General features: G+C 41.3%; 1 long non-coding RNA gene across 1 annotated transcript; it reads right to left on the bottom strand.

Moving 5' to 3' along the window:
• Window positions 1–27365: 27365 nt before the first annotated feature.
• Window positions 27366–68584, bottom strand: LOC140193653 (uncharacterized). Its single transcript, XR_011884909.1, has 3 exons — window positions 68520–68584; window positions 33158–33254; window positions 27366–27707 (listed from the first exon to the last, which is right to left on the bottom strand). It is a non-coding gene; the product is annotated as an uncharacterized lncRNA (long non-coding RNA).
• Between the last annotated feature and the right edge of the window lie 3505 nt (window positions 68585–72089).

The following is a 72089-nucleotide window of genomic DNA, read 5'->3' as shown; positions in this document are numbered from 1 at the left end:
GCATTCTCACATGTCTACATCCATGTCTCAACTCCATCCTGACCAACGTCCGAAATGACGAACTCTCAGATATGTACTTACATGTCTCAACTGCATACTGACCAACGTCCGGAATGACACACTCTCACATGTCTACTTCCACGTCTCCACTCCATCGTGAGCAACGTCCGGAATGACGCACTCTACTTCCATGTCTCACCAACATCACAACTCCATCCTGACCAACGTCCGGAATGACGCACTCTCACATGTCTACTTCCACGTCTCAACTCCATCCTGACCAACGTCCGGAATGACGCCCTCTCACATGTCTACTTCTACGTCTTAACTCCATCCTGACCAATGTCTGGAATGACGCACTCTCACATGTCTACTTCCACGTCTCAACTCCATCCTGACCAACGTCCGGAATGACGCACTCTCCCATGTCTACTTCCATGTCTCAACTCCATCGTGACCAACGTCCGAAATGACGCACTCTCACATAGGTACTTAGATGTCTCAACTGCATACTGACCAACGTCCGGAATGACACACTCTCACATATCTACTTACAGGTCTCAACTCCATCCTGACCAATGTCCGGAATGATGCACTCTCACATGTCTACTTCCACGTCTCAACTCCATCCTGACCAACGTCCGGAATGACGCACTCTCTCATGTCTACTTCTACGTCTCAACTCCATCCTGACCAACGTCCAGAATGACGCTCTCTCCCATGTCTGCTTCCATGTCTGATCAACATCACAACTCCATCGTGAGCAACGTCCGGAATGACGCACTCTCACATGTCTACTTCCATGTCTCATCAACTCCATCGTGACCAACGTCCGGAATGACGCACTCTCAGATGTCTACTTCCACGTTTCAACTCCATCCTGACCAACATCCGGAATGAGGTACTCTCACATGTCTACGTCCACGTCTCAACTCCATCCTGACTAACGTCCGGAATGACGCACTCTCACATGTCTACTTCCACGTCTCAACTCCATCCTGACCAACGTCCGGAATGACGCACTCTCCCATGTCTACTTCCATGTCTCAACTCCATCTTGACCAACGTCCGGAATGACGCACTCTCACATGTCTACTTCCATGTCTCAACTCCATCCTGACCAACGTCCGGAATGACACACTCTCACATATCTACTTCCATGTCTCAACTCCATCGTGACCAACGTCCGGAATGACGCACTCTCAGATGTCTATTTCCACGTTTCAACTCCATCCTGACCAACATCCGGAATGAGGTACTCTCACATGTCTACGTCCACGACTCAACTCCATCCTGACTAACGTCCGGAATGACGCACTCTCACATGTCTACTTCCACGTCTCAACTCCATCCTGACCAACGTCCGGAATGACGCGCTCTCACATGTCTACTTCCATGTCTCAACTCCATCTTGACCAACGTCCGGAATGACGCACTCTCACATGTCTACTTCCATGTCTCAACTCCATCGTGACCAACGTCCGGAATGACGCACTCTCACATATCTACTTACAGGTCTCAACTCCATCCTGACCAATGTCTGGAATGACGCACTGTCACATGTCTCTTTCCACGTCTCAACTCCATCCTGACCTACGTCCGGAATGACGCACTCTCCCATCTCTATTTCCATGTCTCACCAACATCACAATTCCATCGTGAGCAACGTCCGGAATGAGGCACTCTCACATGTCTACTTCTATGTCTCAACTCCATCTTGACCAACGTCCGGAATGACGCACTCTCACATGTCTACTTCCATGTCTCAACTCCATCCTGACCAACGTCCGGAATGACGCACTCTCACATGTCTAATTCCACGTCTCAACTCCATCCTGAACAACGTCCGGAATGACGCACTCTCACATGTCTACTTCCACGTCTCAACTCCATCGTGAGCAATGTCCGGAATGTCGCACTCTCACATGTCTACTTCCACGTCTCAACTCCATCCTGACCAAGGTCCGGAATGACGCACTCTCCCATGTCTACTTCCACGTCTCAACTCCATGCTGACCAACGTCCGGAATGACGTACTCTCACATGTCTACTTCTACGTCTCAATTCCATCCTGACCAACGTCCGGAATTACGAACTCTCCCATGTCTACTTCCATGTCTCACCAACATCAAAACTCCACCGTGAGCAACGTCCGGAATGACGCACTCTCACGACTACTTCCACGTCTCAACTCCATCCTGACCTACATCCGGAATGACGCACTCTCACATGTCTACTTCCATGTCTCAAGTCCATCGTGACTAATGTCCGGATTGACGCACTCTCACATGTCTACTTCCACGTCTCAACTCCATCCTGACCAACGTCCGGAATGACGCCCTCTCACATGTCTACTTCTACGTCTTAACTCCATCCTGACCAATGTCTGGAATGACGCACTCTCACATGTCTACTTCCACGTCTCAACTCCATCCTGACCAACGTCCGGAATGACGCACTCTCCCATGTCTACTTCCATGTCTCAACTCCATCGTGACCAACGTCCGAAATGACGCACTCTCACATAGGTACTTAGATGTCTCAACTGCATACTGACCAACGTCCGGAATGACACACTCTCACATATCTACTTACAGGTCTCAACTCCATCCTGACCAATGTCCGGAATGATGCACTCTCACATGTCTACTTCCACGTCTCAACTCCATCCTGACCAACGTCCGGAATGACGCACTCTCTGATGTCTACTTCTACGTCTCAACTCCATCCTGACCAACGTCCAGAATGACGCTCTCTCCCATGTCTGCTTCCATGTCTGATCAACATCACAACTCCATCGTGAGCAACGTCCGGAATGACGCACTCTCACATGTCTACTTCCATGTCTCATCAACTCCATCGTGACCAACGTCCGGAATGACGCACTCTCAGATGTCTACTTCCACGTTTCAACTCCATCCTGACCAACATCCGGAATGAGATACTCTCACATGTCTACGTCCACGTCTCAACTCCATCCTGACTAACGTCCGGAATGACGCACTCTCACATGTCTACTTCCACGTCTCAACTCCATCCTGACCAACGTCCGGAATGACGCACTCTCCCATGTCTACTTCCATGTCTCAACTCCATCCTGACCAACGTCCGGAATGACGCACTCTCACATGTCTACTTCCATGTCTCACCAATATCACAACTCCATCCTGACCAACGTCCGGAATGACACACTCTCACATATCTACTTCCATGTCTCAACTCCATCCTGACCAACGTCCGGAATGACACACTCTCACATGTCTACTTCCATGTCTCAACTCCATCGTGACCAACGTCCTGAATTACGCTCTCTCACATGTCTACTTCCATGTCTCAACTCCATCCTGACCAACTTCCGGAATGACGCACTCTCACATGTCTACGTCCACGTCTCAACTCCATCCTGACCAACGTCCGGAATGACACATTCTCACATATCTACTTCCATGTCTCATCTCCATCCTGACCAATGTCCGGAATGACGCACTCTCAGATGTCTGCTTCCATGTCTCAACTCCATCCTGACCAACGTCCGGAATGATGCACTCTCACATATCTACTTACATGTCTCACCAATACCACGACTCCATCGTGACCAATGGCAACTCCAGGAACTTTCCATCCCGTATAGTCTGACCTTTTGTAATACACTTTGTTCCCTGTCTCATATTTGTCATTTGTAAGATAGACCTGTGCCCCCAGTGCTCTTTGAATTCTCTCTGAACACTCTGTTTCAGTGAAAGCCTTCCGTGATACATGCACTGCTGATAAATGTTTCCCAACTCATTCACTCCTTATAGGGCCCTCTAGAGCAGATACTCTGTCAACCGGTACAGAGGGAAGTTTTTGGATTCTGGCCAATTGATATGGGCTGTAGCCATGTATATAGTAAACACAAAATTCTCTTCAGATGCTGGGGTAAAAGCAACACTCACAACACGCTGGAGGAACTCAGCAGGTCGGGCAGCATCCGTGGAAACGATCAGTCAACGTTTTGGGTCGGAACCCTTCGTCAGGACTGAAGAGCGAAGGGGCAGAGGCCCTATAAAGAAGGTGAGGGGAGTGTGGGAAGGAGAAAGCTGGTAGGTTCCAGGTGAAAAACCAGTAAGGGGAAAGATAAAGGGGCGGAGGAGGTGAAGAATGGAAGTGATAGGCAGGAAAGGTGAAGAAGGAATAGGGGAAAACTCAATGGGTAGTAGAAGGAGGTGGAACCAAGAGGGAGGTGATAGGCAGCTGGGGGAGGGGGCAGAGTGACATAGGGATTGGGAAAGGGAGGGGTAGGGAATTACCGGAAGTTGGAGAATTCTATGTTCATACCAAGGGGCTGATGACTACCTAGATGGTATATGAGGTGTTGCTCCTCCAATCTGAGTTTAGCCTCATTATGGCAGTAGAGGAGGCCATGTATGTACATATCCGAAAGGGAATGGGAAGCAGGGTTCAAGTGGGTGGCAACTGGGAGATCCTGTCTGTTGTGGCGGACGGAGCAGAGGTGCTCGATGAAGCGGTCCCCCTATCTGCGTCAGGTCTCACCGATGTAGAGGAGGCTGCACCAGGAGCTCCAGATGCAATAGATGACCCCAACAGAGTGTTGTGAGCACATTATCCACCACAACTTCCATCACCTTCAACAGGACTCCACTACTAAGCACATCTTTCCCTCTCTACCCCTCTCTGCTTTACGCAGGGATCGGTCTCTCTGCAACTCCCTGATCCACACGTCCCTTCCCACGGTTCTCCCGCCCGGCACTTATCCCTGTAAGCGTAAGTGCTGCACCTGTCCCTACACCTCCTCTCTTGCCACCATTCAGGGCCCCAGTCCTTCCAGGTGAGGCAACACTTCACTTGTGAGTCTGTTGAGGTCATCTATTGCATCCAGTGCTCCCGGTGCGGCCTCCTCTAAATCGGTGAAACCCAACGCAGATTGGGGGACTGCTTCATCGAGCACCTCCGCTCTGTCCGCCACAACAGACAGGATCTCCCGGTTGCCACCGATTTCAACTCTGCTTCCCATTCCCATTCAGATATGTCCATTCATGGCCCCCTCTACTGCCATGATGAGGCTAAACTCAGGTTAGAGGAGCAACACCTCATATATCGTCTAGGTAGTCTCCAGCCCCTTGGTATGAACATAGAATTCTCCAACTTCCGGTAATTGCCTCCACCTCCCTTCCCCTATCCCTATGTCACTCTGCCCCCTCCCCCAGCTGCCTATCACCTCCCTCATAGTTCTGCCTCCTTCTACTACCCATTGTGTTTTCCCATATTCCTTCTTCACCTTTCCTGCCTATCACCTCCCTTTCCCCCCCCCCACCCCTTTATCTTTCCCCTCACTGGTTTTTCACCTAGAACCTACCAGCCTTCTCCTTCCCACCCTCCCCCCACCTTCTTTATAGGGCCTCTGCCCCTTCCCTCTTCAGTCCTGACGAAGGGTTCCGGCCCGAAACATTGACTCATCATTTCCACGGATGCTGCCCGACCTGCTGAGTTCCTCCAGCGTGTTGTGAGTGTTACCATGTATATAGTGCATGGTATTCTTCACCATACAGCTCACTCCAGAACTGTGTTCCAATCACAGCCATTACTTCCCTTCACCTTCAGTATTATTTCAGTAAGTGTTTGATTGTGTCACCCCAGACCCCAATAATACCTTCAGTATTATTTCAGTAAGTGTTTGATGGTGTCACCCCAGAGCTCCATTACTCCAAGGACTGTCTGCTGCTGTTGTGTCTGTTTCAATGTGAAAGTGCTCTGCCATATCTCTGAGTTCATCATTATTAAATACACCACCGTTATCACTGAATACTTTCTGAGGTGGGCCATGCACACTTATCTAGAAATGGATGAAGTGTTTTACTATCTCTGAGGGTCTCTTTGTATTTACAATGCTACTAGCACTGAAACATGTGAACTCATCAATGATGTGGAGACATCACATTCTTTGCTCCAGTTTATGTAGACCTATGGCTACCGTTTCATTGTATTCAGATGCTAGTGGCAGACCAACCGCAGGCTTGGGCTTGGACTTTCCAAACTTTTGGCGTGTCTCATAGCTGTCAATTATCTGCTTTACAATGGGAAAATAATCCGCATCTTTGTTTCCTGAACTCCTGGGCAGTTTCTGAAGTCTATCAATTGAAGTGTGTCCAAACCACTTGTGAAGTTTAAGCAACACTTTGCATTTCTCATCTATGGCCAAGTTTTCTGTGACAGTTAGTACTTCATTTTCACTTTGGTTCCCAATAATGTCTTTATCTAGAATATTCACAGAGTAATGTCCCGAGGGTATGAGCTCGAGAGACACTGATGTTGGAACCTCGTTGCTTGGTCATTCTCCATATCCAGTATTGCTCCTGCTTTCCTTAGGGAAGTTTTACTCAAGAGTAATGGAATGTTCACTGGTATCACCTCCATTTCAATGTAACATTTTGACTGTGCTATTTTTATGGGACTTTTCACTCTTTTGGTGGAGTATACAATTTTTCTGTCTCCAAATTTGAATGCTTTGTTACTAGGTGTATCTGTGTTCACCATTTTCTGCACTTCATTTAGTTTAGTTCATTGCATAGCTTTCAAGACATTTTTCTCCACGCACTGTGCATGTGCATGTTCTACAATAACAGCAGATCCTAAAGATTCTATCATCAAAATCTCTGCCTCACATGTCTCTGCATTAGTAAGTGATTCCTTCACAAACAATGTGATAAGACTTCTACATCTTCAGATTTATTATATTTTTCAGTTCGCCTCACTTGTTTGGTTCTGTGCAGGCAGTTTCTTGACCAGTGGTAAATGCGTTGACATACCACACATTTCAATCTCCTACTAGATTTGTTTTTTGGATCTGTGCCAGGTAATGGTACCCTTATCTGGTCCCTCTGGGATCTATGCTTGTTTCTGCTCAGTGAAGTATGCTGTTTCCTGATTCAAACTAATTCCGACTGTTGTCTTAGCAGCCTTTTCTCCAAAAGCCCTCTTCAGTGCTGATTTCATAGATGCAACACTAAGTTCCGTGCATGCAGTTAATGCTAGCTGTCTGTCGTTTATGTCTAGGCATGCAGTATCCAACAATGTAAAAGCTAATACAGTGTCAGGAAGTTCCATTTTGTATTTATACATGTGACTGTACTTTTGTTCAAAATCAATAATATAATCTGCCATATTTTTAGAAATGTCTCTATAAATTTTGTCATATGCCTCGTAAATCTGATCTTATTCTTCCTTCAAAAAAATGAGTCAAGTGCATTTATTAGCGTATTCATACCATCATCTTTGTTAGGTCTTCCAAAGAAGTTCCCATCACGGTCTCTCTTGCTGTTACCGAAAGTGACAACGCACCAACCAAGGCTTGCTTTATCTTCTCCAATTCCGTAACATGAGTCCATATTCCAATTTCGTTTTTCAGCTTTCATAAGGCTTGCTCTTATCAAATGCCAATGGGATGCTATAACTGGAAACCATCCTCTGCTACTACCATTTCCTCCCAAACAACAAAGATGTGCTTTTCTTTTGTTTAAGCAACTTTACTTTCAATGTCTACCTTCAATACCTGAGGGGCACAAGCTTTTCATCCCACAATTCCACTTCTCTCTTATGGCGTGCTCACCCGTAACAAGGAAAGTGCACATGCCTACTAAATCTTACATAGTTCAAATGAACAGAACTCAACAGGCTGAAATAAGGCTTCTCTTTTGTCCAGACTGATGCTGAGGCCGAATAGACGTGATGCTTCTACGAACCTATCAATAACCAGCTGCAGATCGTTGAGACATCAGAGTGCAGTCATCTGCATAAAGTGCTTCAAGGATGACACTTTCAACTGCCTTAGATTTGGATTTTTGACAATGAAGATAAAGCAATCATCTATCAAGTTTGTACTGTAAGTTCAGCCCGTGTTCAAGGTCCCTGACCACACGGTTGAGAAAGAGTTTCAACAGCACGGGAGCCAGCACACAGCCTTGCTTCATACTATTTGAGATATTGAACAGCTCTGAGGTTTCCCGATTTGAGAGGACAAGGCCAGTCATATCATTGTGCAAAAGACGGGTAGCATTCATGAACATGAGTGGACATCCCAACTTTGACAAGATTGTCCAGAGCACTTCTCTGTTAACTGTGTCAAAGGCCTTGGTTAAATCCATGTACAAAGCCATGTTCTTTTCAATACATTTTTCTTGAACCTGACGGAGAGCAAACATCATATTGATGGTGCTTCTTCCATTTGTAGATCAGACTCCATGTGGGAACCTGCATTGTGTCTCAGGCAGGTTCTTCTTGGTGATTAGATGGTTGAGAATGATGTGGGCTAGGATATTCCCAGCAATGAACAGCAGCAAGATGCTGTGCTAGTTACCGCAGTGAGCTTTGCCACCATTGCTCTTGAAAAGAGGTATGATCAAAGTGGCTGTGAACTCATGGGCATATCTTCATTTTGCTGTGCTCAAATTGGAACTTGTTTATTATTTGAGGCTGTATGGGTATCCAGGGAGGGGTAACACCTGCGGTGAAAGGGATTATCTTGTCTCCCTCGGGACACCTCATCCATCTCTGGTCATCACCTGACACTCACCTGTAGCTCTAAGTAGCTGTTTGCATGTGACAGCAGCCACACCATGGTACACTGCTTCACCAGGTGGGCTAAACAGGTGAGGGGAACCGGTTTGCTTCAAACACTGGTGAGTTAGGGATATGCCTATCCTAGCATGCAAAATCAGTTCTGGTGGACTGGAGGATGAGATCACCAGTGGGATCCAGTGGCCAGGATGACAGTTTTGCAGTGCTCCATGAAGAGCAAAGGGCATGGCAAGCCACAGAAGACATCATGGCCATCCACAGCAACCAAGATGGTCTTCATTTGTGACATTCACTTGTATCACTAGTCTTCTGAAAAACTTCAAAAGGTACACTGGAAGGAACTGCTCGATGTTGAGTCAGCTGGGGAACAATGGGGTCGATTTAAAGAGGTAATATACCTAGTACAGGAAATGTTCATACCCGAGGTTGGAAGAGGCAATAGATCAACCACATGGATGAATAAAGATATACAAAACACTCGTTAAAGAAAAGAGGGTTATATAAGGAATACAGAAAAATAGTAATAATGCTAACCATAGGGCATAAGAAAATATGAGGGCTGTGGTCAAGAGCAAAATTCGAATTATCAAAAGGCAGGTTGAGAAGGATATTGCTGATAATGCTAAGATTGACACTAAGAGATTTTTGCAATACTTCAGTAGTAAAAGAAAAGTCGGGGAGGAAGTTAAGTGTTTTAGGAATAATAGTGGAGTATTAAATTATGCAGAAAAGGACATGGCTGATACTCTTAACTCATACTTTGCTAAAGTATTCACCTGCAAAGATGTTATTAAGTGTCGAGAAAAATATGGTTGTTTTAAGTGAGTTAGAGATCTCAGAGAGTGAGGTCCTACTTCAACTGAAAAGGCTGAAAGTTAATTAATCTCCGCGCCAGACAACATATATCCAAGGTACTTAATGAGGTCTGTGATTATATATACAAACCCCTAACATGTAATTTCCAAAAGTCATCAAAGACTGGTGAAATCCATAAGGACTGGAAATGGGCTAACTTTGCCCTAGTATATAAGACAGGTGACCGCACTGACCCTGGTAACTAAAGACCAGTAAGCTTAAGATGCATCACAGGCAAGATAATGGAATCAATAATAAAGAATGAGTTGGAAAAGCAGCTGATAAGGACAGGCATGTTAGCAGAAAGCCAGCATGGGTTCAGAAAGGGGAAATCACGTTTTACTATGAAGAGGCAACTAAAATTTATGATAACAATAGAGAACGGTTGTTATCATTTACTTGTGCTTTCAGAAGGCTTTTGACAAGGTACCCCATGAGAGGTTAATAATCAAATTACAGGAGGTAGGGATTCAGGGTAAGGTGTGTGAATGGATGCAGAATTGGCTCAAAAACTGAAAACAATGAGTTAAGATGAGAGGATCATTTTCACACCTAGAAGATGTTTTGGGGCCGCTGCTGTTTTAAACTTATGTTAATGATTTGGATAAACACATAACAAATAAACTAGTAAAGTTTGCAGGTGACACAATATTAGGGGGATGGGCTGATAATATTCAGGCAGCAGACTCAATACAGTTAGATCTAAACAAAATCTAAATGTGGGCAGATAAATGGCAGATGAAATTTAATGTAAGTAAATGTAAAGTATGACATATAGGAAGTTGAAATATTGGATATAAATATACAACAGGAGGTCTTGATTTAGAAAGTGCACTGTATGAGAAGGATTTGGGTGTCCTGGTAGACTCATCATCATCAACATCTAGACAAAGCACAGAAGCAGTTAGGAAAGGTAATAGAAAGTTGGGCTGTATAATTTGCTCAGTGGAGTCCAAGTCAAGGTGTATCATGTGCTTGTGAGGCCACACCTTGAGTACAAATTTGTGAGGGATGTGAAGGCACTGGAGAGAGTTCAGAGAAGGGCAACAGGACTCATTGCAGGTCTGCAGGGTATGAGCTATGAAGAGAAATTGAAATAATTAAATTTTTTTAGCCTAAGTAGACATAAAATGAGAGGAGAAATGATAAAAGTGTTAAAATCATTAAGGTATAAGTAAGGTGGATGCCAGCTGCTACTTCAGAATTAATCCATCAATGAGGACACAGGGCCATAGGTGGAGACTGGTTAAAGGGAGATTTCACACTAACATCAGGAAGCACTTCTTTATACAGCAAGTTGTGAAAACATAGAACAAACTACCTAGTTGTGTAGCTAAGTACTTTAGAGACTTTCACATCTAAACTCGATACATTTCAACACACAGTGTGAATAGGAATTTGGCAAGCTTTGTGGAGAAATGGCCTGCTCTTGTAAAATTCTTTCAAATGTTCTAATGGAATAGGGTTCTGAGGTTGAGCAAATGGAACTACCCCAGTGCACCAGCTTTTCCACTTTAAAAGCTTTCCCACATGAGTTCTGTTGTGCAGCTCAACATTCATGAAACCTACTATGCCCTACAGTAATGGGGGAAAGGGCAACGTGACAGATGGAGGTAAACATCGGCAGTCATAGTTCCAAACCTGCCTGTAGGTGACCTGTACTCAGGTCATACGTCTCTGACTCTGGATAGCAGAGAAGTTCAGCCCATCCCAAATGACAGAGCAGCCCTATTCAGGACCAGCACTCTCAGGGGAGGGGACTAGAAAAGGTGTCCCAAAGTAACTGGTCAGCATGCTGTGGCTGACAGTTTTACCCCTACAGCAATTGAAAAATTAATGAAGTGTTCCCACATCCTATGGATGCACTTTCAAGAAATATGTTCTCAATATTTATTGCTTGTTTGCTTGCTTGCTTATTTATTTATTTATTTGTTTATTATTTCTCTCTTTTTGTATTTGCACAATTTGTTGTCTTCTGCACATTGGTTGAGCCCCCAGTTGGTGCACTCTTGCATTGATTCTATTATGGGTATTATTTTACTATGGATTTATTGAGTATTCCCACGAGAAAATGAATCTCAGGGTTGTATATGGTGACATAGTTGTACTTTGATAATAAATTTACTTTGAACTTTGAAAAGTCATGAAAACGAAAATGATTTTTGGAGCTTGGAGCATCCAAACTCTGTTGCACAATGATAAGCTTGAGCAAAGCATGAGCCTCTCAGCACGAGAGCTGGCGCATTACAACAATGACATTCCATGTTGAGTGAGACCTGGCTTGCAGATGAAGGTTCTATTTCTGAGCCTAATGGCGGTTATACTTCCTTCTGGAAAGGCAAACCAGAAAACGAAGATTGAATACATGGAGTAGGATAAGCCATCAAGATTTCACTCCTGCCTCATCCACCAACACTAATGACCTGCATCAATGAACGACTAATCACACTTGGCTTTCCACTCAATCACTCTCGCCATGCCATGGTTAACAGTGTTTACACCATTTACTGTGACATGCAGTGATGAAATCAAAGAGAGCTTCTGTGTGGACTTCGGTCGAATCGTGAAAACAAAACCTCCAAGTGATAAGCTCAACTTCAATGTCAGAGCAGTCACTGACCCCCCAACAACTGGAAAGGGGTCCTGTGACATCATGGTGTTGGTAAACTCAACACCAAAGACTTATTGCTGCTCTACTTCTGTACCAAACATGACTTGAATCAGAATCAGAATCAGGTCTGTTATCACCGGCATGTGACGTGAAATTTGTTAACTTAGCAGCAGCAGTTCAATGCAATACATAATCTAGTAGAGACAGAAAAAAATAGTAATAATAAATAAAATAAAAGAAAACATTATAATAAATAAACAAGTAAATCAATTACTATATTGAATAGATTCTAAAAAATGTGCAAAAACAGAAATACTGTATATTAAAAAAAGTAAGGTAGTGTTCATTTAGGAATCGGATGGCCTTCAGACTTCTGTACCTCCTACCTGATGGTAACAGAGAGAAAAGTACATGCCCTGGGTGTTGGAGGTCCTTAATAATGGACGCTGCATTTCTGAGACACCGCTCCCTAAAGATGTCCTGGATACTTTGTAGGCTAGTACCCAAGATAGAGTTGACTAGATTTACAATCTTCTGCAGCTTCTTTCAGTCCTGTGCAGTAGCCCCTCCATACCAGACAGTGATGCAGCCTGTCAGAATGCTCTCCACAGTACAAGTACAGAAGTTTTTGAGTGTATTTGTTGAGATATCAACTCTCTTCAAACTCCTAATAAAGTATAGCCGCTGTCTTGTCTTCTTTATGACTACATCAACATGTTGGGACCAGGTTAGATCTTCAGAGATCTTGACACCCAGGAACTTGAAGCTGCTCACTCTCTCCACTTCTGATCCCTCCATGAGGATTGGTACGTGTTCCTTCGTCTTACCCTTCCTGAAGTCCACAACCAGCACTGTTGTCTTACTGACATTGAGTGCCATATTGTTGCTGCGGCTCCATTCCACTAGTTGGCATATCTCACTCCTGTACGCCCTCTTGTCACCACCTGAGTTTCTACCAACAATGATTAACACCCTCTTTAGACAAGCCGACAAATACAAAACAACATGGGTGGACTCCAGGTACAAGCAGTAGCACTTTATTGATTACATCATTTGTTGCAGGCAAGATAGTCATGATTTCAAGATCACTAGCACCATGTGTGAAGCGGAGTGCTGGACTGATCTTCACCTGGGTAGATCAATCCCCTCACTGTACATTGTCCAACTGCACCAAAATAAAACAAAAGTAGTTCGACAACCTCTTCGTACCAACAAGTTGGTGCACCATAAATATTGAGAGCAATTTGCAAGCAGTCTTAACGCCCTGGTGTCCCTTAGGCCCCGAATGGAAGCATAGCAGAGAAGTGGAATCAATACAAGACACTAGTGATAAAATCAGCAAAGTCAGTCCACGGACCAAAAAGGAAAGCTCGTCAAGATTGGTTTGATGTAAATGATGAAAGTATCACCAGTATACTGGAAGAGAAGCCGAAGGCATTTCTCACATGGCAGAATGACATTTCTTCAATTGCGTGAACGCGATCACTTCAGACATCTTCAGATGCAAACACCAAATGCATACTGAATGGTGGGAGAGAAAGGTGGAGGAAATCCAGCTCAACGCTGACACCAAGAACTTTAAGGTGTTCTGCAGTGTCATCAAAGCAACCTATGGACCACACAAGCCGCGCACCACACCCCTTCTGCCAGCAGATGGCGCACTACTGCTCAGAGAGAACAAAAGCAACAGGTGGAAAGAGCACCTCGTCAACTTTTCAACAGACCATCCACCGTAGACCAGGCTGCACTTGATCAGATCCCCATGAAACCCACACCCTCGATCTCCCGCCTACAATGGTTGAGGTCAAACAAGCCATTGCTTGCTTAAATTCTGGAATAGTCTCTGGGAAGAATGGTATCCCTGCTGAGATCTTCAAGTCAATGGGTCCAGTTGCAGTCTGCGCCTCCCATGGCATTTTGATGAGCATCATACTAAAAAGTCTTCTAATATGTCATTGTTGGCATGTGGCCAAGAATGGTTAAGGCGTTGGTCTAGTGATCTGAAGGTCGCTAGTTCAAGCCTCTGTCATGGTCCGGTTCGTGAAGTCTGTATTCCAGTTCACGGTCCGGTCCATCGACCCTTGTTCCAGGTTTTCCTGTCTACCCTGTTTCTGTTCCTGTTGAGCACTAATTGAGGCAGCTGATTCTCGTTGGGGCTGGCTGCATAAATACCTTCAGAGACCAGGATGTGGCTGCTGGATTGTTCTTGTCCTTACTCCTGGTATCCCTTCCCCTGCCTTCTGTTTCCTCGCCTGAAGCCTTGCCTTGTCTTGCCGGTAACTCTTGCCTCACCTGAAGTTCTTATCTTGCCTTGCATTGCCTGAAGCCTTGCCTTGTCTTGCTGGTAACTCTCGCCTCGTCTCACCTGAAGTCTTGTCCTGGAGTCACTCTGTACCTAGCTCCCTTCCTGTCCCTTGCCTCCGCTGGGTAAGTCAAGTTGTCTTGCCATTACCCTGCGGATGGTTCTGTCCCTTCCTGTCCCTTGCCTCCGCTGGGTAAGTCAGGCTGTCTTGCCATTACCCTGCAGATGGTTCTGTCCCTTCCTGTCCCTTGCCTCCACTGAGTAAGTCAGGCCGTCTTGCCTTTACCCTGCGGCTGGTTCTGTCCCTTGCCTCCGTTGGGTAAGTCAGGCCGTCTTGCCGTTACCCTGCAGGTGGTTCTGTCCCTTCCTGTCCCTTGCCTCCGTCGGGTAAGCCAGGCCATCTTGTCATTACCCTGTGGTCGGTTCTGTCCCTTCCTGTCCCTGGCCTCTGTTGGGTAAGCCAGGCCGTATCGCCGTTACCCTGTGTTTGGTTCTGTCCTTTCCTGTCCCTTGCCTCCGTCGGGTAGGGATCCATGTGCTGCCCAGGTGATCCGCGCCCTGCCCAGGAGCCAAGCTTCAAGACCCCAAGCCGCAAATCTCTGGTCTCCAGCCTTGCCTCAAGTCTCTGGTCTCTTTTCTTTTTAAATCTTTTTATTAATTATTATTGAAAATCACCAACAGAAAAAAATACATCAAAATAATCAAGGTAACATATCCATATGTAGAGTAAAAGTTAAACTATCAACCAGGCTAAACAGTGTATCAATAATAATCAAAAAACAAAGTATTAAAGCTTTTTTTTATGGAAAAAAGGAAAGAAGGAAAAAAAGAACCCCTACTAACTAAAACAGAGAGAAACCCCTAATAACTAAAAAAAAGGGGAAAAAACCCAACCCATTTTGAGCACAAACCCGGAGCTAGGCGCCATACAAGCTTCCATAAAAAAAAGGCATCAAACCGCCAACCAAATTCATATAACCAAGCATCAGAAAAGGACCATCTTAATTAACTCAAGTCAAATGATAATAACGGGCAAAAGAGCCCCATTTTTTCTCAAAGTCAAATTTAGGATCAAAAGTTCGACTTCTAATTTTTTCCAGGCTAAGACATAACATCACCATTGTATCAAAGTGGGAGCAGAGGCATCTTTCCATTTTAATAAAATAGCCCTTCTAACCAATAATGTGACAAATGCAATTACATATTGGTCAGATATAGAAAGACTGTGAATATGTTGAGGAATTATACCAAACAAAACGGTCAATTTATTAGGTTGTACATTGATTCTTAAAGCTTTAGAGATTATAGAAAAAATAGATTTCCAAAATTGTTTCAATACAGAACACGACCAAAACATACGTGTCAATGTAGCTATCTCAGTTTTGCATCTATCACACTGATTATTTACATTAGGAAAAATTTTAGACAATCTCTCCTTCGTCAAATAATAGTGATGTACAATTTTAAATTGAATTAGAGAATGACTGGCACAAATCGAAGAAGAGTTAACCAGTTTCAGAATTCGCAACCAATCTTCTGTTATAGAATACATAGAAAATAGGTGCAGGAGTAGGCCATTCGGCCCTTCGAGCCTGCACCGTCATTTATTATGATCATGGCTGATCATCCAACTCAGAACCCCGCCCCAGCCTTCCCTCCATACCCCCTGACCTCCGTAGCCACAAGGGCCATATCTAACTCCCTCTTAAATATAGCCAATGAACTGGCCTCAACTGTTTCCTGTGGCAGAGAATTCCACAGATTCACCACTCTCTGTGTGAAGAAGTTTTTCCTAATCTCGGTCCTAAAAGGCTTCCCCTCTATCCTCAAACTGTGGCCCCTCGTTCTGGACTTCCCCAACATCGGGAACAATCTTCCTGCATCTAGCCTGTCCAATCCCTTTAGGATCTTATACATTTCAATCAGATCCCCCCTCAATCTTCTAAATTCCAACGAGTACAAGCCCAGTTCATCCAGTCTTTCTTCATATGAAAGTCCTGCCATCCCAGGAATCAATCTGGTGAACCTTCTTTGTACTCCCTCTATGGCAAGGATGTCTTTCCTCAGATTAGGGGACCAAAACTGCACACAATACTCCAGGTGTGGTCTCACCAAGGCCTTGTACAACTGCAGTAGTACCTCCCTGCTCCTGTACTCGAATCCTCTCGCTATAAATGCCAGCATACCATTCGCCTTTTTCACCGCCTGCTGTACCTGCATGCCCACTTTCAATGACTGGTGTATAATGACACCCAGGTCTCGTTGCACCTCCCCTTTTCCTAATCGGCCACCGTTCAGATAATAATCTGTTTTCCTATTTTTGCCACCAAAGTGGATAACTTCACATTTATCCACATTAAATTGCATCTGCCATGAATTTGCCCACTCACCCAACCTATCCAAGTCACCCTGCATCCTCTTAGCATCCTCCTCACAGCTAACACTGCCACCCAGCTTCGTGTCATCCGCAAACTTGGAGATGCTGCATTTAATTCCCTCATCCAAGTCATTAATATATATTGTAAACAACTGAGGTCCCAGCACTGAGCCTTGCGGTACCCCACTAGTCACCGCCTGCCATTCTGAAAAGGTCCCGTTTATTCCCACTCTTTGCTTCCTGTCTGCTAACCAACTCTCCACCCACACCAATAACTTACCCGCAATACCGTGTGCTTTAAGTTTGCACACTAATCTCCTGTGTGGGACCTTGTCAAAAGCCTTCTGAAAATCCAAATATACCACATCCACTGGTTCTCCCCTATCCACTCTACTAGTTACATCCTCAAAAAATTCTGAGATTCGTCAGACATGATTTTCCTTTCACAAATCCATGCTGACTTTGTCCGATCATTTCACCACTTTCCAAATGTGCTGTTATCACATCCCTGATAACTGACTCCAGCAGTTTCCCCACCACCGACGTTAGGCTAACCGGTCTATAATTCCCCGGTTTCTCTCTCCCTCCTTTTTTAAAAAGTGGAGTTACATTAGCCACCCTCCAATCCTCAGGAACTAGTCCAGAATCTAACGAGTTTTGAAAAATTATCACTAATGCATCCACTATTTCTTGGGCTACTTCCTTAAGCACCCTGGGATGCAGACCATCTGGCCCTGGGGATTTATCTGCCTTCAATCCCTTCAATTTACCTAACACCACTTCCCTACTAACATTTATTTCGCTCAGTTCCTCCATCTCACTGGACCCTCTGTCCCCTACTATTTCTGGAAGATTATTTATGTCCTCCTTAGTGAAGACAGAACCAATGTAATTATTCAATTGGTCTGCCATGTCCTTGCTCCCCATAATCAATTCATCTGTTTCTGTCTGCAGGGGACCTACATTTGTCTTTACCAGTCTTTTCCTTTTCACATATCTATAAAAGCTTATAAAGCTTATCAAGGTCATATTAAGCTCTCTTTCCCAATCTTGCTTGATCTTAAGTAAAGTATAATTGTCCTGTTGTAATAGTAAATTATAAATTTTCCCAATAAAGCCTTTCACTAAAGGGTTCATTTTTGAAATAATGTCTAACAGGTCAGAATCTTGTATATGTGGAAAATTACTTAAATATTCTTGTAAAAATGTCTGACCTGAAGATATTGCAAAAAATGTGAATATGAGAGAGAGTATTTAGTTACTAATTTCTCAAAGGACATCAATCGACCTTCTTGAAACAAGTCCATAAAGGAAAAAATTCCTTTATTCCTCCAAAGAGAAAAGGTAGGATCATTAAGTGAAGGTTAAAATAAATAGTTTTGATGAATTAAACTAAAAAGGTTAATTTTTTAAGATTAAAAAACTTACGAAACTGATACCAAATTCGTAGTGATTGATTAATCATAGGATTTATATTTAGAATAGAAATTTTGGCTAATTGTACAGGTAAAGGAGCTCCTAATAATGAAGCTAAATGAAATTGTTTCACAGTTTTCAATTTCAAGTCAACCCAAGATGGTCGTTCCTTTTTATCAGTCCAATACAGCCAAGAACATGCATAACATATATTAACCACCCAATAATACATTCTTAAATTAGGCAAAGTAAGACCTCCATCTTTTTTTAATTTTTGTAAATGACATTTTCCAATTCTTGGTCTTTTACTATTACAAACAAAAGATGAAATAGTAGAGTCAACTTGATCAAAAAACTTCTTCGTTAGAAAAATAGGAATGTTTTGAAATACATATAAAAATTTTGGTAAAATCATCATTTTAACTGCATGAATTCGACCTACTAAGGAAAGTGTAAGTGGATTCCATCTAGAAAAAAATTGCTTCATAAAATCCACTAAGGGAACTAAATTAGCTCTATAAAGGTCTGCATAATTTTTAGTAATGGTAATACCTAAATATTTAAAAGAATCCGTAACTTTTAAAGGAACGTTATCATATATAGAAGCGGAATCATTTAAAGGAAATAATTCACTTTCATGCAGGTTTAATTTATATCCTGAAAACAATCCAAATTTATTTAATAATTTTAATAAGCTAGGAATAGATTCTTCGGGATTCGAAACATAAACCAAAAGATCATCTGCATGAAGGGAGGTCTTATGAGTAGTCCCATTTATAGAAATTCCTTGAATATTTTTGGCTTCACAAAGTGCAAAAGCCAAAGGTTCCAACATCAAGTTAAATAACAGAGGACTTAACAGACATCCTTGTCTCATATCCCGAGAAAGTTGGAAAAAGGGGGATCTACAGTTATTGATTATATGGGATACATGCAAAGCATATTTGCGAGGTCAGATAATACCCTATTTGGTTAAACTTAAGAAACAGACAAAAATAGAATTAGATAGAATTTCCAAACTAATTAAAGATCTAGATAATACTTATGCAGTTTCTCCTAATGTTGATCTATTTAAACAAAGGGTTGAACTTCAATCTCAATATAATTTACTATTAACTTATCCGATTGAAAGAAATTTGCTTAAATTAAAAAGTCAATTTTATATGTCTGGAGATAAAAGTACAAGCTATTAACATCTCAACTTAAAGCAGTTAGAGCTAAAAGACAAATTTTAAAAATTCGTAAGAGAGATGGTAGTTTAGCTTGTAATTATGAAGATATTAATAAAAATTTTCAAGACTATTACAGTGAACTTTATAAATCTCAGTTTCCAGCTGACCCTTCTAATATGTATGCCTTCTTACAAAAGATTGATTTTCCTAGAATATCTGTTGAAGATCAGCAAATTCTTGATGCTCCTTTTACTGAAAGAGAAATTCAGAAAGCTATTCTTTCAATGCAATCTGGTAAAGCTCCTGGATTGGATGGTTTTACTGTAGGATTTTATAAAAAATTTGAACATTTGCTTGCTCCTTATATGTTAGAAATGCTTAAAGATTCTTTTATATCAGGAGAGTTATCTTCCACATTTTATGAAGCTTCTATTTCCTTAATCCTTAAGAAAGATAAAGACCCTACTGATTGTGCTTCATAGAGACCTATTTCATTATTAAATGTGGATGCTAAAATTCTTTAAAAAATAATGGCTAATCAGATGGAGAATATACTAGCAAAAATTATCTCTCAGCATCAAACGGGTTTTATAAAAGGCCGTTATTCTTTTTCTAATACTCGGAGATTGTGAAATATTATATACTCATCCCTCTCTAAAACTCCCCAGTGTGTTGTTTCTCTAGATGCTGAAAAGGCATTTGATAGAGTTGAATGGGAATATCTATTTAAAGTTTTAGAGAAATTTGGCTCTGGTACTAATTTTAATAAATGGATTAGATTGATATATAAAACCCCTATTGCCACTGTTATCACTAAGTCTCTGGTCTCAAGCCTCGCCTCAAGTTTCTAGTCTCAAGTCACTGGCGTCAAGTCTCGCCTCAAGTCTAAAGACTCCAGCCTCGTCCTGCCTGCCAGCCAAGTCACGTCCTTGCCTAGTTCTGGGGTCTGAGCCAGAGGCAAGACCCAGCTTCTGGGTCCTTGTCCTGTCTCTGGCTCGGAGTCCAAGCTTGGGCTCCTATTTCTCTTATGCAGTCCTATTCCAGGTTCCCGGTTTTCATGTCCATGTCCTTGCCCTCACCCTGTATCCTAGTCCTGCCCTAGTACTTCAGTGTTGTGTCTTCCACTTGGGTCCATTCCCAGCCACCACCTTAGGACAGCCTCAGCTGAGGAGGCATGTTGTGTCCTTGAGCAAGGCACTTAACCACACATTGCTCTGTGACGACACCAGTGCCAAGCTGTATTGGCCCTAGTGCCCTTCCCTTGGACAACACTGGTGGTGTGGAGAGGAGAGATTTGCAGCATGGGCAACTGCTGGTCTTCCATACAACCTTGCCCAGGCCTGCGCCCTGGAAACTTTCCAAGGCACAAATCCATGGTCTCACAAGACTAACGAATGCCTATAAAAAATGTCATAAGGAAATATGGAAATATTCTTTGAGGCATCTCTGCATGTCTATGACAGTTGGTGACCCTGGCTCTTACTGTTTCAGGTTGCAAGAAGTGACAGTAATCATGTTAGTGAATCTGCAGTCCCCATCCAACCCAGAATGTTCTCATCACTGTGAACAATTCTGCCAAAGCCAATGATCCAATAATAGCAAAAAGGGCTGACTATTGCTGCACTGGGCTTTCTGCTATGATGGTGCAATGCTGTAAATGGCAGTTTTCAGGAAGGTTGTCTGACAGCCTCTTGGAGTTTATATTTCAGAAGGTTTTGCTGTGAACCTTGCAGATAAATGACAGTACATGTGAAGGTCTCACCCCATCCAGGCCCTCAGCGTAAAAATGGAGAGAAGTGGAGTCCACGTCTTGGAAAGTTTGGCAACATCAAACGAACACTTATGCCTTACAGCATCAGGATACTAAACTGTCTAAATGTGTGTAAATAAAATAAAGGAGAAAAGATGCTAATGGATGGCATGTTGTGAGCTGGCTTGCCACCAGCAACACTGGCTGGTCATCTGTCTGCTGCCACTGTATCTAGTGCTTCTTCCTCCATCTATATATGGACCTGGGCAGTGACTGGCACTCCTCAGTTCTGCGTAGGCAGCCTCTCCAACACAGCAGGGTTTTATGGTTGTTGCTTGTGCAGGAATGCCAAGCAGCATCTTACATTGTACAGTTAAGCTGCAGGCAGGCAGCTTCTGTGCGGGAAAGCAGCTGCTTGTGAAATGAGAAAAGAGACTGCAGAGGATTAAAAACCTGCAAAAGTACAAACAAGGAGTGAGGCATGGTTGAAATTGGAAGGCCCTTGCCTTGTATCTACTGTAGAAGCAATTGGAGCAGTAAAGAATGTATTGATGTAATGGGGAGGATGCCAGTGAGAGCTGCAGTCTAATCTAGTGCACAGTGACGCTAAGGCACAATCCTGGCTTCTCTATTCATATCAAGACCATAAGACATATGAGCAGAATTAGGCCATTTGGCCCATTGAGTCTGCTCCGCCATTCCATCATGGGTGATTTATTATCCCTCTCAACACCAGTCTCCTGCCTTCTCTCTGAAACCTTTGACGCCCTTACTAATCAAGAATTTATCAACCTTTGTTTTAAATATACCCAATGACTTGGCCTCCACATCCACCTGTGGCTATGATTTCCACAGATACACCACCCTCTGGCTAAAGGAGTTCATCCTCATCTTTGTTCTAAAGGAATATCCCTCTTTTCTGAGGCTGTGCCTTCTGGTCCCAAGCTCCCCACTGTAGGAAACATCATCTCCACATCTACTCTATCTAGGCCTTTCAATATTCAATAGGTTTCAATGAGATCCTCCACATATTCTTCTAAACTCCAGTGAGAAATTCTCCTGAGACGTTAACCCTTTCATTCCCAGAATAATTCTCGTGAACCTCCTCCGGACCTTCTTCAATGCCAGCACATCTTTTCTTAGATAAGAGGCCAAAACTTCTTACAGTATCCCAAGTGTGGTTTGACCAGTGCCTTATAAAGCCACAGCGTCACATCTTTGTTTTCATATTCTAGTCCTCTCAAGATGAATGCTAACATTGCATCAGCCTTCCTTACCATTGACCCAACATCCAAGTTAACCTTTAGGGAATTCTGCATGAGGACTCATAAGTCCCTTTGCACCTCAGATTTTTGAATTTTTTTCCCCATTTAGAAAATAGTTTATACTTTTATTCCCTCTAACAAAGTGCAGGACCATACATTTCCATACACTACATTCTACCTGCCACTTCTTTGCCCATTCTCCTAATCTGTCTAAATACTTCTGAGATTCCCTGCTTCCTCAGCACTACCTGCCTCTCCTCCTATCTTTGTACCATCTGCAAACTTAGCTAGAAAGCCATCAATTCCATTATCCAAATCATTGACGAATAAAGTGGAAAGAAACTGTCCCAATACCTACTACTCCCAAACACCAATAGTCACTGGCAGCCAACCAGAAAAGGCTCCCTTTATTCCTACACTTTGCCTCCTGCCAGGGAGCCAGTCTTCTATCCATGCTAGTATCTTTCCTGTAATAACATGGGCTCTTATCTTGTTTAGCAGCTTCATGTGTGGCACCTTGTTAAAGGTCTTCTGAAAATCCAAGTAACCAAGATCCACTGGCTCTCCTTTGTCTATCCCACCCGTTGAAATGTTGAAAGAGATTGAAATGTTTTAAGCACTGACTCTTTATCTTAGATGATGCTACGTTGCCTTACCTCCCTTCAGTGATTTGAATGAAAGGGAAAAGAGGAGTAAGAGAAAGGCATGGAAACGTAGACTGCAAGAGTCAAGACAGCATAGGAGAAAGGGCCCAGAATGCCCAGAAATTGCCCCAGATAGTCCATTGGATCAGACTATATAGGAGCCAGCTCATAGTAGGCAGTCTATAGCAGGGGAAAGGGAAAGAAAGAAAACAAGAGCAAGATACTTGAGAGAGATGAAAGTTTTGAAAAGTAAACTTCAAGAGATAGTAAAAGACAGGAACTAACTGAAAAAGCGTTGGCGACGAGAGCAAACTAGAAATAAAAAAAACACAAGAATCACCAAGGGAAAAAAACAGAGCAGATGCAAAATCTTCCATGAGATGGTTGGGAGATACCTTTACAGTACACAGCTCTATCATATTGCTGAATGTGACATGCAGACATATGCTGCACTCCCTTTTCCACCACCAAAACCTGTATCAGCAACAAGGAAAATCCATCAGGTCACACCTTACGGAAACAGCATCCGTTGCAGATCATTGTTATGTTTCTGCAGTGAGCCACACATGTGCCAGTGTTTCAGCCCAACAAGATTTCGGTTGACTGAAAATACACATGCCAGGGTACAGGCTGAGGAGAATCATGGCCGTACCACAATGGGAAAGAACAGAGGGCCTTTGACAATGCTGATGGAGGAAATGGAGCAGGAACCCCAGAGTGGTTCTGACGGGACTACGACAGATATATCTGCTGGGGTCATTAATTGTGGAGATTGGCTTGCAGTCATTTATGACCAAAATTGGTGATTAGCAAAGGCTGTCACTGTGGATGCTCATCATCAAGATGTTCAAGTGGAGGTTTTCCACCCTCACGGGCCCAACACATGCTTCCATCCAAAACCAGGTGGAAAGGATATGTGCTTCATACCAGCTGAAGATATTCTGGTCAAACTGATGGAGCCATCATCACCGGGTCACAAGGGAGATCTATCACCTGTCTGCTGAAGTCATGGGCTTCATAGAGGAGGAGCATATTAATTGTCTACTTCCTGATAAAGCTGACTGAACGTTTTCGAAGATTTTCAAGCTCAGAAATGGATGGAATTTTTTTTAGTTCCTGGTGTGTTTTCTGATGTTTATGCTTAAACATTGCAGTTGTACTGAAGTTTTTATTTTGTTGTTTACCATTGTTATTAATATTTACAGAAGGATAAAATGTACATGACAAATTGTTACTTGTTCTACCAAATTGCTAAATAAAATTGTTAAGCAAGGAAGCATTGAGTTGAGTGGTGAAAAGGTTGGAATTGTTTGTTGTAACTAGGCCACTGTCACCACCGTCAGGTCCCAGTCACCACCGTCAGATGGAACTTCCTTTGTTTTAAATTAATATGCTTACAATCTGTTCCTCCAAAACAGTTGATTTATTAAAGTAATTGTCTCTTTAAAATTAAAAATCTGTTTTTTTATGTACAAAATTGTTATTTTGTACATTTAAGGCTAATGATAAAAGTTGCATGATGCAAGAATTTTTAAAGGAGTACACGTGAAATAGTATAAAAAATGAACAGAAGTGCATATTCGACATACAACAGCATATATGTGTACCTATGGTGTAGATGCAATGATTTAAAAGCTGTAAACCTACATAAGACTAAATAAATAGGAATAATTAGCACAAAATACTCTGCAGATGCTGGGGTCAAAGCAACACCTACAAGACGCTGGAGGAACTCAGCAGGTCGGGCAGCATCCGTGGAAATGATCAGTCAATGTTTCGGGCCGGAAACCTTCATCAGGACTGAAGAGGGAAGGGGCAGTGACCCTATAAAGAAGGTGGGGAGAGCGTGGGAAGGAGAAGGCTGGTAGGTTCCAGGTGAAAAACCAGTAAGGGGAAAGATAAAGGGGTGGGGGAGGGGAAGCCCCTTGGTATAAGTCTAGGTGGTCACAAGCCCCTTGGTATGCTACCGTCTAGGTAGACTCCAGCCACTTGTTATGTACCATCTAGGTAGTCTCCAGCCCCTTGGTATGACCTCATATACCGTCTAGGTAGTCTCCAGCCCCTTGGTATGAACATAGAATTCTCCAACTTCTGGTAATTCCCTCCCCCTCCCTTCCCCTATCCCTATTTCACTCTGCCCCCTCCCCCAGCTGCCTATCACCTCCCTCATGGTTCCACCTCCTTCTACTACCTGTTGTGTTTTCCCCTATTCTTTCTTCACCTTTCCTGCCTGTCACCTCCCTGCTTCCCCTCCCTCACCCCTTTATCTTTCCCCTTACTGGTTTTTCACCTGGAACCTACCAGCCTTCTCCTTCCCACCCTCCCCCCACCTTCTTTATAGGGTCTCTGCCCCTTCGTTCTTCAGTCCTGACGAAGAGCTCTGGCCCGAAACGTTGACTGATCTTTTCTACGGATGCTACCTGACCTGCTGAGTTCCTCCAGCATGTTGTGAGTGTTGCTAGGAATAATTAGCTTTTTATTATGTCTGACTGTGTTGACAAAAGCTAAAACTAAGTAATGACAGGAAAAACACATATTTTATAAAAAATTACAAAATCAGGAGGTTGCATTGAAATATTGCTTGATTGCTGAGCCCTTGTTCTATAAACATATAAGTTTAGATTTCTTAACATTTAAAAGTTTTTCTTTTCAAAATTAAAACACGTTTTATCCAAATTCTCAAGAATCAGTGAGTCGATATTTTGACTGAACTGCTGAAATGTCTTGACCTGAAACATTGATTGTTTACTCTTTTCCATAGATGTTGCCTGGCCTACTGAGTTCCTCCAACTTCTTGTGTGCGTTGCTTTGGATTTCCAGCATCTACAGATTTTCTCATGTTTCTATTTTAGATATGCAGTAGACTCTGCTTAACTGGGACACATCAAGACCAGCACAACTGGGCCCAATTAAGCAGCTGAACTAATTAGCTGAAGTTTCATGGAAATAGCTAAAAATGTATAAAGCAGACGAACTATTGTTTAAATGAGTAACAAATTACATCTTTAAATGAAATACGGAATAAATTAGAACACTAATGATACTATTACAGTACTATAAAACTGTAGTTCTTAATAGTTATCAACAAAGGAATTCATTCACAGTGTATGCTGCTGTGTGCTTTGTTTGACTGTGAACATATCAGTGCGGACACCTGATGCAGATAATGGACCGAGTTCAAACAATGCATTTGATGATTGTGTCCTCCAAACCTTCACTTTCATTGTAACATTCAAGAAAATGTTGATACCTTCAAATTCTTTGTAGTTCTTGACATGTTGAAGTAGTGAAATAGTTTCATTTTCACTCCCAGCTGTTTCTGGCATATCCAGGCATGAATGCTTGAAACTGCAGTGAGCAAAAACAGTTCTGTATTGCTATACTGCTTATTTCTCACCAACTATTAGCGACATAAAACACTGCTTTTTGAACACAAACACACGCAACTGATACTACTTAAAAACTGTTTGCTTTAAACACTGTGTTGTGTTTAATGGCCACACAACTGACGCTAGTTAGAAACTTCAGCAACGGTCTCCTGACCCGGTTAAGTGGCTGAATATCCCAAGTAAATGAAGGGGATTTCAACTACTTTTTCAATTAGTTTTTGTATTTTAAGAACTGCCCCAAATAAGTAACTGCCCCAATTAACTAATTGGACCAATGAGCTGGAGCCCACTCCACATTACCATTGAAAATAAAAATAAGAATGAGAATAAGAACTTCAACAGAATCAAAGGTCTCCCTCTAAGTAAGAACTTGAATATGATTTTAAACAAGGAGGGACAGCAGAAACCTGATTGGTTGAGGACTAACCAATCAGGAGGGATGGACGACGGGAGTTGAGTATATACTGTATACCACCAGATTAGACATGCCTAAATATCATCCCCGATGAAGAGAGGGGAGTTTGTCATTGAAACATTGGTTAAAATTGACACCTGAACCTGGCTGGAAGCCCGAGAAGAGATTATGCCACAGCCCCCCAAAAAGAATACCCGGCTCCTCACCACAAACTCAGCATTTGCATTTGTACTCAATTGTTTTAATTCCTGACTTGATTAATCCAAATGCTATTCTTGACAATAAATTTCTGTTTCATTTCCACTCTCTCTGTGACCGCACCGTCAGCCAACCAACTGACCCAGTAACAGCGCTGGCAATGTTTAGCAGGTAAAAATACATTGTTCATGTATTTCCATTTCTCTCTTTCTATCATTAATCTTTGACATTATTTATTTATTCCTTTCTCTTTTATATACATATTTGGCTTGCCTCCTTCAATTTCAGTTTCTTGATCAGTCCTTTTCCAGCTCTAAGTCATCATATTCCAGACTAATTCAATTCAATGCAAGTCAAATTTAATTGTCATTCAACCTACATAAATACCCATGAATACAGCCACATGAGACAGTGATACTCCAGGGCCAAGGTGAAAACACAGTAGCAACAGTCACACAGCACATAGCACACATAGAACATATAAGATAGCAAGCACTTAAAGATATCAGCCCCCATGGAGCGAGGCGGCTCCAACGCCTGTCTCCTGGTGGCCGTAAACAGATGACACCGCAGCTTGAGGCCGAGTCCTTACTGTAACTGAGGCCACGCAGCTCCCTGCCATCCACCCCGGCTCACTGCCAATAAATCAGTGAATCAAACTTTCTTTATCTCTAGATTCCTCCTTTTCCTCTAGATTTCTTTGATGTCCTTTGATATGTCTTCTTTTTCTCTGTTGTGACTGTCAAAAAAGCCAAGGGAGAGACACGTGGTATAAAAGTCTTTTTTCAGGACACACAGGTTGACAGCCATTGGAGTCACTCTGGATAGAAGCTCGCTGACCCAACATTACATCACATTTTTATACATTAAAGAACAAAGGTAAAGAAATAGGACAATTTCTATAGTTAAATTCATAATGCTTCTTCTGAGTTACATATGATTTTCAAATACCTAGATCTTCACACCAACACAGCCACTGTTCATCGCCACTATCTCTGAGCTGCATTCATACATATGCAGACATCTCAGGTCTGGTGGGTATTTCCTGACCTGCAATTAATCCCAAAATGCAACTCCAGGAAGACCATTGTTCTGAACTGCATTTAAAACTCAATCTACAAACCATATTCAGATCTGACGACTGCTTGCTGTTGAAATTAATATTTGCTGTATTCCACATCTCCAGAATATGCCCTAGCAACTCTATTCCTCAGATTGATCCTGCTCTTAGATCTACATTTTTCTTTTAGCACTTTTTCTGATATACGTTCCATGCCTGTCTCTTCCTCTCTTCCACATTTCATTTATTTTTTGGTTTTTGCCTCCGGTATGGTTTATTTACCTTGTTTATTCACTACTGAAACTTCCTTTTTGAAGAGTGCAGAGCAGCATGTGGAAGTCAGTCTAGGATTAGCTAGGAGGTGGGATTAGGAAGAATATCTGGACAATATACCTATAACAGAGTTGGGAAAGGGAGATCCCAGGAGAAAGATAAAACATATACTGTATGATTTATTCAATGAATCTCAAGGTAGTATATGGTGAAATATATGCACATATTTCGATAATAAAATTGCTTTTGAACTTTTGAACTATGATGTGGTGATGGAAAATATTATCAAGGACTATAGCAGGGAGGTGAATCTGAGTCTGTGGAGGCTAAGTCATAGGGTATATTTCAAGTGGAGGTTGATAGGTTCTTGCTTAGTCAGGGCATCAAATGTGACAGGGAGAAGGCAGGAGAATGGGGTTGAGAAGGATAAGTTAGCCATGATGGAATGGCAGAGCAAACTCAATGGGCCAAATGGCCTAATTTTGCTCCTATGTCTTAAGGTCTTGTAGCACACAAAGGCCAATGGGAGACAAAAGGACTGAAAATATCACAAGAACCAGTAGTGAAAGACTAAAACATTAGTAAGGAAGAAGAAAATATTGATTATGAGAATAAATGGTAAGTCACATCAAAGCAAGCAGCAAGAGTGTGCATAAAAAGAATGGCACAGTAGCACAGTGCTTTACTGTGCCAGCAAACACAGACTGGGGGTTAACTCCTGCTCGTATCTGTAAGGAGTTTGTACATTCTCCCCGTGACTGCATGGTGCTCTGGTTTCCTCCCATATTTCAAAAACATACTGGTTAGGGCTAGTGAGTTGTGGATATGTTATGTTGATGCCAGAAGCTTGGTGACCCTTGCTGGCTGCTTCACCCCCACCCCCCCAGCACAGCCTCAGACTGTTTTGGTCATTGATGCAAACAATGCATTGAACTGTGTGTTTCACTATTTCAATGATCATGTGACAAATATAGTTCATCTCTAATATCTACAGGAAGTGGGGGACGAACAGGGTCGATGCTTTTGTTGCTTCTTGTGCGTGGGAGGGGGAGGGAGGACTTTGGGGTTCTGATGTTTCGATCATTCATTCCATGGGATTTCTTGTTTCATAGATGTCTGTGAAGTGTAAGAATTTCAGGTTGTATACTGTAAACATTCTCTGATGTTAATTGAACCATTTGAACCGTTTAAATAATTTGAAGAGGATAGATAAAGTAAGAGTGAGACCCCGGAGAGCAACAATGGGGAATGAACAATGGGAAATAGAAACAGCAGGTAGGTTAAATTAACACTTGCGTCATCCATTGTGGGCGAAGACATTGTAAAAATCCCATAGGTATATGATGAGCTAGTTTCAAATATCACGAAGGAATTTGTAACAATCACTACCACAAGGGAAGCTAATGGGACTGAAGAAAGACAAGTTGTCAGGTCCCTGTTAGCTTAAAACTGTTGTTAATTAGAGGCTGGAGTCCATAATCAAGAAAAAAATTACTAGTCATTTAGCAATTAGTAAAGCTTAATATAATCAGACAAAATCAACATGGTTTTATGAAGAAGAAATCACGTGAGTGATCTTGGAGTCAATAAAGGGGAGTGTATTTGTATTTTCAGAAATTATTCGACAAGGTGTCACATTAAATGATGCTACTCAAGAGCTCATGGCATGAGGGAAGAGCACTAGTATGGATTGAAGATTGGTTATCACAGAAGACAGAGAATTGGAATAAGCAGTTCTTTTTCGGGCTGCAAGAACGGGATGTGGAGTGCCTGAAGGATCAAGTAATGGCTCTCCATTCATCACATACTAGCAGGGGGCAGAGTGTAAGATATTCAAGTTTGCTGATCATGTGAAAATAGGTGGAAGGGCTTGTTATGATGATGATGATGGCAGGGTTCTGCAAAAGATAAAGATGAACCAGTGGACAAAAACTTGACAAGTGGAGTTCCATGAGAGGTTATGAACTTCACTGGAAGGGATCTAAAGAGTGCAAGTGTTTAGAAACTGGGAAGTATTGTTTCAATGTTGCAGGGCATTGGTGAAGCCACTATTGGAATATTGTGTGCAGTTTTGGTCTCTTCATTTGATATACAATATAATGGCATTGGAAATTTAAAACAAAACTACAGATGCTGGAAATCTAAAATAAAATAAGAAGGATCTGAGACATGAAATGTGGCTTTTTTTTTCTTCACATAGATGCAGCCTGACCTGTTGAACATTTCTAGCATTTTCTGTGTTTATTTCTTTAGAGGTAATTCAAAAAAGGTGCAGCAGGTAAATTTCTTAGATGGACATGTGCTCTATCAGGATCAGTAAAAGAAAATGGATCTATATTCTTTGGACATTAGAGAAAATAAGAGGTGATCTTATTGAAACATGCTAGATGCACAGGGGGCTTGATAATTTAGATGTCATGATGCTTCTATGCATGGGAATTTTGACACAGTCTTTTATAGTACCAGTTATTTAAAAGTGAGTTTCTGAGGAACCTTTTGTTGCAAAGGGGTAGTGAATCTGGAATTCCTTGCCCCAGAAGATTGTGGAAGTTAGATCATTGGTGAAATTTAAAGAGGTAGCAGATAATTATTTGAAACATCCGGGAATTGAATGCTGTGGAGATCTGACAGAACAAGGAGAAGAAGCTTTGGGCAGATCACCATGAATGGTAGCGCAGGATTGAAGGGTTCCTAAGGGAGCCTGCTTATGTGATATTAAAGGAGTTGATTTTTGGTAATTTACAGGACAAAGGGGACAGTACCATTAAAGGAACTTAAAAAGGAGATTTATGTATTTATCTTTGAGAGACCTAATGAACGCCATGAAGGAAAATGCCACAAAATATTTTAGTGTTAGAGGTTGGTTAGGATATTCCCACCAGCTCAAATTTTCATGAACTCAGTATTCAGAACGTTTTTGAGCCCAGCATTTATCACCACTGCATTTCTCACACCAACTATCTCATGTGTAATTAATTTGTAATTGTCCTTTTAAGATGAATCAAAGGCAGTTTAACAAAGTGGACTGGCATCCATTTAGAGGTGGTGGGACAATACACCTATTTTATTTTACACAAAATGCTTGCAGCCAATAGAGAAAATAAACACAATTCCAAGTGTTGGATTTAAGCTGATGCGATGGAGGTGAAACACTAGTGTGCATCCTTCTGTGTCATTGCATCCCGACATACAACACTGAGAAGCAGAACAGATCAATACATATTCTAAATCATCTTGCACTTTCATTTCCCATTTGTTCTTGTCAAATTTGGTGTGATTTCTTCCATTCTTCAGACTGAACTCTTTACATAGTCACTGGAGCAAGTACAGGAGCAGCCACACTACATCCTCGGAAGGTGGGAGTGATGGGTGGTGTAGGGCAGTGTGTCTTGACTTTGTGCATTTATGTAAAAGAGGTAATAATCATTTGCATTTTTCTTTCTATTTTTATGTAAATTACTTTGATGGAAATAAATCTTGTGAGCAGAGCACTGGATGGTATTGTTGAACAGAGAGTACCTGAAATTATCAATGCTGGTAGGCAGAGTGGTGAAGAAGGCGCTTGGCCTGCTTGCTGTCATTGGTCATGGCACTGAGTACAGGAGATGTGGTGCCACATTACAGCTGATTAAGGAAGGCCGCAAAGGTATGTAGAGTCAGTCAGCTCCATCACAGGCACAGCCCTCCACACCTCTGAGGACTCCTTCAAAAGGCAGCATCCATCATTAAGGACCCTCACAATCCAGGAAATGCCTCTTCTCATTATATTCATCAGAGAGGAGGTGCAGGAGTTTGAAGGTGCACACCCAGTACTCTAGGAAAAACTTCCTCCCCTCCACCATTCACTATTCCTCTTTTTGACTTTTTTATTTTTCGTAACTTATGGTAATTTTTATGCCTTGCACTGCACAGCTGCCTCAAAACAAAAGAAACCACCACATATTTCAAAAGTAATAAACCTGATTCTGATCTGTACAAGACATTGATGTGGCCACATTTGGAGTACTGAGTGCTATTCTCATCTCCTGGTCAGAAGAAGGATGTCATTGAGCCAGAAATGGTGCAGAAGAGATTCACAAGGACTGGACAGCATGAATTATAACGAGAGACTGGATAGGCTGCGACTATTTACCCAGAATGCAAGAAGGCGAGGGATAACATTTCAGTCCATTGTTTTATCCTGATAAATATATACTCGCTCAAAATTTTGCCAATGACTGTTCTTTTTAGTATTCCTGCCCCAGCTATGGAAATTATAAGTGATATCATGTAGATCTACTAAAATATCAACCTGTAAATTGATGAACATGTTGGTTGTTAGATCTCTCATGCTCAGTAATGGCAGAGTGTTAGGGAACATTCTGGACATATGTGAATATAGCAGATATGTATTCAAACAAGAACCAGTCTTCAGTTCTTAATGTAAATTGTAAATTACAAGCAGTAAATTGATGTTAAAAGCACAGGCTGGCCCACAGACGAAGAAATAGGGTTTGCAAAGGACAATGGGGTTGTGCTAATTGGTCTGCCATCAATCCAGGCAACAATTTGTTAAAATTATTTGCACCATTATCACTTGAGTTAAGCTGCAGACCAGGCTAATATTGTTACCTAACATATCAAACATGGTCACAAGAATCAGCAATCAATATCTGGAATATTTGTGCACTCAGGATATTTGTGTACCCAGAGTCAGCCCTAATGACATTAATTTTGGGTGTCTGGCTCTCTGTTTTCAGTAGATTTTAGACACCTGTGTAATTTTTTAACATTATTTTCATTTTGCACTATTTTAACTTAATTATTTAATGCACACACACACACACACAGATATATATATATATATATATACTTACTGTACATGATGACACATGCCGGTGATAATAAATCTGATTCTGATTCTGAATTAGTTTGTCCCAGCAGAAGTGTTTGAACAGTCAGAGGTGTCTCCCACTGTAGATATGCAATTCAAAAGAAGCTCTGTCAACTCAAAGTATTGAAGTAAACAATGTCCGTACGACCATTGAAATTGTATTGAATTGGCTTCTATTACCATTGATCTTAAGGGTATAAACATGAAATGTAATTCTGAATTTGAGAGAGTCTACTGTGAGTGTCTCCAGAAGAATGCCAGCTTGTTGTGATGAATGAAGACTTCCATATCACCTGTTTCACTGTCTCCCTGGTGATTTTGATCACATTCACAATACAGACAACAAAGAGGAATGCTGAACATCCACTACTGTGAACATCAAGAGCGTTTTACCAAAGCAAAATACTGTATTATTACAAATGTTTATAGTAATCAACGCAATTTATTTGTGGTGATCAACTGATTGACAGTCAGCTATTTTAAAGAGACATTTATTTTTATTGTGTGACCCTTAGGCTCGCCCAGCTCGTGTTCATCTAGAGGGAATAAACCTTTGGCCCTGCCAGACTGGGTAATCATGTTTGTGCGGATGCTGTGTAATATACCCCCAGTTGCAAACCCATAACGCAAAATAACAGACAGTACACTTTATGCAATTAAATGATAGAACTTTATGAATCTTAATCTGAATTTAGGGTTAGTAATGAAAATAAACAAAAAAAGGGCCAAAGTCAAGTCCAAAATCACGTTGGCGCTCACTCAGTAGTCCGTTGGTCTCCTCCGAATGTCGACGACCCTCAGACCCTCAGATCCCAGTCCATTCTGTCCGGTGGCCTCCCAACGCTCTCCTCACATGTCTTCCCTCAGGCAAAAGACCGCAAAAAACACATCTTTCCAGACTCATGAGACACAGGACCAATCTCTTATTGGCTAACATGCATCCCGTTATCTCCAGCCATAACCCAAACATTGCTGCTACAGAGAAACCATTACCTCCGCAGGGAACATTACAAAGAAGCCATTACATTAGCAGTGAAACTTTACAGTGCGTTACAATTGTTATATCATAATCTGTGCAATTTAGCCAGATTTCTGATAAAGGAATCCCCCTTCTTCCCCCTCTCATCAGGCAGAAGATGCAAAAGCCTGGAAGCACATGCAACTAGAATGAAGGACAGCTTCTATTCTGCTGTGATAAGACTATTGAATAAAATGAACCCTTGGTCTTATTGTCTCTACACCACACTTGTACAATAATATTCGGTTATTATTTTCCCTTCAATGTACTGATATAATTAAATGATCTGTATGGATAGCTTGCAAAATAATTTTTTATATTGTATCTTGCTACATGTGAATTAGTAATGGTACATGATGGCTGCACGAGGACATACCCGACCAAAATGTTTCCATAGAGGGCTTCCAGACCGTTCGGGCTGACCGGAAGTGCACTGAGAGCGGTAAGCGTAAAGGAGTTGGGGGCTTGCTGTTCTGGTTAACAACAGATGGTGCAATCCTGGTCATATTACGATCAAGGAACATGTTTGTAGCCCGGATATTGAACTTTTTGCTGTTGGACTCCGGCCATATTCCACCGAGATACAACACTGGGCATCATGGGAGGTTGTTCCTGCCTGTGGCCATCGAACTTTGCAGCTCCTCCCGTGGAGGGTCAGACACCCTGAGCCAATAGGCTGGTCCTGGACTTATTTCCAACTGGCACAGTTTGCATATTGTTATTTGATTGTTTGTGGTTTTGTATTGCCATATTTATGCTCTATTCTTGGTTGGTGCAGCTGTAACGAAACCCAGTTTCCCTCGGTATCAATAAAGTATATCTATCTAATAAACCAATTTACCAATCTACCAATTAATTAAGCTTCATAGTTCCACTGATGCCTTCTGACCTGTTCAATATTTTCAGAGTTTGCTGTTTGACTTCAGAAATGTACCAAAACTTGTTCATTTATTTTGGGAATAAACAGGTTCTGGTTCACCATGCGTAACTTTACAATATGTTCTGGTGATCATGAGACTAGGATTCTACACCAGGAATCGTGCCTCCTTTTGTACTGATTAGCTGGTTATTCAGATAATGTGGGCAAACACCTTATCTGAATAACCTTATCTCTATTATCCTATTCCACTGTAAAATATAAGGAGCATTCTCTAAATTCCCTAATTTTAGCTGTTTGGCAATGCATGTTAGAACATCAGGCATGAGGTAACTGTAAATACCTGTAAAATTAGTTTAATGTTCGTGATTGTAACGTTTTACTGAAGGTATAAAATACTTGCGATGAGAATTAGTGTATTGCAGTTCACAGTATAACATTGCCAAGAAGACCCCTGCAGACCCTCTGGTCAGTCACACAGATGGAATACTGAGGTATATTCAATAATCCTGCGCTGTTAGTGAAGAACACCATTCAAGAGGATTGCAGTTCACAAATCTGCCAGTGACTCTACATCCATGTTTCTTTGATCAGCAGCACCTACAAGAACAGCTTTCCAAGTAGACAGAGGGGTCAGGTAAAGGATCTGACTTTCTGTACCTCGTCTCAAAAGGTGTGCAATATTTGTATTATTTTTATCAATATGTATTAATGTATAGTATTGTGCTTATATGTGAAAAGATAGTTTTGAAATACTCAACAAGTCAGGTCTTGCTGACATGAGATGTTATGGGGAGTATTTATGTGAAAAGATTGTTATTCTGAAAGTGGTTAAAAAACAGTCCAATGCCTCAATGTTTTATTACACCAGATCAAGGCTTTCTAAACATCAATGGAAGCAATATTAGTTTGGAGTGAGTTTTCAAAGGCTGCATGTTAATGTTAAGAACCTTGCAGCTGGCCAAAACAAACCTGGAGAATGCTTTATGTTTCAAAAGGTCACAGACGCCGAGAGACATAAAAAGAGGGTGATTGTAAAGCAAGTCCAGACAATATGCCATGTAAAGTCCTTGTAGTATTTATGTTATAGTCTGATACCAAGAAATAACGAACTGAGAAGTAAAGGAAGGAATCTGCTTCGAACAGTAAAAACTTGAGAGTTGTGTTATTATTTGTTAGCTTTGTAAGGCACTGATCCAATTGTTAACAGCTACAAAGTCTGCACCAAAACTAAAGAAGGAGATGTTTATTGAATCATGAAAAACAATGTAGATGTTAAAAGCAGAGTTAAGCTCTTTGTCAAGCATTTCAAAGTTTACATAGCGCCGAAGAGTGGGAGAAAGGTTGTGAAATGTACTACAAAATAGCCTGAGATGTAACATAAGGAATCATATTCCTTTCTTCTGATTGATTAATACTACCAAGTGCTGTTAACTGCTTTCTGATTAGTTAGTGGGAAAAAATGCAAAATAAATACAGTATGTAACAAAAATAACTACTTAGCAACTGGTCAATGATGGTGCAATGCAAGCAGGAGGTCAAGATGAGTAAGCCTCAAATGTCAAAAAATTTTGGACAGTTTTATTACAATCACTTTAATACAGGGGTCCCCAACCTTTTTTGCACCGCCGACCGGCCGACCGGGGCGGGGGGGGGCGCGGGGTGTATTCAAGTAGGGTTAAACTCACCTCAACATGTCTTTTACAGTTAAGGTTGCCAACTTTCTCACTCCCAAATAAGGGACAAAAGTAGCAGTCAAATCCCGGGACGCTTTACCCCAGGAAAGACTACCATGACCATGAAGCCTTGCGTGGACTCCTGTGTGCACATGCACGTACGTGCCGATTTTTTCCCCCACAGATCGGTTTTGCCTTCATCTTCCCAACTATACTGTACATACATTATTTCTACTTTATATAGGCTGTGTATTTATCAAATCACTCCTGCTTTTATTTTATGTTAGTGTTATTTATTTTCGGTTTTATGTGTTATTTGGGGTGATTTGTTAGGTTATTTTTTGGGTCTGGGAACGCTCAAAAATTTTTCCCATATAAATTAATGTTAATTACTTCTTCGCTTCACGCCATTTTGGCACGAAAGGTTTCACAGGAACGCCCTACCTTAGCGGGGGAAATACGGGACAAGGGCGGTCCCGTATGGGACAAACCAATTTAGTCCAATATACGGGATGTCCCGGCAAATACGGGACAGTTGGCAACCCTCTGTTCAAGTTCAACAGTGCGTGACAGGGAATGAGGAAAGGTGCAGCTGACTCATATCGTTTCCTTGCGGCCTGGTAGTGCTTGCTTTGTGGCCCGATGGTTGGGGACCGCTGCTTTAATAGACACTTGGGAAAAAAGATTCTTATTGTATTAAATCCATAAAAGGAAAAGATGGATGAAGTTTGATTAAGAATGAGTATAAAGGGTATTGCACAATGGCTAAGATTTCATTATCTGTGAATCCCCAGAGAAATTCAACCACTGATCGTTTTTAAATATTCTTTACGAAATATAATTGATGCAAACATGTTCACAATTAAAAACATATTTGGCGGGTTTTGAGAGTGAGAACTATAACTCACATGTATCAGTATCACAATGGAATAAAGGGAATGACAGAGGCATGAGAGAGGAACTTGCCCAGGTGGATTGGAGGAGGATACTGACGGGGATGATGGCAGAGCAGAGATGGCTGAAGTTTCTGGGAATAGTTCACAAGGTGTAGGATAGATATGTCCCACAGAGGAAGAAGTTCTCAAATGGCAGGGGTCGGCAACCATGGCTGACAATGAAAGTTAAGGACTGCATAAAAGCCAAGGAAAGGGCACATAAGTTAGCAAAATTGAGTGGGAAGTTGGATGCTTGGGAAGCTTAAAATCCAACAAAAGGCAGCTAAAAAAGCTATAAGAAGTGTACCAGAGGTCTGAGCGTCAGGGAGCAGGACTGAGTGCCATTGTTATTACAAAGGAAAAGTCAAGTCAAGTCAAGTCAAGTCAAGTCACTTTTTATTGTCATTTCAACCATAACTGCTGGTACAGTACACAGTAAAAATGAGACAACGTTTTTCAGGACCATGGTGCTACTTGAGACAATGCAAAAACTACACTGAACTATGTAAAACAGCACAAAACTACACTAGACTACAGACCTATCCAGGACTGCATAAAGTGCACAAAACAGTGCAGGCATTACAATAAATAATAAATGAGACAATAGGCACAGTAGAGGGCAGTAGGCTGGTGTCAGTCCAGGCTCTGGGTATTGAGGAGACTGATGGCTTGGGGGAAGAAACTGTTACATAGTCTGGTCATGAGAGCCCGAATGCTTCGGTGTCTTTTGCCAGATGGCCGGAGGGAGAAGAATTTGTATGAGGGGTGCGTGGGGTCCTTCACAATGCTGTTTGCTTTGTGGATGCAGCGTGTGGTGTAAACATCTGTAATGCAAGGAAGAGAGACCCCAATGATCTTCTCAGCTGACCTCACTATCTGCTGCAGGGTCTTGTGATCTGAGATGGTGCAATTTCTGAACCAGGCAGTGATGCAGCTGCTCAGGATGCTCTCAATAAAACCTCTGTAGAATGTGGTGAGGGTGGGGTGGGGGTGGGAGATGGACTTTTCTCAGTCTTTGCAGAGAGTAGAGACGCTGCTGGGCTTTCTTTGCTATGGAGCTGGTGTTGAGGGACCAGGTGAGATTCTCCACCAGGTAAACACCAGGAAATTTGGTGCTCTTAACGATCTCCACGGAGGAGTCATCGATGTTTGCTCCCTGTCCTCCAGAAGTCAATAACCATCTCCTTTGTTTTATTCACATTCAGAGACAGGCTGTTGGCCAGCCAAACTCAAAGGACTTAAAGTGGATAAGTCACCAGAACCAGATGGACTACATTCCAGAGACATGAGAGATGTTGCTGAAGACATTACGGATGGATCAGTCATGGTCTTTCAAGAATCACTTGATTCTGGCAAGGTCCCTGAGGACTGGAAGATTGCAAATGTTACTCCACTCTTTAAGAAGGGATTAAGGCAAAAGAAAGGAAATGATAGGCTAGTTAGCCTAACCTCAGTGGCTGGGAAAGTGTTGGAGTCTATTATTAAGGATGAGGTTTTGAGGTACAGGTACTTGGAGACTAATGATAAAATAAGTCTAAGTCAGCATGGTTTCTATGAAGGGAAATCTTACCTGACGAATCTGTTAGAGTTCCTCAAGGAAGTAGCAAGCAGAGTGGACAAAGGAGAGGCAGTGGATGCCATTTACTTGGACCTTCAGAAGGTTTTTGATAAGGTACCACACATGAGGCTGTTTAACAAGATAAAATTCTATGACGTTACAGGGAAGATACTGGCATGGATAAAGAAATGGCTGACAGGCAGGAGGCAGTGAGTGGGAATAAAAGGAGCCTTTTCTGGTTGGCTGCCAGTGACCAGTGGTGTTCTTCAGTTTTCAGTATTGGGCCTGCTACTTATCACACTGTTTGTCAATGATTTGGATAATGGAATTCATGGCTTTGTGGCAAAGTTTGCAGATGATATAGAGATAGGTGGAGGGGTAGGTGGTGCTGAGGAAGCAATATGATTGCAGAAGGACTTAGACAAGTTTGAAGAATGGGCAAAGAAGTGACAGATGGAATACAGTGTTGGGAAATGTATGATAATGCATTTTGGTAAAAGGAACAATAGTGCAGACTATTATCTAAATGGGGAGAAGTTTCAAACTTCAGAGGTGGCGAGGGACGTAGGAGCCCTCGTGCAAGACTCCCAGAAGGTTAATTTACTGGTTGAGTCTGTAGTAAAGAAGGCAAATGCAATGTTGGCATTTATTTCAAGGGAATAGAACATAATAACAAGGAAATAATGCTGAGGCTTTATAGGATGCTAGTCAGGCAACACTTGGAATATTGTCAACAGTTTTGTGCCCCATATTTCCGAAAGGATGTGTTGTCATTGGAGAGAGTCCAGAGGAGGTTTATGAGGATGATTCTGGGACTGAAGGGGTTAACATATGAGGAGCGTGTGGTAGCTTTGGGCCTGTACTCACTGGAATTTAGAAGAATGCAGGGAGATCTCATTGAAACCTACCGAAAGTTGGAAGGACTAGAAAGGGTGGATGTGGAGAGGATGTTTCCTGTGGTGGGGATATCCAGAACTACAGGGCACAACCTTAAAATTGAGGGAAAACCCTTTAAAACAGAGGTAAGGAGGAATTATTTTAGCCAGGGAGTAGTAACTCTGTGGAATGCTCTGCCACAGACTGCGGTGGAGACCAAATCTATGGGTATATTTAAGGTGGAAGTTGTTAGTTCCCTGATCGGTTATGGCGGGAAGGCAGGTGTATGGGGTTGAGTGGGATCTGGGATCAGCCATGATAGGATGGCAAGGCAGACTCGATGGGCTGAATGGGCTAATTCTTCTCCTGTGTCTTATGGTCTTATGGTTCAAAAGAAACATAAAGCCTCATTTAAACTCTAGAAGTGTTGTGGAGATTCCATCTATGGTTACAACAATCCAGAGCTGTATTTTCTGGTGTTTGTTACTTTCTTCATATGCTAGCTCCTCATGTATCATGTGAATTCATACAGTAGTTCAGCATGCCTTTGATTTGCTGAAGTCTCTAACCAAAGTGTCAAAAATAGTTTGGTTCTTTTATGCACTTCCAGCAGAACTGATTTGAAGTTGATCAAGAGGCAGTATCTAAGCAAACCTCTCCCTTTCATGTAACAGAACACCAGACATTTCTTCGTGATTGCTGTTGACCAAGCCATTCTGTACCTTAGGACTTGGTACCATTTCATGTGATATATTTATCATCACAGCTGATAGGGAGCAAATCTCAACTGCTGTAACACTGAACGCAATGGCAACATTTTTGCACAAAGTAAAAATCACTCATTGCAATATTTATACTGTTGGCATCCATTTACATTTGGACATAAAATGTTTAGCTAAAGTCCTTCTGCATGTGAAACAAATGAGCAAATTGAACATGCCTAACACATATCACAGCCTACAATGGATGCTAAAAAAAAGTCTGAGAATATCCCTCTAATCTCCAGTGGGAGTTTTGATCACAAACTCAGATTTATATTTCATTTGCATCCATCAAATGAAACTTCTCCACTTTATATGCATTCTATTGTATGAATTCAGCTGCTACATCCATCTTCCATGGTGGAATTTATATTTTGCAATGTTAAAAACCATATGCACATGTAAGATCACTGGCTGTAATGATTCCTTTGCTAGCTCAGCTTTATGCTAAACTAACGCATTCAAACATATGAATTAGAAGCAGGAATAGGCCTTTTGACCCCATGAGCCCTTTCTGTCACTCAGTAAAATCATGATTGATGTGACTATAACTCAATTACACATTTCCATCCTCCTCCACAAGCCTTCACCCACTTGCTTAACAAATATTTACCTAACTCAGCTTTAAAACTATTCAAAGATCCTACTTGCACTATCTTTAGTGGCAGAGAGTTGCAAAGTCCCACAAGACCTTGAGAGACTTTTGTCTTCCCTTAACCCTGTCTTAATGAGGGACCCTTTATTTTGTAAGCAGAGATCACAAGAGGTACATCTCTGCATATTCACTCTGGCAAGCCATACAGTCTAGCCACCTCTCGCTCTTCTAACTTCCTGTGGTAGAAGCTCAGCCTATCAAACCTTTCTCCATTCCCATCCATTCCTGGCATTTCCTGACCTTCTCTGAAATGCTTTTACATTTTTCCTTAAATAAAACAAAACAATAACTTACACCGGAATCCAGATGTGGTCTCACCAATATCCTATTTAACTGAAGGATAATCTCCACACTTTTGCTTCTAATTCCTCTCACAATAAATAAAAACACGTTAGGATAAGAGGTAAATATGCTAAGATTATAGAGCCTTAGTTAATAAAGACTGTTGATGGTTTGAGCAGGGAAAGGAAGGAAGCATATGTCAGGCATAGGAAATTTGTATTGAATAAGTCCTAGCAACACACATAAAATGCCGGAGGAACTCAGCAGGCCAGGCAACATCCATGGAACGGAGTACAGTCAATGTTTCAGGCCGAAACCCTTTGGCAGGACTGGAGAACAAAAGCTGAGATTTGAAAGGTGGGGGGAGGGGAGAGAGAAACAGCAGGTGACGGGTAAAACCTGGAGGGCAGGAATGAAGCAAAGAGCAAAGAAGTTGATTGGTGAAGGTCATGGAAGAAAAAAAAGTGGGGAGGAGCACCAGAGGGAGATGATGGGCGGGCAAGGAGTTAACATGAGAGAGGGAAAAGGGGATGAGAAATGGTGAAGGAGGCATTACTGGAAGTTTGAGACATTGATGTTCATGCCATCAAGTTAAGGGTCTGGTGCAGATAGGTTTTAATTTGGAAATGTGGAAAGTGGAATTGATCCTGAGGGTCTTGAGGAACCGCAAGGTGTAGGCCAGAGGGTTTACTTTTCTGAAAATCTTCAAGGGTCCAATGAACTTGGGCGCCAATTTCTTGGGCTCCTGAGTCAGGCTGCAAAACTGGTCTCTGTGTTCTCCTGGAAATCGCCTTTACTTCAGCCTCTGGGTAGAAGCTAACAAAATCTCCCTTGTCCTAGTCCACCTCTCCTTGCAGTGCTGGACAAGATCTTCTGCCACAGGAAGCCCAACCTTAGCCTCCTGATCAGGGACGAGTGGCGGAGAATACCCAGTTTGGCATTTGGAAGACGACATCCCATGTGCTGAATGTCGTAAGGTATGGTGGGTGACCTCTGCCCACATCAAATGGTTTTTCCACTCATCTGGTCTTTCAAAGGCCAGGCATCTTAGCGTACTTTCCATATCTTGGTTCACCTGCTCCGTCTGGACTGTCGGTGAAACCCAGAGGAAAGACTCGTTGTTGTCCCAATCAGTTTGCAAAACACCCTCCTGAAACATAATGCAAATTGTGGACCGTGATCTGTCACAATATCCACTGGAAAACCATTGATCTAGAAGACCTGATGCAGGACAATTGTGGCCATCTCCACTGCAGATGGAAGTATGTCCAAGGGGATGAATTTGCAGGCCTTCAAAAAGGATAATGGTCTTCTCCTTGGAAGGAGGAAAACCCATGACAAAGTCCATGGAGATGTGCGCTCATGGTCTGTCCAGAACAGGTAGGGGGTGGAGGCTGGATACAGGGGTCCTTGTTCTGGCCACACACCTCCTTCATTATTCCGGGCCACCAATACCTCCACTTGATAAACTTGAGGGTCCTAGCAATCCCTGAGTGAAAGGACGTTCTCAATGAATGTCCCATTGGAGTACCTGGGACTGGATAGAACTTGGGATGAACAGGTGACCCAGAGGTCTATTCTTAGGAATTTCCCTTGCACTTCGGCCTTGTGAACTAGAGTGCCAATTCCCCAATGAATGGGTGCTACCACCTTGTCTCGTGTCAAAATGGTGGTAGGCTGCTCCTCTTGTTCTGGTTTATCAAACTGCTAGGACCAGGCAACTGGCTTCAGGATCTTTGACCCCGATCGATAGGTCAGGATGAAATTATAGTGGTTAAGGAAGAAAGACCACTTGGCCTGCCTGGAATTCAGCCTCTTGGCCTCCTGGATATAAGCCGGGTTCTTGTGGTCTGTTCAAACGATAAAAGGGTTTTTGGCTCCCTTAAGCCAGTGACACCATTCCTCCAAAGCTAACTTACCTGCAAGAAGCTCCTGATTCTGGATGTCATAAGTTTACCTCTGCCAGGAATAGCCACCAGAAAAAAAATGCACACGGGTGCAGTTTATTGTCTGACGGTGTCTATTAAGACAACACTGTATCCACTCCACGATGAAGTGAATGACCAGGTTATGTGCAACCAAAATGGAAGGTATTGTGAACTGCTGTTGAGGTCTGTGAAGACAGCTTTCACTTCAGTAGTTCAAACAAAAGGGCCAGTGGATCTCTTGATTATTACTGAGAGTGGAGCTGCCATTGAGCTGAAGTCTCTGATGAACTTTCAATAAGGGTTGACAAGTCCCAGGAATCATTGGACTTGTTTCACACTGGATGGTTGTGACCAATCTCCGACTGCCAGCATTTTACTAGGGTCCATCTTGAGATTGCCATTAGAGATGAAGCCCAAAAATGAAATAGTGGTTACATGAAATTTGGACTTCTCTAGCTTGATGCAAAGTCCATGATCAAGAAGCCTAAGTTGTCTCTGACATGAGCATCTATGGAAAAGAGTACAGTTGATGTATCGGGCTGAGATCCTTCAGCAGGAGCAGCTTTTAGGTCACATAATTTCCTGCTCAGAGCAATGGTCGGTCTGTGAAGCCATAAAAAAATATAAGAATATTAGAGGGAATGTTGTGCTGGATTCTAAGAGACAGAATTTATAGAATGCCCACTAGATGCCTTTTTAGTGCAACTTGTGGTTAGCACACTAGGGCATCAGCTACTCTGAACTGGGTGGTTACGGAATGACACAGGTTTTATCAGGGAGCTTAAGGTAAAGGAACCCTTAGGAGACAGTGATCATAATATGATATAATTCACCCTACAGTTTGAGAAGGAGAAGCTAAAATCAGTGTGGAGTAAAATTACAGAGGCATGAGAAAGGAGCTGGCCAAAGTTGATTGGAAGCAGATGCTATCAGGGATGATGTCAGAACAGCAATGGCTGGTATTTCTGGAGGAAATTCAGAAGGCACAGGAAATATAAACCCCAACAATGAAGAAGCAATCCAAATGGAGGATGAGGCAACTGTGACCGCCAAGAGAAGTTGTCATATAAGAGAGGGCATATAATATAGCAAAAATTAATGGGGAGGTAAATAATTGGGAAGCTTTTAAAAACCATCAGAAAGCAACTAAAAAAGCCACAAAGAGAGAAATGATGAAATATGGAAGTAAGCTAGGCAATAATATAAAAGAGGATACAAAAAGTTTTTTCTGATATATAAAGAGCAAAATAGAGACAAGAGTGGGTATCAGATTGCTTTAAAATGAGGCTGGAGAGGTAATAATGGAAGCCAAAGAAATGCAGATGAACTGAGTAAGTTTTTTGTGTCAGCCTTCACAAAGATACTAGCAGAATGCCAGAAAGAGTGTCAGGGAGCAGAGTGAATGTCATTGCTATTACTAAGGAAAGGGTACTTGGGAAGCTAAAAAGTTAGAAGGTAGATAAGTCACCTGGACCAGATGGACTACACCCCAGGGTTCTGAAGGAGGTAGTTGAAGAAATTGTAAAAGGCATTAGTAATGATCTGTCAAGAATCACAAGATTCTGGAATGGTTCCTGGAAAATTACAATTGTTACTCCACACTTTAAGAATGGAGAGGTAGGGCAGAAGAAAAGGAATTGTAGGCCAGTTAGCCTGACTTCAGTGGTTGAAAAGATGTTGGAGGCTATTACTAAGACTGAGATTTTGGAGTACTTGGAGAATCATGATAAAATAAACCAAAATCAGCATAGTTTTCAAAAGGGGAAATCTTGCCTGACAAATCTGTTGGAATTCCTGGAGGAAATAATAGGCCGGATAGATAAAGGAGAGTCAGAGGATGTTTTTGTTTGTCTACCAGCACTACAGGTCCACAGCTAATGCCATTTCATTGGTTCTTCACTCAACACTAGAATATCTGAACAGCAAGGATTCACGCATCAGGATGCTCTTTATCGAATACATTCAATACTATCATGCCTTCAAACCTAATCAATAGGCTGCAAGACATTAGCCTCAATACCTCCTTCTGCAGTTGGATTCTTGTTTTCCTCACTTGCAGTTCCCAGTCAGTTTGGATTGACAATAACATCTCGTCCGCAATCACCACAATGCTTTGTGCTTAGCCCCCTTCTCTACTCGCTTTACAGTTCTGAATGTGAGGCTAAGCACACCTCCAGTGCCACATTCAAGTTTGCTGGTGAATCCACTGTCATAAATTGAATCAAAGGTGGAGATGAATCAGCACACAGGAGGGAGATTGGAAATCTGGCTGAGTGGTGCCACAACAACAACCTCTCACTCAATGTCAGCAAGGCTAAGGAGATGATTATTGACTTCAGGAGAAGGAAACCAGAGGCTCATGAACCAGTCCTGTTTGTGGGATCAGAGGGGAAGAGAGTCAGCAGCTTTAAAATCATTATCATTTTATCATCTCAGAGGCTCTGTCCACATAGGTGCAATTACAAAGCAAACACAGCAGTGCATCAGTGCATCTTCTACCTTAGGGGTTTGCGAAGGTTCAGCATGACATCTAAAACTTCGACAAACTTCTATAGATGTGTAGTGGGGACTATATCGACAGGTTGCATTACAGCCTGGTATGGAAACACCATTGCCCTTGGATGGAAAATCCTACAAAAAGTAGTGGATATGGCATATGTTATGGCAAGAGATTCATTTTTAGGACTGAGCAAAAATCTCTTACCTGCAATAACTTAGATCCCTGTGAGTAGCTCTCAACTTATTCAGCAAGGGCCCACCATACCTTCAGGGGAACTCATCTGCTGAATTTCCTGTTACATAGCTTGCTCACTGAATGGTTTAATGAATATTATATTCACCCTTTGCAGGCTTGATATTAGTTTTGTTATTTCTGTGGAGCCATGATTTTAACCATCATGCATAAAATACTTTCAGCTTTAGATGATTTTTAGATTAATATATCACTTTTGGATTGGATATCCATCAAGAATATATATGTCTGTAAGTATTTTTAATATCTGAAAGTTAATGTACTACCAGTTGTATATGCAAGCCAATCACCTCAGAAATCTCTAAATATTCTGGACCTCCAGCTTACTGGGAGTGATACATTTCTTCCGGAATGGCATCTTATCCTTAACTTCACAATTATTTATAGAAAAATTATAGGTTTATACCCAGTCTCATTGCTTATAATGTAAAAAAGACTAAAATGTGATTATTCTTCCACATTCTTAAAAAGAGAGATCAGCCAGGTCTCTGGTTTACATTTCCTAATAAAGGAATTTCTATTCAATCTTTGCCCTATGTCTGCTGATGTTCAATAATACTTCCAATTTAGATTTCATCCTTGCCTTTAAATTTCTTCCTTCATCATGTGTCTGCAATCCTATGGGATCTCAAAGCTCATTCAGTTCTGCTGTCCTGTGAATTCCTTAACTAAATTACTTCACCAATGACGCCCATGCCTGACACTGTCTAAGCCCCATGTTCTCAAGTCCCTTTCCAATCTTCTCCTCCTTTGGCTTTCCTCAAAGCCTACTCTTTTGATCATGCTGTTTACCAACTTCCTAACATCTTCTTCAAAGGCTCTTTTTCACATTTTATTCTATTTTATTATGCAGCATCCTGAGACTCTAAATCACACTAAAGTATAATACAGACGGAGGTTCCTGTCACTGTAATTTACAGATTTTGTTTTCTAAATTGGTAGTTAGTGACCAGTTAACCAAGCCTTCCTTACTAATCCCCATCCTGTAGTTCTAACAGCTCTACTTTTAAGCTTTCATACGCTCTTTTTTGGCACCTATAAGCAAAGGAAACTCGACTGAAAGGGAAATCTTTGACAAAGAGTAAAGGTTGAATACATTCAAAATCACTGCATTAAAGTACACTTCCTTCAAGGACATTTCATAAGATTGAGAGCAAAAGCAATAAGTTTGCTAACATGAATGGAAGGCACAGGGCAGAACTTGTATTTTAAAATTGGAGCATGAAGCGAACATACAGTACATTGGTCAAAGATTGTCCATCCCACCAGACTTTCAGTTCCAAAGGCTTCAATTAAAGTAAAACCTTTGTTGATAGGATTCAACACTAATACAGAGCAAGTGTATTTTGTTTTTCAGAACCATCAATTAAAAATCCCCATGGAAGTTTACTGTTGTCCTATAGAATGCTTGTCTCCAAATGAGATGGAATTTAGTGACCTGTGGAAACATTCCCTACCATGACGTGCATAATTGTGAAGGATTTTGTGAACTAGATGAGCAGGCAGTGTTTATCAACTTTACAGGGATTAACCTTCGGTTCCAAGAAAAATGGGGACTTTCTCTCCCCTTTTTTGTTCTAGTTGCTGTTCCTGCAGGGAACCAACTTCATGTTGACAGGTGGGTGAACCTTCCCCTTTTCTCCATCATCATTACCTTCAAATTGAGGAAGTAGAGAACCATTTGCACCACACAATGTAAAATGGAGGAAGCAGTAACACTTTTGAAGAGTGTGCTGTGCAGTTTTGCTCTTGCTTGACCAGCTCCTGAAAGGACATGACAGACTGTCTTATATCATGCTATCTGTTGTTGTCTGCCTCTTTGCAAAACCTACCAATCGAACAAAGTATGTGAAGGCTTAAGTACCCAAGGAAGTTCTAAAATGCTGTAGACCAGTATTAATCAGAATCACCAGTATTAAGGCAAAGCAATATGAACTAGCTACTATATGTAAGTAAAGCTCACAACCAACGCCTTGTAATCCTCATCCATATCTTTATCAGCCAGGTTAGCCTCTGCTCCATTGCTTCTCTGACAAGCCCTCTCTCTCATTATTATCTACTTTCACTAAAGGTTTGGCAATCCCGCTACCTTGCTGCATCCTGTGGCAAGTCCTATTCCCTAATAGTTCTGATCAACCTGAATTATAGTGGTATCCAGTCCAATGATTTCCAGTTCCATGTTCCCAGCTTTCCTCCTCCCTTATCTTCCAACAGCACTGCAACATCTCCCTTCCCAACATCTACATTTCTCTGAAATCTCCCATCTCTGTTTGGGTCACAACCCCTAGAGATAACCTCATCCATTTTTGTCTGATTGTATCCCTTCAGACACCTTGGGATATCTTTTTGTATTAAAGTCACAAAATGAATGTATCATTAAATTAGAACGTAAAACCCTAGAAACGGACAGTAGATCGGGGAAAGAAAATGTTATTGATTCAGGTCAGTGGAAAGATCCTCATGTTGTTGTGGGACCTGAAGCCATGATCACAGCATGACACTGGACAAAAGCTCGGTTATAATTTAGGGTGTGGCCTCCAGCAATTGTAAAAGAGGATGAGTGGATCTGAACACAAATGAGAGAAAATCTGCAGATGATGGAAATCCAAGCAACGCACACAAAATGGTGGGGGAACTTATCAGACCCTTTGGAACCCTCTAGATAATGAAATTTCTCTTCATCTTCATTCTAAATGGATATCCCTCCCCTGCTAAAGGAAACATCCTCTCCATATCCGCTCTTTCGAGGCTTTTCAACATTTGATAAGTTTCAATGAGATCCTCCCTCATTCTTCTAAATTTTAGCTGGTAGAGTGCCAGTCAAACACTCATCATATGACAACACTATTATTTTGGGAATTATTTTCGTGAATCTCCTTTGAGCCCTCTCCAATGTAAGCACGTCTTTTCTTAGGTAAGGATCCAGAACTGCTCACAATACTCCAAGTGAGATCTCACCAGTGCCTCAGCATTAAAGCCTCAGCATTACATCCTTGTTTTTATTTTCTTGTCCTCTTGAACTGAAGGTTAAAATTGCATTTGGCTTCCTCACCACTGACTCAACCTGTAAATTAATCTTCAGGGAATCCTGCACGAGGACTCCCAAGTCCCTTTTCACTTTGGATTTTAAAATTTCTTCTCATTTAGAAAATAGTCTATGCTTTCATTCCTCCTACCAAAGTGCGTACCAACACTGTATTCCATCTCCCACTTCTTTGTCCATTCTTGTAATCTGTCCAAGTCATTATGCAGCCTCCCTGCTTCCTCAACACTACCTGCCCCTCTACTGATCTTTGTATCATCAATGGCCATAAAGCCATCAAGTCCGTCATCCAAATCATTGACGTACAACAAAACATCGACCCTGACAGAACACCATTAGTTGCCAGCAGCCAATCAGAAAAGGCTTCCATTATTTCCACTCTTTGCCTCCTGCCAATCAGCCAATACTCTATCAATGTTAGTAGCTTTCTTATAATACCATGGGTTCTTATCTTACCAAGCAGCCTCATGTGCAACAACTTGTCAAAGGCACTCTGAAAATCCAAGCACACAACGTCCATTGATTCTCCTTTGTCTATCCTGCTTGTTATTTCTTCAAAGAATTGCAACAGATTTGTCAGGCAAGATTTTCCCTTAAGGAAACGATGCTGACCACAGCCTATTTTATCACATGCCTCCAAGTAACCCAAAACTACATCCTTAATGATCAAATCCAACACCTTCCCAACCACTGAGGTCAGATTAACTAGCTTATAATTTCCTTTCTTCTGCCTCTCTCCCTTCTTGAACAGTGGATTGACATTTGTAATTTTCTAGTCTGTTGGAACCATTCTAGAATCTATTGATTCTTGAAATATCATTACTAAGGTCTTCACAATCTCTTCAGCTACCTTTTCAGTTGTAGTCCATCTGGTCCATGTGACTTATCCACCTTCAGACCTTTCAGTTTCCCTTCTCGTAGTAATAGCAACTGCACTCACCTCTGACCCCTGACACTCTTGAGCATCTGGCTCACCACTAGTGTCTTCCACAGTGAAGACTGATGCAAAATACATCCAGTTTGTCTGCCATTACTACTCTCCAGCATCATTTTCCAGTGGTTCACTTCCTATTCTCGCCTCTTTTACTCTTTATATATCTGAAAAAGTTTCAATATCCTCTTTAAGATTGTTGGCTAGCTTACCTTCCATTTTCATGCTTTTGCTCCTTATTGCTTCTTATTTGCCTGGTGTTTGCTTTTAAAAGCTTCTCATTCCTCTAAGTTCCCATTGATTTTTGCTCTATTATATGCCCTCTGTTTGACTTTTGTGTTCACTTTGACTTTCCTTGTGAGCTATGGTTGTATCATCCTATTTTTAGAATGCTTCTTCTTTGGAATGTATCTCTCCTTCACCTTCTGAATTGCTCCCAGAAACTCCAGCCATTGCTGCTCTGCTGTCATCCTGTTAGTGTTCCATTCCAATCAGTTTTGGCCAGCTCCTCTCTCATGCCTCCGTAATTCCCTACACTCCACTGTAATACTGATCCATTTCACTTTAGCTTCTCCCTCTCAAATTGCAGTGTAAATTCTATCATGTTATAATTACTGCCTCCTCAGGGTTCTTTTACCTTAAGCTCCTCAATCAAGTCATTGGAAAGGGAGTGAAGATAAAACAGATCATGATGTAATGAAATATTTTTGGGATAATAATCACGGAAAATTCTGAACTATCCTATAATTGTTCTTACAATTATCAGTTTAACTGTGCTTTATAAAAAACAAGATTTGATCCCTCCTGAACATTCTTCAATAGATGAAATGCCTGATTTTGTCAAACACTGTATGAAAACTAAACCCTGCCTGAACTGAATTATAAACAAAAACTCCATGGTGTAATTATGCCACACCACACCACACCACACCACACCTTGCAGACAAAATAAAGTTAAAGAAAGGCAATTAAGATGAAACAAGCATAGGGAGAGAGAAAGTGTTGGATAGAATGGAGAAAGATGAAAATAAGAAAGAATAATAGAAGCAAAGGGGGGTGAAAACTGAAAACAGGTAGAGTATGATGCCAACTATAATCTCTCTCTTACTATAGCCAATCCTATATAGAAGATCAGTGTATTCCTTCAAAATATCTTAAACCTTGGTCCAATTGTCCTATATTTACTTAGTTTAAGGTCCAAACCTAAGGTACGTTGATTTCATGATCAAATGGGCAGTGCACTGTGACGACAACTGTAAAGTATGTCAAAATAATATATAAAGTTAAGAATAAAACCTAAACACAAGAGATTCTGCAGCTGATGGAAATCCAGAACAACACAAAAACAATGCTGGAGGAACTCAGCTGGTCAGGCAGCATCTATGCAGAGGAATAAACAGTTAACATTTCAGACTCACTCTTTATCAGGACTGAAAAGGAAGATGGAAGAAGCCAGAATATGAAGGGAGAAGAAGCCTGAAGAGTAAAACTTACATTAAAACTAGACTAAATTCCATCTGTTTCCTGTTTCAATAATGGTTCAGTGGTTCAATGGTTCAATTTAATATCAGAGAATGCATACAACTTGAAATCCTTACTCTTTGCAGACATGCATGAACCAGAAAGAAGAAAAAACCCGAAGAATGAATAATAGAAAAACTTTAGAACCCCAAAGCCCCCCCCAGATGAACTGGAGTAAGTTGCCCAGATCTGCAAAAACCCCTGGCGCCGCCTTTAGCTTCTCCCACTCCTCTTATTGAGTCTCTGAATTTTCTTTGCCTAATATTGTTCATTTAAGTATACCCTCGTCTCCCTTGTGTGCAACACTATACATGGTTATTTGTATTATATTAGGAATGCACAAATTTCACAGTAAAACAGAAATCCAGCTCAATGCACATAGAGCATATTCATTCTGAAGATGGCATAAGCACTTCTCATCTTTTTTATAATACAACTAACCTAAAAAAATTGTCAGAAGTGTAACAGATATGACAGTCATAGCTGTTGCTGCACAGTTCAAGCATATCAAGTTTGACACTGAACTTTGGAATATTTCTGTGGAGTTTGTGCATTCTCCCTGTGACTTCGTGGATTCCTTTTGATTTTTGACAAATTAGTTGGCTACTATAAATTGCCAGAGTTGTGGATGAGTGGAAGGAAACTGTGGAAGCGGAGAGAGTTGATGACATATGAAAGAGAGAGAGAGGACTTCAGGGAAATGAGTGAAAGAATGGGACAGGGCAGATTGCTCTGAGAGTCAGCATCAATTTAAGGGGCTGACAGACTTCCTTCTACGTTGTTAATAAAATATGAGTAAAATTAGATAAGATTGATGGTAACTCCAGCATTTCAAACATCACATATGTTGGAATACACAAAAACTGACAAGTAAGAAGCCTGTGTACAGTGATTTAATCAAATTCTGGGAGAGAAATAGACTAGATGTTATTTTATGTCTGAAACTTCACCATGACCTGGCAGCCACCGGAACAGAGATTTCTGGTCTGTTATATGATGTATGCACAGTAGATGAAATGCAAGTTCCTGTCTAAATGTGAGCTTGTGCTGCTCTTACTGGTCACATAAAACTTACTTCTTCGATAAATATAGATTGGGACGGAGTTTAGGAATTTAACTTTTAACGTTAAATGACCGGAATTTTGTCTTAATATCCAAAAATTCAAATCTGATATGTTTTAATGACTTGGTTGTAGCACAGTTCAAAGTATTAATTCTTGAAGCACGATGGACAATGTACAAGGAAGTTGGACTATTGTAATTAATACTGCATTTTTCAAGTTCTAAGTACATTTATTATCAAAGTGTTATGGTCCAGATCGGGGTCTCTTTAAATTTACTTTTTTATGTTACGATCCGGACCGTTGACTCCCTGTTTCCCTTTGGTTCCCTGTTTTCCCGCGTCCTTCGGCCTTGGTGATTAGAGGCAATTTACTCTTGGCTTAACCGGTAGTTTATAGTCTCTGGCTTTCAGCCGTTCGGCGCGAGAGCGTTTGCAAAGTCACCAAGGTACGGTGTGCCAATGTCCTCTGGCCGGAGCAAGCCTAGTCTCCACCTGAAGCGAGTGCCGGTAATTCGCCTTTCCTCACCGGAGTTACCCTGCCAAGTTACCTCGCCAAAGTGAGCCTGTAGTTTCCTCACCCAGTGGGTCGGTCAGTTAACCCACTGGAGGGAATCAAAAACCGCTGTCAACTGATCCAAGTTCCGAGTCAAATTACGACCCTGGCGGAATCCAAGTTCCAATTCAAGTCCTGGCCCTGGCGGCATCCAAGTCCGGAGTCAAGTCCTGTCCCTGGCGGCATCCAAGTTCCGAGTCAAGTTCTGGCCCTGGCGGTCTGTGATTCCTGTCCTACCCCCTGTCTGAATCCCTTCTCTGCCCCTCTTGCCTCTAGCCCTCACCTGCGCCCTCGCCTGCACCTCGGTCTAGTTCTATCGCCGGAGCTAGATAGGTACTGTCTGGTGTTCTTTCGTGTTTGTCTTGTCTTGTCCTCGCCTCCGTGGGGTAAGTCTGGCGGTCTTGTCATTGCCCCGCAGGGGGTCATGAGTCCCGGCCCTATGTTCTGTACCCAAGGAGGGGTCCCGGCTCTCTGTTCTGTGTGTGACTCCCGGTCCTATGTCATGTACCCAAGGAGGGGTCCCGACTCTGTGTTCTGTGTATGTGTCCATGGTTCCATGTACCTGCTCCCTGGAGACCAAGGTTCTGTTTTTCCATGTTCCTCCTCTCCCTAGCCCATGTCATGTCCATGCCTTGTTCTGGGGTCCGAGCCCCAGGCAAGACCCAGGTACTGGGTCCTTGCCCAGTCTCTGGCTTGGAGTCCATACCCTAGCCTCTTCATGTCGCCTCTAGTTCTGGGATCCAATTCTGAGTCCCAGCCCAGACCATTGTCCCAGCCTAGTCGTAGTCCTGAGTCCTTGTCCAGTTCGCTATTTCTGCTTCTTATTTGCTCTCCTGGTATCAAACAATAAACTCAATTTAATTAACCTCACAAGATGTGTCTTGCATTTGGGTCCACCCTTGCTCCCAATGCTCCCCTACTGTGACACAAAGCATGTATATGTCACCACGTGCTACCTTGAGATTCATTTTCCTGCAGGCAAAATAAAGAAATACGATAGAATTTATGAAAAGCTATACATTACAAAGACTGACAAACCTCTGATGTGCAAAAGAGGGTAAGTCATGAAATAATAAATAAAAACATGGAAATAAATAATTCTGAGAATATGAATTGTGGAGTCCTTGCAAGTTGGCCTAAAGGCTGTGGAGTTAGCTCATTATTGAGGTGAGTGAGTAAAGTTATCCACTGGTTCAGGAGTCTGATGGCTGTTTGATAATAACTGGTCCTGAACCTGGTAGTGTGGGACCTAAGGCTGTTGCACCTCCTGCCTGATGGGAGTAGAGAGAAGAGAGCATAGCCTGGATGATAGGGGATCAAGATTGAGTTATTCCACCATTATTGTGTTAATGTAAAGCAATTTTGATCCAGTGATGACGGAGGTTTCAAGTTCAAAAGTTCAGAGTTCAAAGTCCACTTATTATCATCGTATGTATGCAGTATACAACCCTAAGATTCATCTTCCCACAGACAGGCACAAAAAAAAATGGAATCCATTCAAAGAAAAACATCAAGCCCCTACCCCCCGCCCCATGTGCAAAAGAAAAACCAAACTCAGCAAACAGCCAAAAAAGAATGAAAAATACAGAATATAAAACAAAATCAGAAGAGTGCAGGTATATTCAGTTCAGTTCAATCTAGTTTTTGGGTTGATATTAAAGAATCTCTTTAACATTTCAAGAAACGTGCAGCAACAGTTTAACATTTCAAGAAACTAGTCTCTCTCACCCATGCAATATTAAAAGTTGCATTTTGCAGTTACAGGAACTTTATGCATATGTCTAAATACTAATGCAGAGTTCTACTGTCATTTGCTTGTCTGTTAACTCCACTTTACTGAGAATTGCTTAATAATGTTACAATATTTTCAATGAAGCCGTCAATCAATTCCCAAATCTGTTCCTTGCATATTGGTTAAGTGTTACTGAATAACGTGTAGAAATATTTCAACATGCAATATGCTGTGAGGTGTATTAAATCAAACAATTTTTCTAAATAATTTAAATATAAAGTTTGATTTTCGAAGCATCATCTCATTCATCATCCAATATTTAGCTTTAGAATATTTTAATTCCAAATACATCAGAATTGAAAGTCTTTACAGTACAGGTTGCATGTTAGTTGATAAAAAATCGTTAATTTACAGAGATCAGATGAGGTGCAATAAAGAAAGTTAATATGTTCATAACTGCAATGATACTACCAAAACACCCATAGACCATTCTAATAAACATTTAACCAGTGGAAGTAACACATTAGCAATTCAGTGCAGTTTAGAATGTGAAAATTTCAACACTGATGGAGACAATACCCAGCTTAAGGATAAACTGAAGCTGTGATAATACACACATTTCAGTGATAAAGCCCTGCGAAATATTTTGGACATAATTGAGGAAATGGTGGTATGTCCTCCTCAGAGCAAAGATCCATTGAGCCTAACCTCTGATAATTGAATTGACTTTATTTCTTACATCCTTTACATAAATGAGGAGTAAAAATCTTCGTTACATCTCCATCCAAATGTGCAATGTCCAATCACAGTAATTTATAATAATTATAATAAATAGAACAGTCAATGTAATATCGAGCAAACTCAAATCTGTGTGAGTCAATCAGTCTGTTGGCCTGGTGGAAGAAGCTGTCCTGGCACCTGTTGGTCCTGGCTTTTATGCTGCGGTACCGCTTCCCGGATGGTAGCAGCTGGAATAGATTCTGGTTGGAATGACTCGGGTCCCTAATGATTGTTCAGACCCTTTTTACACACCTGTCTTTGTAAATGTCCTGAATCATGGGAAGTTCACAACTACAGATGCACTGGGCTGTCCCCACCACTCTCTGCAGAGCCCTGTGATTAAGGCAGGTACAGTTTCCATACCAGGCAGTGATGTAGCCAGTCAGGATGCTCTCAATTGTGTCCCTGTAGAAAATTCTTAGGATTTGGGGGCCCATACCAAACTTCCTCAACTGTCAGGTGAAAGAGGCGCTGTTGTACAGACCATGTGAGGTCCTTGGTGATGTGGATGCCGAGGAACTTGAAGCTGTTTGCCCTCTCAACACCAGATCCATTGATGTCAATAGGGGTTTGCCTGTCTCCATTCTTCCTGTAATCCACAATCAGCTCCTTTGTTTTGGCGCATTGAGGGAGAGGTTGTTTTCTTGACACCACTGTGTTAGAGAGATGACTTCTTCCCTGTAGGCCACCTTGTTATTGTTTGAAGTAAGGCCAATCAATGTAGTGTCGTTGGCAAATTTAATTAACAGATTGGAGCTGTGGGTGGTGACACAATCATGAGTACACAGAGAGTAAAGGAGGGGACTCAGTACACAGTCCTGAAGGGCTCCTGTGTTGAGAGTCAGAGGGTTGGAGGTGAGGGAGTCCACTCTTACAACCTGCTGGCGATCTGACAGGAAGTCCAGGATCATGGGAGATTCTATTAAATCTGATCACAGTGAGTATACACCAAATAAAAATAGGAAAAGCTGGGAGTAGGTAGCAGTTTAAGCAGCTTCTGTGAAAGTCAATGATTTTACTTCAAGGGACAAGGGAATCAATGCAGGGATCACTCCCTCCATGATTCTTTTGTCAAATTGTTCCTCCCCACTAATCTCCCTCCTGCCACATATTCCTGCAAGCGACAGAAATGCTACACATGACCATTCACGTCCTCCCTTACCTCCATTCAGGGCCCTAAGCAGTCCTTCTAGGCGAGGAAACACTTCACCTGCAAATCTGTTATGTTTTCTCTAACTGCAAATCGTCCAAAGAAAATATTACAATCAAAGTACCTTTTCCTTGTAACTTCAGCAAAATCTGTTTCACGAAAAAAAAGAGAACAAAACACTGTTTCATCTTTTGTGCCTTTGAAACAAATTTAGAACTTCATTTGCGGAGGTGACTAACATAGAGTTAACTTGGACGTCAATTCCAATCTTCATTATTTGTTCTCTGCTTAAGGACATGAGTAGGAAATGGTCACTCAGAGGACACAATAAGAGGAAACCAAGCAGCAGAGGTTTAGCTGATAACATATTATCCCAGGCCACTATTCAAAGTCAATGAGGACTCACTTCAGAGCACCGTTCCAAAACCTACTGCAAAGTCAGGAGTACATTGATGTTCAACATTCAGTGTTCAACTCAGCTAGTGGCCAATATTTATTCATCTGTCCAAAGAAAATTAACTCTGCAATAATACTATTTAAAAGCTGACAGCCAAGATGTTGTGCCTGCTTGGCAAAGAGCTGATAATTACAGGAGGAAACCTGCAACAGAATCATTTATTTAAAATGCTCCGTGTTGTTTTTTCCAAGGGCTTTGCAATTTTATAACATTTTTAAAGTAATTGCAAAATTATCTGCTGTATCATATGGAATAATAAACAAATTATCAGAATATCTTTTCATTAAGAATACAGCGATGAATTTACTAGGGTACACTGTGAACAATCCCTTTTTTCTAATGGAGATATTGCCACTAACAGCCTTCTATCTCCTGTTATCTGCAAGTAAAATTCAGAAGACTGCAGATGCTGGAAATCTGAGATAGGAACAGAAAAAAAAGCTGAAAAGTATTAGCAGGTGAGACAGTATCTGTGGAAAGAAAGCATTAACGTTTCAGGCCCAGCACATTTTGAGAATTCTGACCAGGACTTCCATTTCCTGCACTGCTTTAAACTTACTAGCTGTTGAAAATTTATTATAATATTGTGCAGTATCCAAACAGAAGTGAATTAAAAGTATGACTTACTGACATGAGTACACTAATAAAACATTTTGCACTGAACGTAGTCAGTATTCAACGTAAAGACTAGCTAGTGCAACAATATGTCAAAACTCATGACACAAGGTATGCCTGGTTCTCAATGCTCATTCACATTCAAGATGTAGGTAATAGCTCTTCCACCCGGTATTACAGCCTGATGCAGCATGCAGAGGCTCAAAGTATACTCCTGCATGGGATAGTAACTCTCTGCTTTTCTGCACATTAAAATGTTCTTACATTGATTTTGCACACATCAGCAGAACTGTCTAGATTGCATCACTGATCTAGAGTGAAATTTATTTGTATGCACTTTAGTTGTTCGAACGTATTTCATGTAGGTTGTGTAGAAATGATCACGCTCTTTTTTGATAAAGGAGCTGTTGCCTAAGTTTGCAGCTGGCAACGTGGGGTGAAAGTATAAATTACAAAATTGCTGCCATAAATCCGGTGATATTCATGGGTAGGGGGTCTTGCTCCAACTACTGATGAGTTACTTCACTGTCATTATTATGTAAGAGAATTCATTCATTTATTAGTGCTAGATAATTGTAAATGTAGATAATACGATCATTACAGTTATTAAGTTAATTTCCTACCTAAATTTGATCATTGGCTGCACGTTTAATTGTTTTTCTGTTTCTACACCAATTTGATCATTACCATTGTTAACATGTCAAGTCCTTCAGGCAGTCTGCTTGCTCTCTGGAGAAGAATGGAGCTGGCCCTCATGCACTGGATCAGTTCAAAGATATTTATCAAGGAAAAGTAGTATTCAGCAGCCGGAAAAGTGAAACAAGACTGAGGAAACTAGCACTAGGAAATTTCATTTAACTACTGCAATGCAAGTCCATCACAAGTCATTATTTATGTATAATTTTCCGGTTGATTGAAAGAGCTCTGACCCTAATCATTTGTGTCAACATTGACTTCCAATCATAAACTTTCAACGACAAAAAGATTATTTTAAAGTCTAGATAGTGTGCATACTTGGTTACTCACTGTGCACTTTTGAGCTGTGTTTTCATTCTTGTGCAAAGCTGATTCTTTTTGCCAAGTTGTTTCCTGTTACTTGTCAAACTGAACAAAATATTCCATTCGGATTGTCACTAATTCAACACTATTGGATTGTAAATACTCAACATCATTTAACTTGTGGTTTTGTTAGACTTTATCACATCTCACTGATCGTGCTTATCAAGCAGGATTTGTGCACCAATTTTATCTATTGTGATGTTTTAGATGACAAAATTTGTAACTACTAAAGACATTTTTAATGCAAATTTGGAAAACTGATATACACTCAGTGGCCACTTTATTAGGTACCCCTGTACACCTGCTTGTTAATGCAAATATCTAATCAGCCAATCATGTGGCAGCAACTCAATACATTAAAGCTTACAGACCTGCTCAAGAGCTTCAGCTGTTATTCAGACCAAACATCAGAATGGAGAAGAAATGTGATCTAAGTGACTTGGACTGTGAAATGTTTGTTGGTGCCAGGTGGGTGGTTAGAGTATCTCAGAAACTGCTGTTCTCCTGGGATTTTCTCACAACAATCTCTAAACTTTACAGAGAATGGTACAAAAAGCAAAAAAATAAAAAAAATCCAGTGAGCAGCAGGTTTCTGGGTGTAAATGCCTTGTTAATGAAAGAGCTTAGAGGAGAATAGCTAGATTGTTCAATCTTGCAATCTGTAGTCAGCTGAGAGATAGCTCTATGTGTTCAAGATCAGCGATCCAGAGCTCTCCAAGAAGGTCAGGTACAACCTATGAAAGGCTAACTCAAGAGCAAAAAGGAATGTTCAAGTGAAGTTAGAGATAGAATGAGATCCACATCAGCTCAGGCAGGGTTTACAGGCCATTTCTTGCTGCAACGCAAAACTTAACACCATAAATGGTTGTGATGCTTCACTCCCAAATGAGCGCAATGCCTTTTATGAACACTCTGAAAGGGAGAATAAAACTACGGCCCTGCGAATATTGCAGCATTTGGCAACCTGTGGTCTCTATCTCATAGGCCAATGACAGAACAGCTTTCAAGAAGGTGAACCTTTGCAAGGCATCAGTACTTGGTCAGACGCTGAAGACCTGTGCCAATCAGCTGGCTAGAGTATTCATAGATATCTTCAGTCTCTCATTGCTGCAGCTGGAGGTTCTGACCTGCCTAAAAAGGGCATCAATCATAGTGGTGCCCAAGAAGAACAGAGTGAGCTGCCCCAACGACTATCAGCAGTTGCTCTCACATCTGCTGTGATGAAATGCTTTGAGAGGTTGATCATGGCCAGAATCAGCTCCTACCTAAGCAAGAACCTGGAGCTGTTGCAATCTGCCTATGCCACCATAGGCCTTCAGTAGACGCAATCTCACTGGCTCTCCACACAGCCTTGAACCATCTGAACAACAGCATTTCTGTTCTTGTAATTAAATACTCTGCAATTATGGTTATCATAATATTTATCTTCTTAATTGCTTACTGAACCTATGTGTTATCTTTGAGTGAGTTGAAAACAAGGACACCCTGAATAGTTACATATTTCAATTCATTTAAAAATATTCTTTTAATTTATTCTATCTAAGGGGATGACCTCATACTTTTCAATTAATATTCCGTGTTCAACATCCTTAACATAGTCTGGCTATGTTCCATTGACAATTCTATTCATCCTTCTCACACCTAGTTTAGTATCATAAGCATAAATGCTTGATTTCCTTTTATTCAAATTGTTAATACAGTTGGGCACAGTGGGGCTCCAGCTTAGATCCTTGCAGTACCCAATCTGTAATAGCCTCCCAACCCAAAAACAACTGATTTGAGCCTACACTTTACTTTCTGTTCATTAACCAATCATTAATTCACAATCCTGATAACGTATGCTTGGAGTTTGTGTTATAATCTTCTGTGCGGTGTCTACGAAAGGCATTCTGAGAGTCCAAATATATTGCATCAACTAGCTTGCCTTTAGCTATTTTTCTCGATAAAAAAATCATCACAATAGGTTTGTTAAGCATGATCTCCTGCCCAATCTTAAGTTCCCGGATTTTTCCTTCTTGCTGATTTCAGACTAATTGTTCATTTCTCATCAGGGACATTCCGTGTTTCTTTTAGCTGCTTGAATTCTTCCTCTTTTACATTTCTCAAGGTTCCTATCTGATTTCAGCTTCCTAAACCTTAAATATATTTCTTTTCACCATACTGACTAAATTTACAGTTTCCTAAACCTTGCGATCCTTATCAAAATCAGATTTATTCCCACTGACCTGTTTTATTAAATCTGTTGTTTTTGCAGCAATACAATGCAAGACATAAAATAGACTATAAATTACAATAAATATCACAATAAGAATTTACTGTATTGAGACGCAGATGTGGTTCCTCAGGATCCTATTTGCTTCCATGAATACCCCCCAAATGCAGCTGCAAAACATGCTATGCCTGTCTTTCAAAATACTTAATCAAATTATTTTATTCTGTCTCTTTCTCTCCACTTCACCAAGATCCTTTACTCAATGAAGTTCCCAGTTCATGAACTTTGCACTCACAAGATTCTGTGCTAAAAATAGATTGCATGTTTTTCTTCTTCTGACCTTTAATGGCAGTTGGCAGTCCAACTTCAAGGTGCATTACCATCACCAGCTGGGCTGAAGTGTAGTGTAGGGAGTTGGGAAATAAAACCCCTACTAGTTCTTTACCAACTGAAAACTAAATGACCCCAAAAAGCCCCATAGATTTTAAATAATAAAAGACAATACTGTGATTTTAAGTCACTCCCATAACTTAGTGAAGCTTTTAAATGAAAACTTTCAACTCTCAAAGCTAGTAATGCAGCCGGAACTTGCTTCCTTCAACCTTGTAAAAGAATGTGTTCAACTGCTTCATAATGATGGCAGCACATACACAGCCCAGAGTGATGCTTTCCAATAATTTAGCATACTATGCCCAATTCTAAGTCGTCAATATAATTCCTTCCCTTCTTGTCTTACCCCTTCTCCCATCAATTCTGCAGTTTTATATATTCTGTAAAGGTGTCTCCTCTTATGCCCATTATCCTACAAGTCTTGCCATAATCCCTGAATTCTTAGCCCCACCAACCCTTAGCTTCTGATTTGCTAAGTGGAAGGTCTATATCCACAGATGAAATTTTAGCAGCCTTTTTTGGCCAAACAATCAACCCATTCATCCTCTCAACACTTCTATGTGCAGGAACCCATAAGAAGAGGACAGGTAGACCAGTACTTTGAATACAAAATAAAGTTTGAAGAGCTTCCAGCAGTAAATCAGACCTACTACTAGAATGATCTGTTTTAAGACTAGTCAAAACTGAAAATGAGTCTGAACAAATTATAACTTTGCAAGGACAGACTTTCTCCACCTACTGTAAGCACAAAATGATGGCAACCAGTTCTGCAATGTGCACTGATAGGTAGCTAGTAAGACATTTCTTTATTGTTACCTGAAATTCAGGCACAAAAACAGCCACACCAACATTCCCCATTAAATTATCTTTTGATCCATCAATAAGAATTGCTAACATATCACAATAATTCTCCTTAACATACTGATGAACCAACAGACTCTCGGGAATATCAGGATCCTTGGATTTCATTAAATCATGCAACCTAAAATCAACTAAAGTCATTGGAAAAATCCATATTGGGGTTACCAAAAAAGCTATAGTGGGAGAAATTACATAATCCAGCCAACCCATATTCCTAGCATGATGAGAACCCCAGCCACCCAAAACTAAAAACACTCTTCTTGTGATGTTCTTGACACTCTTCCAACACACTTTTAACAGGGTGGTCATTCCTCTGCCCCCTCAAATTAGCCCAGTATGTTAACAACAACTTCATCCTCCACGACTATAAGGGTATCTGTCCCATTTCAATCAGTAAAGCTGAAACAGGAGATGACCTTACTGCACCACAACACAGTCTTAAAGCCTGAGCTTGTATCACATCCAAACAATTTGAAGATGAAGCTGATCCATAAGCCACACAGCCATAATCAAGTACCAATCCAATTAGACAAATACGAGGGGTGATTGATAAGTTCGTGGCTTAAGGTAGAAGGAGATGAGTTATACAGCTCTCATTACATGCACATGCAGTTTAACGCTTTGAGTGATTATGCAGAAGGTTTGAGAAAAGGGCATGTCCTGGGTGCTGGAGGTCCTTAATAATGGACGCTGCCTTTCTGAGACAGCTGGGTACTAAAGATGTCCTGGATACTTTGTAGGCTAGTGCCCAAGATGGAGCTGACTAAATTTACAACCCTCTGCAGCTTCTTTCAGTCCTGTGCAGTAGCCCCTCCATACCAGACAGTGATGCAGCCTGTCAGAATGCTCTCCATGGTACATCTATAGAGGTTTTTGAGTGTATTTGTTGACATGCCATATCTCTTCAAACTCCTAGTGAAGTACAGCTGCTGTCTTGTCTTCTTTATAATTGCATCAGTATGCTGGGACTGGGTTAGATCCTCAGAGATCTTGACACTCAGGAACTTGAAGCTGCTCACTCTCTCCACTTCTGATCCCTCTATGAGGATTGGTAGGTGTTCCTTCGTCTTACCCTTCCTGGAGTCCACAATCAGCTCTTCCGTCTTACTGACGTTGCGTGCCAGGTTGTTGCTGCGTCACCACTCCACTAGTTGGCATATCTCACTCCTGTACGCCCTCTTGTCACCACCTGAGATTCTGCCAACAATGGTTGTAACGTCCACAAGTTTATAAATGGTATTTGAGCTATGCCTAGCCACACAGTCTTTTGTCAATTATCTTACTGATATGGTGCTTCCATGTCAGCTTATTATGCAGCCACATGCCAAGAAATCTTACCACTAACACCTCCTCAAGAGATTGACTATATAATTTCAAATTGAGTGCAGGTCTATTGATTCTCTTCATAAAACATGTAACTTGTGTTTTAGCTACTGAAAGCTTAAAACCCCATCTACTTGCCCACTCTGCGACCTTATTAATTGCTAATTACATCCTACATACAGTTAAACTGAAAATTTTCCTCTGATCCATAAAGCTCCATCATCTGCAAAAAGTGATTTATCCATCCCAGTGCCTATGTTGGAGAAAATAGCATTAATCATAATATTAAACAATAAAGGGTGGCAAATACTGCCCTGTGGGGTCCTATTCTCTATCTCATAGAAGCCTGAATATACCTTTCTTACCCTTACCTGCATAGACTGTCCAAATAAGAAACTCAGAAAAAAATTCTATAGCCTTCCCCCCACTCCTAATTTCCATAATTTAATCAAATACCCTCCCTCCATAACATATCATATGCTTTTTCTATATCAAAAAATGCTGCCTTTACAACTTCTTTATTTCCCTGTACTTTCTTAATATCATCTTCCAAACATAAAACTGAATCTAATGTCATTCTACCCTTCGGAAATCCGCTCTGATAAAACACTATCACCTCTTTTTTCCAAAATAGATTTCAACTGCTCTATTACCATATGTTCCATAAATTTACACAAGTGGGATGTTAGTGATATTGGTCTATAACTAGAAGGATCCGATGGGGGTTTTCCAGGTTTTAGAATAGGCACTACTATTGCTATTTTCCATGAGGAGGGAAGATCACCTAAACTCCAAATATGATTCAGAAATTTTAATATTATTTTAACAGAGTTGTCAACCATATGTTTAAACATACAATATCTGACATCATCCTTTCCTGGAGTTGTTTGACTTGTACTATTAATAGCTTTCGTAAATTCAGACAAAGAAAACTGTACGTCACTAATACTATCAATGCTACAGCTGGCTTCCAACACATCAGGGTATTCACATAGAACCTTATCCCTACATTGTTTAGCCTCTTCACTTAAATTATTTTGATTATGAATTACAGCAAATGACTGATCCAGTAACTCAACCTTCTCTGTTTCAATAACAATCGTATCACCTTCTTAAATCAATACTGGAATGTTATTAGCCCTATGAATCCCATCTCCCCACCATTTTTTAATCATTTCCCAAACATCTCCAAGTTTAATACCCCTTGCGATACTATCACAATATGATCTCCAGTAAACCTTTTACACAGTCTTCACTACTATTCTCATTAGGGCCTGTGCCCTTTTATACTTAATTAGGTCACTCGGAGAGTGATACTTCTTAACTTTCTGAAATACCTGATTTCTCTCCCTAATTGCCTCTGCACACTCCTCAGTCCACCATGGTACAGCCTTTCTCCTATCAATGCCCTTTATAATAGGAATCACTTCCACTGCAGTTTAATGAATAATGTGACATAACCTTTCTTTGCAGAAATCCACATCATCTTCAATATTCAGCCCTATTAGACGTTCATCACATACACAAAGCTCTCCCAATTTGCTTTACCAAAATTCCACTTCCTAAAAGTGACCTCTTGTCCCCTATATAAATCCATTCCCAAGCTTATAAACATAGGAAAATAAGCACTCCCTAATGTTTCATCCCCCATGACATCCCACGCTCTCACTCCAGCCAGAATGTTCAAAACTGAAGTTACATCTATAGCATTTACTGAACTATTATGAACATTAGATCTCATGTCCCTTCCGTCGTTAAGACACACAAGATGTGAGATTGTATGTTCAGCTGGGACCATGGATTTACATTTCTAGCTAAAGCACTCATCGCCTGACTTCAATTAACCCATTCTACCTCATGACTCAATTACATGGGAGACTTCAGTGCTGCTTTTTATCACTGATATTTAGAACAACGAGATGAGAATTTAGCTGTAAGATTAAATTCAACCCCACAGTTCTGAACCTCTTTAGTCACCATAGTCTAAATTCTAAAGATTCTGCTTGCATAAGTGAGGCTAGAGTGGATAGAAGACAAAGCATTCTGGGGGAGCCTGGAGCAGAGGGAAGGGAGGCTGGAGCACATGGTTGGGTTGGGGCAGGTGTGGGCAAGCTCTAGGTGGTAGACAGAAGATTGAACCAAGTGCAGGCTAGACTTGAGCAGCCATAGAAATGGCTGAATTGGGAATAAGAGTGTCTGGAACAAGTAGGTGAAGTTTGGGGAATGCAGAAGTTGCTAGATGAGGTGGTAGGAATCTAGAGGGCAAGGTGCTATTGTAACATTCTATTTTATTTGTGTTCTCTTGTAAGTGCCTGCAAGTAACTGAAAATCAATGCAGTATACGTTAAAATATACATACCCCAATAATAAATTAACTTTGACCTTTGAGCAGAGGGAGACTCGAATTTGTGGATGGGAGGCTACAATTGTATTTGAATTTGTGGATGGGAAAGTGGAAGTAGTTGGAAGGAGTTGAATAGTAAGAACAGTGAGTTGAGGATGATGAGAGGAGTGAAGACTGAAATTTTTGGTTGGGCAGCTGTAAAAGTGGGAGGGAAAACTTGAGGAGGTGTTCGGAAGGTCATTGCAGTTCATTGAATTGAACTATTGCATGTGTGACCTAAGGCCCTTGCACCTCCTTCCCAAAGGCAGCAGAGAGAAGAGAGTATGGGCTGGAAGGTGGAGGTCCTTAATGATGGATGCTGCATTCTAGTGGCAACAGTCCTTGTAGATGTGCTCAGTAATGGGGAGGGATTTGCCTTTGATGGACTGGGCCATATCCACTACTTTTTGTAAGCTTTTCTGCTCTTGGGCACAGTTGTTTCCATACCAGACCATGGTGTAACCAGTCTGGATGTTCTCCACTGTGTATCTATAGGATGCTTGTCAAAGTTTTACATTATATGCTGAAGCTGTGCTAACTTCTAAGGAATTTAATTTGTGCTGGTCCCAGAACAAATCCTCTGATATGATGATAACAAGGAATTTAAAGCTACTGACCCTCTCCACCTCCGATCCCCTGTTGAGAATTGGTTAAAGATCTCCAGTTTCTTCCTCCTGAAGTCAATAATCAGCTGTTTAGCTTTGCTGACATTGAGTGAGTGGTTGTTATGGTCGTATCAATCAACTGGATTTTCAATCTCCTTCTTTTCTGCTAATTCGTCACCACATTTGATTTGGGCAATGGCAGTGCTGTCATCAGCAAACGTCAATATGGCATTGGAGCTGTGCTTAGCCTCACAGTCATAAGTGTGAGGTGAGTAAAGCAGGCAGCTAACCACACTGATGCAGGGCACGTGTGCTGCTGGTGACTGTGGAGGAGATGTGGCTGCCAGACCATATTGATTAGGGTCAGCAACTGTGAAACTGAGGATCCAGTTACACCAGGAAGTATCGAGGCCTAGCCATTGGAGCTTAGTGATTAGTTTTGAGGGGATGATAGTGTTGAATGCTGGCTGAGCTGTAGTCACAAATATATACATCTCAGCTGTCCAAATGTTCCAAAGCTGAGTGAAATGGCATCTGCTGTTGACCTGTTGTGACAGTAGGCAAATTGGAGTGGATTAACGTCACTCCACAGGCAGGAGTTGATATGTCTCATGACCAAACTCTCAAAGCGCTTCACCACAGTGGAGGTACAGTAAGTGTTACCACCTTCCTCTTGGGCACTGGTACACCTGAAGCCTGTTGAACCAGGTGTGTAACTCAGACAGTCGAGTTGAGGGGTTAAAAATGTCAGTAAACACTCCAGCCAGTTGATTAGCACTTTGGTCAACTACGTCTGGGTTGACCATTAGACAGCCGCCAAAACTAATCCTATTATTATTCTCCAGAATTTGTATCAATTGACCCTGGATTCTACCACTCACCCACACTCCAGGGGCAATTTATAGTGGTCAATTCCTTTAACAACTCAACACCTTCTGGATGTGGGAGGAGCCCTAGAAAATATTGCACAGAAATAGATCTTCCATCCATTCAAGTTTGCACTGACAATCAGATACCCACTTTTACACTGGTCTAATTCTAACCAATTTTATTCTCCCCACATTCTCATTAACTGTTCCTGGATCCAAACCAAATCAAATTTATAATCATTAAAACTCTAAAGCTCCTGTCTACAATGTTCTTATCATCACAACTGCCCCTGAATGCAAATACAGCTGTTGATGCAGTAAGTCAGGCACTAAAGCTGGACACACCTCCAACAGGTATAGTCATCAAGGTCACTTTTTACCATGATGTCCCATAACTAGAAGGAGGAGCATGCAACTGCTCTGTAAGCTCAAAACCATCCAAGTGACAAAGGAAAGCAAAAAGAACATGTGCTATCTTACCTTACATTGTCACTATGAAGCCTCCTCGCAAGACAAAGCCTCAGCAATTACATCTTAAACACAGCACTTCAGTCTCACAACAGCCACCTTCACAATAGCTGCTTCAAAATGGCTTCTCCCTGACAGCCTGACTCCCTTCATGTGCTGCATGAAAAAAATCTATCTTGAAATTTAAATACAGTTCTTTTAGAATTCAATTTTGCTCCTCCCGCTCACTACTGAGTCTTTGTAAAGCAAATAAAAACATCCTGCCCTTTAACATTGCAGGTTACTATTGACCAGAAATAGAACCAGATCAGCCACATACTATAAATACTATGCTCCGAAAAGCAGGCTGGACCCTGAGTTTCCTGCATTCAGTAGCTCACCCTGTAATACAAAAAAACCTTTACCCTTTACAACAATATAAGGAAATACTTTGCACTTGCCCAGTAGAGAGCTACAACAATACCCAAAAGTTTAATAAAGCAGCCAACTTGATTGATATTGTATCTACCTTCCTAAATATTTGTTCTCTTACCATCAGAGCCCAATCAGCATAGTGTGTGCCTTTGAATGATGAAAGTTAGCTAGTATGAGTTTGTATGGTGTGCAAGTATGAAAATGCCTGACACAATCAGTGCAAGTGATTGAAGATGGACTGAAGGAGATAAATCCCCAGGGCCTGATGGGATGTGGTTAAACTTCAGGTGACTGGAGGACATGAGTGTGGTGCAGGGATCAAGCTTATGAACCTAAAATCAGTAGTAGGGACAAACAATCTGAGGAACAGGATGAATCCACACTTGGAAAGGCAGGGATAAATCTAAGATAGTTAGTATCACTTTATAAGGGAAGAAATTATATCGAGCAATTTAAATATATTAATCAAGGAGGTAACAAAACTGAGGGACTGTGGTGTAATGTATGTACAAGTCCAAGTGTCCCTGAAATTGGAAGTATGGGTAGATAGAGTGATGAAGAATGAATCATTAGCCAGTATGTAAAACAAAAGCAAGGAGGTTATGTTTCAACTTTATAAAACACTGTTAAGCACCTCTGAAGTATGTGTTCAGTTCTGGTCGCTACACAACGGGAAGGATGAGATTCACTGAAGAGGTCATAAAAGGGATTCCCCAGGACATTGCCTTGATCGTGCATTTCATTGATTAGGAGAGACTCCATGAAGTGCAAGAAACTGAGGGCAGGGGAGTCTGAAGAGGAATGACAGATAAGGTTGTTATTTATTTATTATTTGTTTATTTATTATCTGAACACTTTGTCTTCTTTTGTACATTGGTTGTTTGTCAGTCTTTGTTTGTGTGCAGGTTTTCATCGACTCTATTATATTTCTTTGTTTTACTGTGAATGTCTACAAGAAAATGAATCTCAAGATAGTATGTGGTGACGTATACGTCCTTTGATAATAAATTTGCTTTGAACTTTGACCTTTTCCCATTAGCAGATATGTCTTAAACCAGAGGCTTATGCCTAGGGATAAGAGATCTAGAGGGGGATCTGAAGAGCAATATTCAGAGATGGTTAGAATCTGGATGGTGTTGCTTGAGTGGCTGGTGGAGGCAGGTACTTCAAACAGTTAAAAAGGTTCAAGGCGAGCATTTGTATCACCAAGTCTTAGGAGTCTGCATACCACATGTGTGGGTTTAGTAGAAATGGGCATTTGATGATTGGCATAAATGTGCCGGGCCAAAGATCGTGTTTATGTGCTGTATGATTCAATAAGTAGAAATGAGTTATATCGATAATGTCAGCAACCTGACCAGACCAATGAGAAATTCAAGTTATGTTCACCCTAGGCACTACCAACAAAATGCATGGCTGTTACTCACCTACACTATTTCTGCAGCTCCTCTGAAAGCCACACCCTCTACCACCAAGGGCAGCCGGTAATTGGGAGCATTATTCTCTGTTACTTTCTCACTGCCTGATATGGAAATGAATTGGCAGTTGCTAGGAGACTGTAGACTGATGGGAAGAACAGAGAAGAGAGATGCTTTGAGTACGGTGTCATTAATTTTATTTTCTTTTACTGAGTTTTTTTGGTATCTCATCACCAATAATCATCCCTACCCAACTTTGTGTTGGGGTACTTTCAGCATAAGGACTGTCATGACTCTAGAAGGAGGATCATGGCTACATCCATAGAGTTGATTAAGAATGGGTAATACCTGCAGTCTTTTGCATCAAGGCCCACTGGGGAAATTTAAATTTGACATATCTGGTGGGTGATGGAGAAAGCAAGGGTAAAAGAGCTTACATACAGGCCTCAGGAGAATAGTCAGGATGTGGGTACAAATTAAAATATAAGATAGAAAAGGCATTTACAAAGCGCAATGTTACAATGATCATGGGAGATTTCAATATGCAGGTAGATTGGGAGAATCAGCTAGGTACTGGATCCAAAAAGAAGGAATTTATAGAATGCCCATGAGATGGTTTTTTTTGGAGCTGCTTGTGGAAGAGCCCATAAGAGAAAAGGCAGTTCTGGATTTGGTGCTGTGTAATGAACGAGATGTGATTTGGAAGCTTAAGGTAAAGGATCCCTTAGGGGAAAGTGATCATAATATGATAGAATTCATCCTGCAGTTTAAGAGGAAGAAGGTAAAATTGAATGTATTGGTATTAAAGGGACCTAGGAGTCCTAGTGCAGGAGTCACTAAAGGTTAGCTTGCAGCTTGAGTCTGCAGTAAGGAAAAGAAATGTTAGCATTCATTTTTTAGAGTAGGATATAAAAGCAAGGATGCAATGCTGAGGCTTTATAAAGCATTGGTCAGACCATATAATGAGTATTGTGAGCTGTTTTGGACTCTATATCTAAGGAAGGATGTGCTAGCATTGGAGAAAGCCCAGAGGAGGTTTACAAGAATTATCCTGGGAATGGAAGGGTTAACATATGAGGAGCATTTGACAGCTTTGGTCCTGTATTTGCTGGAGTTTAGCAGAAAGAGGGAGGATATTGAAAGTTCTGGATAGAGTGGACATGGAGGTGATGTTTCCCACAGTAGGATTGTCTAGGTTCAGAAGACACAGACTCTGTGTAGAAATACTTCCAGTTTGAAAAAAGAAGAGGAGGAATTTCTTTCGCCAACAGTTGGTGAGTCTGCGGAATTCATTGCTACAGGCAGCTTTGGAGGCCGTGCCATTGGGTACATTTAAAGTGGAGGTTGATAGGGCATCAAAGGTTACAGGGAGAAGGCAGGAGAATGCTGTTCAGAGGGAAAATTATGGAATGTTAGAGAAGACTCTATGGGCCAATGGCCTAATTTTGCTCCTATGTCTTATGGAAAATCAGGAAGGTGTGAATTAAAGAATTCAGTTTGTGCTGCTCTGAAACTGAATTTTGTCACCATTATCAATGGTGGCTCATTCTACAGAGATACAGTAGCAAAATAATTCTTCTGTGTAGCACTTTCATTTGATGAAGGTGACCTTGTAATGTGGAAGAGCTCACTGCTGACAGAACATATGGCCTGAACATGGTCAGCTGTACAATTTGGGGAGAAACTCGAATTAGTTTGTATTCAACAGTTCCTTTACATTTGTACAACTTTGGTGGCCTGGAATAAATGC

This window comes from Mobula birostris, unplaced genomic scaffold, assembly GCF_030028105.1.
Source record: "Mobula birostris isolate sMobBir1 unplaced genomic scaffold, sMobBir1.hap1 scaffold_676, whole genome shotgun sequence".
Classification (NCBI taxonomy): domain Eukaryota; kingdom Metazoa; phylum Chordata; class Chondrichthyes; order Myliobatiformes; family Myliobatidae; genus Mobula; species Mobula birostris.
The sequence above is the reverse complement of the archived record's forward strand: the minus strand, read 5'-3'. Positions and strand labels throughout refer to the sequence as shown.